At 38.6% G+C, this 72,089-nt stretch overlaps 2 protein-coding genes and 1 non-coding gene across 3 annotated transcripts; 2 read left to right on the forward strand and 1 right to left on the reverse strand.

Moving 5' to 3' along the window:
- The first annotated feature begins 22,380 nt into the window (after positions 1-22,380).
- On the forward strand, positions 22,381-26,540 carry MOD1 (NAD(P)-binding Rossmann-fold superfamily protein). The gene is made up of 13 exons (XM_016311109.3): positions 22,381-22,829; positions 23,748-24,046; positions 24,194-24,303; positions 24,449-24,504; positions 24,584-24,668; positions 24,768-24,815; positions 24,959-25,033; positions 25,114-25,225; positions 25,311-25,362; positions 25,448-25,499; positions 25,633-25,690; positions 25,892-25,990; positions 26,094-26,540. The coding sequence occupies exons 2-13, from the start codon at positions 23,779-23,781 to the stop codon at positions 26,246-26,248; spliced, it is 1,170 nt and encodes a 389-aa protein (XP_016166595.1). The 5' UTR covers positions 22,381-22,829; positions 23,748-23,778; the 3' UTR covers positions 26,249-26,540.
- Positions 26,541-38,681: 12,141 nt separating this feature from the next.
- On the forward strand, positions 38,682-38,789 carry LOC148553077 (small nucleolar RNA R71). The gene has a single exon (XR_015893716.1). It is a non-coding gene; the product is annotated as a small nucleolar RNA R71 (small nucleolar RNA).
- Positions 38,790-54,972: 16,183 nt separating this feature from the next.
- On the reverse strand, positions 54,973-55,485 carry LOC148553078 (protein FAR1-RELATED SEQUENCE 5-like). The gene is made up of 2 exons (XM_088494767.1): positions 55,106-55,485; positions 54,973-55,021 (listed from the first exon to the last, which is right to left on the reverse strand). Exons 1-2 carry the CDS (start codon positions 55,483-55,485, stop codon positions 54,973-54,975), a joined length of 429 nt encoding a protein of 142 aa, XP_088350893.1.
- Positions 55,486-72,089: the final 16,604 nt, after the last annotated feature.

Here is a 72,089-nt window from a genome sequence, read left to right on the forward strand (position 1 = left end):
ATGAAGAATGATGATCATAGGTGAAAACATGTAATTGAGCATCGAACCCTCACCGGATGTGTTTGCACTCTATTCGCTCAAGTGTTTAGGGTTGATTCACTCAATTCTCCTCTATTTCATGCTTTCCAAGATTTGTTTTTCTTCTAACAATCAACATTTATTTCATGCATGCATACAAGTATCATGAGGTCTTTTCATTGGTTGTAATGGGGCTAGGGTCAAGGTAGGATGCATATTTGGTCAAGTGAGCTTGAAATTTGAATCTTTGATAAGCTTAAACTTCCCACCTAACCTATGACATCCTATACAATTAAGTTCTAATCTAGCTACCCATTCTTCACTTTTTCACATACTCATGCATTTTCTTTTTCATTTCACAACACTTATGCATTGATTTTATTGGACCTTGCCTTGGGGCATTTTGTCCCCTTTTTATTATTTTTTTCTTCTTTTTTTTTCTATTTTTTTTCTTTTCCATATTATTTTTCTTTTCTTTTTCTTTTGTTTTTCTCATTTTTTTTTCTTTCTATATACAAGAGCATCAATGCATAAGGTTTTACATTTGATCAATACATGAGTATATACCCAATTCTCAATATTTTCAATAACATTACAAAACTACCCTTTTATTCACCCAATGTCCCAAGGTTCCCACACTTGAATGATACTCACACACACTAGCCTAAGCTAATCAAAGATCCAAATTAAGGACATTTATTGTTTTTTGCTTTAAGACTAGTAATGTGCTAAATTAAAGAATAAATGGGTTAAGCGTAGGCTCAAATTTGGCTAACAAAGGAATATAAAAGGTAAGCCCATTTGGGTAAGTGAGCTAAATGAAATGATGGCCTCAATCATATAAATGCATGAATACACAAAATAATGGAAATAAAGAATCAAACAAATCAAAGATTACAATCATAGAAAGAGAATAATGCACACAAGAAGGAAAAATAAGTGGTTGTAAGATGTAACCACACCGTTAGGCTCAAATCTCACAAGCTTGTGTTCTTAACTCAAAACATGTTCCACAATATATATAATTCAAGCAAGTTCTATGAAAAGTTTTCACTCAAATCAATTGACATGCCCTATAGATAGAAATCTTGAAAAATTCTCATTATCTTGACTAAGCTTATTGTGTATACATATGCAAAAATAAGAAAATGCAAGTAAAAATCATAAAATCCTAAAATGAAATGCAAAAGTGTTGGGATTAGAAATTTGTCACCCAAAATCGCCGACCGGTCGGACGACCTCCCCACACTTAAAAGTTTGCACCGTCCTCGGTGCACTCAAAGATGAGCAAGGGGGTACGGCGACTCTCCGGATTGCTATGTGTTCTTTCTTCCGCTTCCATGGTTGCTTGTGGTGCATTCGTTATGAAAAACAAAAATATAACACCATAAGATGAGAAGATATAAAAGCAAGGAAGCATACATTGTTGGAATGAGGTAAATCACTAGAATGAGGTGAGTGAATTAGTGTGACATTAAGAAATATTAGGTGTGTGAATTCTAAATTGCGCGGTTTAGAATACACATTAGCATAAAAGCTATGTCACAAAAGAAGCATGCACTTCACTTATCCTAGTGTGCTTGAGATGCTTTAAGTAAGCTTGTAAGGTAAAACAAGCATTAGAGAAGCATGAAAGCATTCAAGTCAAACATATGGATGGATATAATCATGAAATACAATGCATTAAGGTAAATGCTCAACATTATCCATCAAGAGGTTGCCTAATCGAGGGAAAAGGATCCAAATCACATGGTGGCTAGCTACAACATGCAATTCAAAAGAGTTATAAGCTCGAAGACAATTCTCATCACTTGGTATTTTTTCAAAGGGTAAGCATGAAGAACTCAAAACCAAGTAACAAAATATAACCTCAATCATAGAATCCAACAAAGATTATCTAAAAACATTCATGCTAAAATAGCATTTAGGCAATAAGGGATATAGCAATGTATAGTAAACAAAGTCAATACTCCAACACTTATGATGAAAAGAGAGAAAATAAAATGAAAGCTAAACTAAAACTAACTAATTAACTAACCAACTAACTAATTAACTAACTAAAATAAATGGTTATCAATGGTGTTTGGAAGTGTTGGATGAGGGGTAGGAGAAGGGAGAAGGAGAGAAATAAAAAGAGGAGAAGAAAAGAAATGTGGTGAAGGAAGGAAATCCGCGCGTACGCGCGCATGCCGCGCGCGCGCGGATGGCTTATTTCGAGAGTGACGCGTACGCGTCATGTGCGCGAGCGCGCAAATAGGTTTGTGCCAGAGGCACAACGTTGGCGCGGCACAGGCACAACTCTCTGGAAAATGTATGGAGGTTGGAACTTCTCAATCCGCGCGTATGTAAGCATGGCGCGCGCGCGTGGATGGTCGAAAATGCTGGAAATGCGCGTACGCGCCATGTACGCGTACGCGTGGATGGTGCTCTGTTTTTCAAAAAAATTTTTCTATGTTTATGCACCAATCCAAGCATTCCAAACCTCCAAACAGCTACCAAAACACCATAAAACCTTATTTAACATACTTAAACTACCAAACATACTTAACTAACTAAACAAAATATGAAATTAAACTAATTCTAACAATATATACAAAAGAGAAAATGAAAGGATTTTACCATGGTGGGTTGTCTCCCACCTAGCACTTTTGTTTATTGTCCTTAAGTTGGACTTATGGGGAGCTCCTCTCAAGGTGGCTTGTGCTTGAAGCTATCCTTGAACATCCACCAATGCTTGAATCTCCAATAAGCTCCATTCTTCAATTTTAATATCTTCAAGCCTTGATGGAGTTCTTCACAAACCATGGGCTCCCAAAATTGATCCTCATATATTCCCGGATCCCATATCTTATTTCCACACCCATCTTCAAGTTGATTATCATTATTCCATTTGGGTGGCATGACCTTAGAATTCTCAATAAAGTGACCAAACATTCTCCTAGACCCAAACAATCTAGCTCTATACCAAACCGTGCAATTAAGCTTTGAACATGCAACCATAATGAGCCTAGAATAATGTTTCCAACCACTAGCCATTTCCTTTTTGCTTTTAAAGCCACAAATATGTCTAAGTTGACCATCCGTCTCAAGCAAACCATATTCAAGGGGAATAATAAAGCTTGAGTATAAGGAATTTACCCACTTGAATGAGAGAATGGATGGTGGTGGCTTGGGGAGAGGTATCTCCAATGTGCTTGCAAGCTTTACTCCCTTGTGTTCTTCCTTATTAATCTCCACCTCTTCATAAGCTTCTTCACTTCCAATCCTTTGTTCATCAATTTCATCTAACTCTTCCTCATCACTCAAATCATAAATGGGAGGTTGAGAGAAATCTACCTCCACATCACTTTTAAATTCATTGGGAGAGGGTTCTTCAAATTCAAAGGATTCACCACCAAGATGGTTGGATGCATGATCTTCATCACCAAGGGAACTCAATTCTTGCTTCATTCTTTCCAAGTCTTCATTCAAAAATTGTTTTGGAGGTTGTGCACTTTCCTCCTCGACATCAAATTCAATCTTCTTGGATGGATTTTCTATGATTTTAGCTTCCCATGGAGGTTTCGCATCTCCTAGGTCTTCAACCACTTCTTCCTCTTCTTTAATGATCATAGGCTCCTCCAATTGTTCTAATACAAAGTGGCATTCCTCCTTTTCCACCGGAGTTTTCAATCTCTCCTTCATGCTATGCTCTTTAATTGGTTCTCCACATGTGACCATGGGAGTGCTTTGAGTGCTCAAGCATTGGGAGGCTAAAATGCTTACTACCTTGGTTAAGGTAGCCATAAATTCTAGTGTCTCCCTTTGCATTTCTCCTTGCCCTTGAAGTATAAGGCTAAGGGTTTCATCCATTGAGAATTGGGGTGGATAAGAGGGTTCATTGTCTTGGAGAAAGAGTTCATTATAGGAAGGTGGTTCTTCTTGGTAAGGTGGTGGTGTGTATTGAGGTGGTTCTTGGGAGTAGTAATCTTGGAATTGTGGTTCCATGTATGGCTCATATGGTTCAAAAGGAGGTTGGTATGGTAGGTAAGGATCATGGTCATATGGAGGTGTTTGTTGAAAATAGGCTTGTGAGTGTGGTTGAGGTTCATATTGAGGATATGACTCATAGGCATATGGTGGTGGTTCTTGAAAGTCACAAGGAGATTCACCATAGCCATTGGATTGATATGCATCATAGAATGGCTCTTCTTCATAGTGCATTGGTGGAGGTTGTTGCCAAGAGGATTGATCATAAGCATATGGCTCCTCCCACCTTTGGTTATCCCATCCTTGACACACATCTTCATTGTAGCTCCCATCACCTACAGCATAGTTGTAATCACACTCATAGCCAAAATGAGAATTCATGGTGAAAAGATAAAATAAAAACAAAAGCTAATAGAAAACAAAAGAAACAAAATTCTACAACTAGCAATTAAAGCAAAAAGCAAGATATTCACACTATTCACATATGTACAATAACCAATAACATAACACCATTGCAATTCCCCGGCAACGGCGCCATTTTGATGAATGGATTTTTGATGGTTTAGAATTTCACAAATGAATTCTCGTTGCAAGTATAGTTCCTAAACCAAACAATAATCCTTTCATACAAAAGATTGTTTGTCACAAGTAACAAACCCCTAAAATTAATAACCGAAGTATTCAAACCTCGGGTCGTTCTCCCTAGGAATTGTAATGAAGTGTCTTGTTATCGGTTGTGAGTTATATTTGGGGTTTTGATATGAAGCATGAAAGATAAATGGTAAGAAAGTAAACTAAAGGTCTTGGCAAGGGTTGGTGGTCAAAGATCTCTATCCTAATCACTAACCACAATATGAGAATTGGCAAGGATTAATCTCATTAAATCATCCTCTAACTAGTAGTAAAGGAAAGTCAAATGAGCTATATCAATCCTAGTCCATAAGTCCTAACTCTCCACTAATTCAATTAGTGAGAACTAGAGTCAATGGATCCCAATCATCAATTACTTGGACATTAGTAACTCAAGAGTTCCTAAGTTACCTTTCCAAACCAAGAACATAAAATTCTACTCTAAAATCCAACCAAGCATTTCATCAAACACTTGGAAGGCATAAAAGGAAAGCATAGTAAAATTGCAAGAAAAGTAAATCTACACTACTCAATTTGCAAGGAATTAAACAACAACAAATCAAATAAACACAATTATTATGATTTACCTTGAATTGAATTGAAAGAGAAAGGAAGGAACAAAAGTAGATCTACAACAAAATGCAAGAGCAACATAAAGGAAATTACAACAAAAGGATGGAAGAAGAATGAATGTAACAACAAGGAATTGAGAAGATAGAAGTAGAAGAAGATGAATTAAAATCTAGATCTAAGAACTAAACCTAATCCTAATTCTAGAGAGAAGTGAGAGCTTCTCTCTCTAGAAACTAACTACAAAGCTAAACTAAACTAATTGGTTACTAACACTAAAGTATGAAAAGTATCTAAAAGTCTCTTGATTCCCCTTCAATCCTTGGCTTAAATAGCATCAGAAATGAGTTGGATTGGGCCCACAAGGCTTTAGAATTCGCTGGCCACGTTTTGTTTTAAGTGAACCAGGTGGTAGCAACGGCGCGTGCGCGTACTATGCGCGTACGCGTCACCATGCGCGGTTCAACCATAGCAAATCTTATATCGTTTCGAAGCCCCAGATGTTAGCTTTCCAACCCAACTGGAACCGCATCATTTGGACCTCTGTAGCTCAAGTTATGGTCGATTGAGTGCGAAGAGGTCGGCTTGACAGCTTTCCGGTTCTTCCATTTCTTCATGAGTTCTCCAACTTTTCATGCTTTCTTTCTTCATTCCCTTGATCCAATTTTTGCCTCCTAAACCTTAAATCACTTAAAAAACATATCAAGGCATCTAATAGAATCAAGGTGAATTAAATTTAGCTATTTTGAGTCCTAAAAAGCATGTTTTCACATTCAAGCACAATTAAAGGAGAATATACAAAACCATGCTATTTCTTGAATAAATATGGGTGAAAGGTGATAAAATCCCCAAAAATCAATACAAAACAAACCGTCAAATTGGGGTTTGTCAACCTCCCCACACTTAAACCAAGCATGTCCTCATGCTTAAACCAAGAATGAAGTAAGGGTATGGCATTTATTCAATGGAAACTAACTAAATGCAATCTACCTATATGCAACTATCTAAATGAATACAAGTGCTTGGTCAAAATAAATCAATTCCCAAGAAACATATATGCACAAGGGCTAAGGACTAGCAAGTCTAATCCACAATTGAATTGAGTTATTAAATATTTTTACAAACTTGCATGAAGAATGATGATCATAGGTGAAAACATGTAATTGAGCATCAAACCCTCACCGGATGTGTTTGCACTCTATTCGCTCAAGTGTTTAGGGTTGATTCACTCAATTCTCCTCTATTTCATGCTTTCCAAGATTTGTTTTTCTTCTAACAATCAACATTTATTTCATGCATGCATACAAGTATCATGAGGTCTTTTCATTGGTTGTAATGGGGCTAGGGTCAAGGTAGGATGCATATTTGGTCAAGTGAGCTTGAAATTTGAATCTTTGATAAGCTTAAACTTCCCACCTAACCTATGACATCCTATACAATTAAGTTCTAATCTAGCTACCCATTCTTCACTTTTTCACATACTCATGCATTTTCTTTTTCATTTCACAACACTTATGCATTGATTTTATTGGACCTTGCCTTGGGGCATTTTGTCCCCTTTTTATTATTTTTTTCTTCTTTTTTTTTTCTATTTTTTTTTTCTTTTCCATATTATTTTTCTTTTCTTTTTTTCTTTTGTTTTTCTCATTTTTTTTTTCTTTCTATATACAAGAGCATCAATGCATAAGGTTTTACATTTGATCAATACATGAGTATGTACCCAATTCCCAATATTTTCAATAACAATACAAAATAACCTTTTATTCACCCAATGTCCCAAGGTTCCCACACTTGAATGATACACACACTCACTAGCCTAAGCTAATCAAAGATCCAAATAAGGACTTTTATTGTTTTCCGCTTTAAGGCTTGTAATGTGCTAAATTAAGAACAAAATGGGTTAATCGTAGGCTCAAATTTGGCTAACAAAGGAAGATAGAAGGTAAGGCCATTTGGGTGAGTGAGCTAATGAAATGATGGCCTCAATCATATAAATGCATGAATACATAAAATAATGGACATAAAGAATCAAACAAATCAAAGATTACAATCATAGAAAGAGAACAATGCACACAAGAAGGAAAAATAAGTGGTTATAAGATGTAACCACATCATTAGGCTCAAGTCTCACAAGCTTGTGTTCTTAGCTCATAAATCATGTTCCACAAAATATATAATTCAAGCAAGTTCTATGAAAAGTTTTCACTCAAATCAATTGACATGCCCTATAGATAGAAATCTTGAAAAATTCTCATTATCTTGACTAAGCTTATTGTGTATACATATGCAAAAATAAGAAAATGCAAGTAAAAATCCTAAAATCCTAAAATGAAATGCAAAAGTGTTGGGATTGGAAATTTGTCACCCAAAATCGCCGACCGGTCGGACGACCTCCCCACACTTAAAAGTTTGCACCGTCCTCGGTGCACTCAAAGATGAGCAAGGGGGTACGGCGACTCTCCGGATTGCTATGTGTTCTTTCTTCCACTTCCATGGTTGCTTGTGGTGCATTCGTTATGAAAAACAAAAATATAACACCATAAGATGAGAAGATATAAAAGCAAGGAAGCATACATTGTTGGAATGAGGTAAATCACTAGAATGAGGTGAGTGAATTAGTGTGACATTAAGAAATATTAGGTGTGTGAATTCTAAATTGCGCGGTTTAGAATACACATTAGCATAAAAGCTATGTCACAAAAGAAGCGTGCACTTCACTTATCCTAGTGTGCTTGAGATGCTTTAAGTAAGCTTGTAAGGTAAGACAAGCATTAGAGAAGCATGAAAGCATTCAAGTCAAACATATGGATGGATATAATCATGAAATACAATGCATTAAGGTAAATGCTCAACATTATCCATCAAGAGGTTGCCTAATCAAAGAATATGGTTCAAATCACATGGTGGCTAGCTACAACATGCAATTCAAAAGAGTTATAAGCTCGAAGACAATTCTCATCACTTGGTATTTTTCAAAAGGTAAGCATGAAGAACTCAAAACCAAGTAACAAAATATAACCTCAATCATAGAATCCAACAAAGATTATCTAAAAACATTCATGCTAAAATAGCATTTAGGCAATAAGGGATATAGCAATGTATAGTAAACAAAGTCAATACTCCAACACTTATGATGAAAAGAGAGAAAATAAAATGAAAGCTAAACTAAAACTAGCTAATCAACTAACTAACTAACTAATTTATTAACTAAAATAAATGGTTGTCAATGGTGTTTGGAAGTGTTGGATGAGGGGTAGGAGAAAGGAGAAGGAAAGAAATAGAAAGAGGAGAAGAAAAGAAATGTGGTGAAGGAAGGAAATCCGCGCGTACGCGCGCATGCCGCGCGCGCGCGGATTGCTTATTTCGAGAGTGACGCATACGCGTCATGTGCGCGAGCGCGCAAATAGGTTTGTGCCAGAGGCACAACGTTGGCGCGGCGCAGGCACAACTCTCTGGAAAATGTATGGAGGTTGGAACTTCTCAATCCGCGCGTATGCACGCATGGCGCGCGCGCGTGGATGGTCGAAAATGCTGGAAATGCGCGTACGCGCCATGTACGCGTACGCGTGGATGGTGCTCTGTTTTTCAAAAATTTTTTTCTATGTTTATGCACCAATCCAAGCATTCCAAACCTCCAAACAGCTACCAAAACACCATAAAACCTTATTTAACATACTTAAACTACCAAACATACGTAACTAACTAAACAAAATATGAAATTAAACTAATTCTACCAATATATACAAAAGAGAAAATGAAAGGATTTTACCATGGTGGGTTGTCTCCCACCTAGCACTTTTGTTTATTGTCTTTAAGTTGGACTTATGGGGAGCTCCTCATCAAGGTGGCTTGTGCTTGTATTCATCTTGGAACTCCCACCAATGCTTGTTTCTCCATTGTGCCCCAAGATTCTTCATGGATTGAGCCAAGTCTTGATGGAGTTCTTCACAAGCTTGGGGCTCCCAAAGTTGATCCTCTTCTTGTAATCCGGGATCCCATATTTTGTTTTCACACCCATCTCCAAGTTGATTATCATTAATCCATGTGGGTGGTGAGCAAAGTGAATTCTCAAGGAAATGACCAAACATCCTTCTAGACCCAAGCGATCTAGTTCTACACCAACTCTTACAATTAAGCTTTGAGCATGCAACCATAATGAACCTAGAATGATATTTCAAACCACTAACCATCTCCTTTTTACTCTTAAAGCCACAAATATGTCTTAGTTGACCATCCGTCTTAAGCAAACCATATTCAAGGGGAATAATAAAGCTTGAGCATAAGGAATTTACCCACTTGAATGAGAGAATGGATGGTGGTGGCTTGGGGAGAGGTATCTCCAATGTGCTAGCGAGCTTCACTCCCTTGTGTTCTTCCTTGTCAATCTCCACCTCTTCATAAACTTCTTCATTCTCAATCCTTTGTTCATCAACTTCATCTAGCTCGTCTCCATCACTCAAGTAATAAATGGGAGGTTGAGAGAAATCTACCTCCACATCACTTTTAAATTCATTGGGAGAGGATTCTTCAAATTCAAAGGATTCTTCACCAAGAAGATTGGATGCATGATCTTCATCACCAAGGGAACTCAATTCTTGCTTCATTCTCTCCAAGTCTTCATATAGAATATGCCTTGGAGGTTGTGCACATTCCTCCTCAACATCAAATTTACTCTTCTTGGAGGGATTTTCTTTGATTTTAGCTTCCCATGGAGGTTCCGCATCTCCTAAGTCTTCAACCACTTCTTCCTTTTCTTAATAATCATAGGCTCCTCCAATTGTTCTAACACAAAGTAGCATTCCTCCTTTTCCACCGGAGTTTCCAATCTTTCCTTCATGCTATGCTCTTTAATTGGTTCTCCACATGTGACCATGGGAGTGCTTTGAGTGCTCAAGCATTGGGAGGCTAAAATGCTTACTACCTTGGTCAAGGTAGCCATAAATTCTAGTGTCTCCCTTTGCATTTCTCCTTGCCCTTGAAGTATAAGGCTAAGGGTTTCATCCATTGAGAATTGGGGTGGATAAGAGGGTTCATTGTCTTGGAGAAAGAGTTCATTATAGGAAGGTGGTTCTTCTTGGTAAGGTGGTGGTGTGTATTGAGGTGGTTCTTGGGAGTAGTAATCTTGGAATTGTGGTTCCATGTATGGCTCATATGGTTCAAAAGGAGGTTGGTATGGTAGGTAAGGATCATGGTCATATGGAGGTGTTTGTTGAAAATAGGCTTGTGAGTGTGGTTGAGGTTCATATTGAGGATATGACTCATAGGCATATGGTGGTGGTTCTTGAAAGTCACAAGGAGATTCACCATAGCCATTGGATTGATATGCATCATAGAATGGCTCTTCTTCATAGTGCATTGGTGGAGGTTGTTGCCAAGAGGATTGATCATAAGCATATGGCTCCTCCCACCTTTGGTTATCCCATCCTTGACACACATCTTCATTGTAGCTCCCATCACCTACAGCATAGTTGTAATCACACTCATAGCCAAAATGAGAATTCATGGTGAAAAGATAAAATAAAAACAAAAGCTAATAGAAAACAAAAGAAACAAAATTCTACAACTAGCAATTAAAGCAAAAAGCAAGATATTCACACTATTCACATATGTACAATAACCAATAACATAACACCATTGCAATTCCCCGGCAACGGCGCCATTTTGATGAATGGATTTTTGATGGTTTAGAATTTCACAAATGAATTCTCGTTGCAAGTATAGTTCCTAAACCAAACAATAATCCTTTCATACAAAAGATTGTTTGTCACAAGTAACAAACCCCTAAAATTAATAACCGAAGTATTCAAACCTCGGGTCGTTCTCCCTAGGAATTGTAATGAAGTGTCTTGTTATCGGTTGTGAGTTATATTTGGGGTTTTGATATGAAGCATGAAAGATAAATGGTAAGAAAGTAAACTAAAGGTCTTGGCAAGGGTTGGTGGTCAAAGATCTCTATCCTAATCACTAACCACAATATGAGAATTGGCAAGGATTAATCTCATTAAATCATCCTCTAACTAGTAGTAAAGGAAAGTCAAATGAGCTATATCAATCCTAGTCCATAAGTCCTAACTCTCCACTAATTCAATTAGTGAGAACTAGAGTCAATGGATCCCAATCATCAATTACTTGGACATTAGTAACTCAAGAGTTCCTAAGTTACCTTTCCAAACCAAGAACATAAAATTCTACTCTAAAATCCAACCAAGCATTTCATCAAACACTTGGAAGGCATAAAAGGAAAGCATAGTAAAATTGCAAGAAAAGTAAATCTACACTACTCAATTTGCAAGGAATTAAACAACAACAAATCAAATAAACACAATTATTATGATTTACCTTGAATTGAATTGAAAGAGAAAGGAAGGAACAAAAGTAGATCTACAACAAAATGCAAGAGCAACATAAAGGAAATTACAACAAAAGGATGGAAGAAGAATGAATGTAACAACAAGGAATTGAGAAGATAGAAGTAGAAGAAGATGAATTAAAATCTAGATCTAAGAACTAAACCTAATCCTAATTCTAGAGAGAAGTGAGAGCTTCTCTCTCTAGAAACTAACTACAAAGCTAAACTAAACTAATTGGTTACTAACACTAAAGTATGAAAAGTATCTAAAAGTCTCTTGATTCCCCTTCAATCCTTGGCTTAAATAGCATCAGAAATGAGTTGGATTGGGCCCACAAGGCTTTAGAATTCGCTGGCCACGTTTTGTTTTAAGTGAACCAGGTGGTAGCAACGGCGCGTGCGCGTACTATGCGCGTACGCGTCACCATGCGCGGTTCAACCATAGCAAATCTTATATCGTTTCGAAGCCCCAGATGTTAGCTTTCCAACCCAACTGGAACCGCATCATTTGGACCTTTGTAGCTCAAGTTATGGCCGATTAAGTGCGAAGAGGTCGGCTTGACAGCTTTCCGGTTCTTCCATTTCTTCATGAGTTCTCCAACTTTTCATGCTTTCTTTCTTCATTCCCTTGATCCAATCTTTGCCTCCTAAACCTTAAATCACTTAACAAACATATCAAGGCATCTAATAGAATCAAGGTGAATTAAATTTAGCTATTTTGAGTCCTAAAAAGCATGTTTTCACATTCAAGCACAATTAAAGGAGAATATACAAAACCATGCTATTTCTTGAATAAATATGGGTAAAAGGTGATAAAATCCCCAAAAATCAATACAAAACAAACCGTCAAATTGGGGTTTGTCAACGACAGAGGGACAGTCCAATGGTTAGCTACCAGGACTTGTCGGGTTGGCTCTATAACCGACAGATGATATCATCAGCCACTAGGGACAGGCATGCATCATAAGCATACTACATGAATTGTTTGAGATTGCTTATTTGACTGCATATTACTTGCTAATTGTCTAAATGCCTTATCTGTTTCTATTTTTAAATCTCTTGTCTGATATAATTGTGTTTGCTATATTATACTCCTGCTGGTGGTTGGGAGGTCTGAAGGAATTGGAAAGGGAAGTATTAGTTAGACTGAAGAATCTTTAGTCAGTTGCCACTTACGGTTTAGTTTGTTTATAAGCTTTGATATTATCTGGAGGAAGTTCTAGGATTGCCTTCAGCTTTCCTCTATTATTATGTATTATATATGTGGAAGCTGTTACCGTGCTGGGGACCTCTGGTTCTCACTCATGCGAATTTTGTGGTTTTCAGATGCAGGACGCGAGGCTTCTCTTTGAGGCATGCTGGAGACTTCTGGATTAGCGAAGATCTTTGTTCTCGGGACTCTGTTTTGGGTTATATATCTTGTTTAGATGCTTTTATCTCCATTAAATAATACAAACTGTGATGACTCCTCTTATAGGAGGTTTTGGAGAATATGTTTCTGTATTTGTATCCCTTTGGGTTTTTCTTGGGGTTTTCCTTATTTTATTATATGTATATATTGCTATGCTCGGACCGGTTATCTTCGCAGCCGGATTTTGAGTCTTGATATTCCTGTTTTTGACACTCTTTATATATATGATCTCGCGTTAGCTTATCCCTATTCGTTACGTTATCGATCGGAGTGTTGCGCTTTCGAGTTACGGTTTTTGTTTACCCCTTTTTCTATAAAGGCTCCTAGTTATAATCAATTATTCATACTACTAAACGTACTAAATTTTGGTTTTAGAGGTCGTAATACCTTGCCATCTCTGAATTATGACTTAAGCATAAGACTCTGTATAGTAGGGTGTTACACCTAATCAACTAATTATCCAGTCAATCATTCATCTCTAACAATTTCATCAATAATCAACAGTTCAACAATCTAATCAATCCTAAAATCAATTACAACACTTACCACCACTTACCACATGGGGGATTCCTCACTACATCACAGCCTCCAACCCAATATCCACATCAATCACATTTATTAACAATCAAACCATAACTTCATATTCAAATTCAATTCACGCATACGCATTTATACTATCCAATAACCATTTTACTCACAATTCACAAAACAACCAATTTCATTCAAATCTTATCCTAGGGACAATTGGCCTAGGCATTCACATATTTTTACATAATGCTTACTCAAAACTAAAATCTGTAACTCTTAGATGGCGGTTCCTCTAACACTGATTTCCTCTGAGCCTCACCAAGGCTATCCTTGAATCCAATTTCGCACTAAAATGCACTGTGCTAGTTTCACTTCTCCCCAAATTCAATCCAAACAAGCTCTATTTCATCTAATCACATAATTTACATAAGTCAACCTATGCTCTTCACATAAAATGAGAAATTGGAGAAATTGAAATTTTTTATCTTGTCTTATACAATCTTGGGTTAAAACTCTATTAAAACTCAAGGTTGAACCTCCCCTACACATAAAAAATTTAAGATTTTCTCAAAACCTAAACAAAAAATGTGAAATTGAATAGAAGGAAGAACTGGATGAGAAATTTCGAGTTCCTTACCACTTTGTTCAAATAAAATCGAAGAGAATTCCGAGATAAACGCGTGGCCACAAATAACTCATCAATCGGAGCTCCGGATTGGAAGTTATAAGCAAAAGAAGGAGATGATGGTGAATATTATTTTCCAAGGATTTCTCTTCCTCTCTTCGCTCTTGATGCTGAAGTGTTTTGTTTTGGTTGTAATGGGAAGAGTGGGGCTGATGTGTTGTTGGGTAAGGGGTGTAAGTGAGTGGCCTTGGGCCTATGTGAGGCCCAGTTCACTCGTTTTAGCCCGTTTGGTCCAACTGTGGGCCAAAACTTTTTAGATTAGTGTTTTAATTCACATCTTAATTATTTTTAGCTCTCCCAATCATGAATTTTAAGTTCTTATCCTTCTTCACTCATAATTAATTTATTAATTATAATTTAATTGGGTTTTACAATGCCAAAAACTTGATGAGCAAAAATTAAAGCCTCACGGATACTGACAAGTGCACTGAATCGTTCAAGTAATACCACGGTAAGTGGATATCATTCCCACGAGGATTAACAGATTAAGACAAGCAACGTCTAATTAAATATCTAATTAGATCGATCAAACCTTAGATTTTGGATTGTGGATCTTGTAGAAAAGAAGAAATAGAAGAAGAGAATCGGGAGAATAGTTAAAGTTGAGAGAAATTAATAGATGAGAATGTTGAAGGCTTCGGGGATGTTTGATTCTTCAAAGAATAATGCTTATGATTTATTATTTAATTCATGCAAAAATATTTTTACAGTAAATCATTTATAACTAAACCCCAATCTCTTAGTAATTTAATTTCTCTAGACTCAATTAATCACCAATCCCTTGTTCAATTAATCGAGAGAAGAGGTGAAGAACGGTTTAGATTTTAAACCGCACAACCTTCAAGAACTATTACTAGCCGAATTATATGTCAAATATTCAAACCAGATCTAGATAAGTGAAGATTATGAGATGAGGTTTAAGCTAATTTCAAAATTAATTTTACCAAATATAAAATTAGAATCCAAGACAGATATAGAATATTTTCCAATAGTTCTAACCCTTATTGATGAAGAACAAAACTCAATCTTGAAAATATAAAGAAGCATGAATTGAAATAAAGAAAATACTTACATTATTAATCCTAAAACCAAACAGAGCTCCTAACCTTTAACAAAAGAGGTTTAATGACTCATAAAAGAAACTAATCCTAATGATAAGAGAGGTGTCCAATGGATGGGTGATACCCTCTTTGTGAACAACGTTCACTAATTTATAACCTAAGTTCTAGAATTTAAACTAACAAGGTTCACTTATTTATTACCTAAGTTCTAGAATTTAAACTCAAAACTAACCCTAATTATATCTTTATCTTTCGAAAAGATAAGATAGCTATCTACCTTCTTGAAATTCAAATAAAAATAATAATTCAAATCTAATCTAGAAAGAATTCTAACAACCAAATTTTTTATATCTCTAGAAGGAATTAATGATAATTAATCTTCTTGAATCTTGAATATTCAATCTTCAGATTTGATTTTAGGCTTCTAATGATTTGATAACTGAATTTGGGCCTTGTCAAGTGTTGAAGCATTGAATCCTAGGAATTGATGAGTGTTGCATGCCAGACTTGAGGTCTTCAACACGCCCAATTACACCTTTCAGGGATAATTGCATGCCAGGCTTGCATCCTTAATGTGGACATAGGTCCAATTTGCACCTCCAAGAAATGTTGGATGCCAAGCTTGTGTGAGACACGTCGGGCTTGTGTATTGAAAATGGAGGAGGGACGCCAGGTTGGCTTGAACTGAAAGGGAGACGCCGGGCTTGTGCTGGATGCAAGGAAGGGACGCCAGGCTTGTTTACATGGCCGTCCTTGCTTGAAGGCTGAGAATCTGGTTTGTTGCCTTTCTGGGCCCGATTAGGCCATCTTTGAACTGGTTTTGTGTTTTTTTGCTAAAAAGGTTTTAATTCTTGATTATTTTGAGTAAAAGATACCTGAAAGTATAATAATATACTAACACAACTCCACATATTTGATTAGTTATGAAAATCCACTAAGAAACATAAGAAATTTGATTAAAAATCTAAGAAAACCTAAGAAAACAAATAAAAAAAACTCCAAAAACTATTTAAGATGGCGTGTCATCAATCACTTGTGCCTGTACCTGTTCTACCTACGTAAATATAAAAATACACCATATATGTAAACCAAATTATAAAATACTAAGCAATAAACAACCTAATTAAACTAAATAGTCTACTAGATAGTCAACCACTAAAATATATTACTTACACTAGTCCCTGGATTTTCTATCGGCATCCTCAAGCTCATCCTCATCATCACTATCTAGGGGTCTATTAAATAGTCATCAGTCTCGTGATCAACTCCCTTAGTACTTTCTCAATTAGACTCATTGGAATATGATGTGGGTTCCTACTGTTTACAACCCCTCGACACCCCGTCATTTTACTCGAGTCAACATATAATCTTCTTCTAAAATTTTCTAAGCCTGTCAGTTGCATGCTATTCAATACATTCAAATGATATCAATAGCATTGTAGCACTCCACACAACTGAATGTAAATAGATGTCTTCAAAAATCACGTCTATACAAGTTTACTAGGCATGCTGATCCTCAACTAAATTCTCTAATTCCGGCAAAGTATCGGAGAATGACAAAAATTTCTAATGCACTGCTGCCTCGGACTTGTCTCTAAACAAGATTATCCTAAACAATAATATGATGTGACACTTCACGTATCTCTAGATGCCAATTTCATCGGTTAAAACTAAATGAGCTTTCAGATTTCGAAGCCACGTTAACTTTATGCAGCTTCCTCTATAATCTGCCTTTCTAAGTGTAGTCCCAAACTGGTACAAGCATTCAACCTCTAAGGTATCATAACTACTCATGGTCACTCCTATCACTGGAAGACCATTTGTCGGAAGACCATTTGTCGGAAGACCAAGAATTAAGCCATATCTTCTAATGTCACAGCATATTCACCAACTAGAAGGTGAAACGTATATGTGTCTAGGTCTTATCTCTCAATTAGAGTGTTTAGCATTGTTGACTGACATTGGATTACTCCAATTTGAAAAACTTGATAAAAACCAGTCTCCCATAAATGCTCCTCCACAAAAGGATTGTAGGAATCTGGCGATAATAGGTGGTAACACGTCAACATCCGTAAACCTTACAAAACATAGCTAATCAATGTATCAAATAAAGTTATCTATAAACATTGAATAATTAAAATTTTTATTAATCAATTTATATTTAATTATTTTATCACAATCTATATATATCTTAAAACAGAATTATTTATTATCATTAACATAATTTAATTATAGTTAAAATTAGTATAATTTTAATAACACTAATATTATTATTAAAATAACGAAGATATATCCCAATACTTTTATTCCGTTCACATCTCTTCACACATACAAGACTCATAGTATTATTGTTATAATAATAATTAATGACTTAAATAATTAATTTTATCTCCAAAAATTTTAAAAAGTTTCTAATTTTCATTAATACTAATATTATAATGATAATAACAATTAATTTATTAAATCAACACTAACATTCATTAACAGTACGGCTAATTGGTTATTTACTTAACTAATTATATTATTATATCCATAAATTTAAAAACTTAATTATAATAACCGGCATTAATTATATAATATAACAATAATTAATTAATTTATTAAATTTAAAAATGTCTCATTTTTATTAACACATAATTAATATAATTATAATAACAATTAACTAATGTACCAGTTACTCAAAATATGCTAATTTATTTCAGAAAAATCTCATAATTATATTTAGTTTTTAACAATAATTAATACAATTTAAATATATCTAAACTAATATTCTAATAATTATTATTAAATATACTAAATATATATTTTCTAATATTTAAATCTATGTCAACAACAATATTAACTAAGTTTAGATACAAAAAAAAATATTATCAAAAAATATTAACTACGTTCACGCAACAATATATTTTCTAATAACGAAATCTAAAGCAAATAGCAAAGAAAAAACATAGCTTTCAAGCTGTCTTAGGTATTAAGAGGAGATCTGGAGGATCGGAGGAGAGTATAAGTGTTAAAAAGCTTTGTCAGAAGGAAGAAGAAGAGCTAAATAAGGGAGAGGGTGCCACCCAACAATTGGCACCCAAGGAGGGATGAAAGTGATGATGTGGAATTGTCGGGGTTTGGAAAAACCCCTAACAGTTCATGATATCAAAGGGATTTCTAGATCTCATGCTCCCGAGGTATTATTTTTTTGTGAGACAAAAAATAGCACCTTGACAGTGGAGAGAGTGCTAAGGAGGGAAGGCTACAAATCTATTTTTACAATTGATCCAATGGGCCTGTCCGAAAGATTAGCAGTGGTTTGGAAAGATGAAGTGCGGGTGCACATAGTGGAACATGACTAGTTCTTTGTGTATTTTTCCATAGAGGACCAACAAGCGGATTTAAAATGGAAAATTGTAGGAGTACATTTGCACACAGATGAGACAAATAGAGGGTTTCAATTTACAAAACTATTGCAGATATTGGAAGGAGGGAGTGAAATGTTGGCAATAATAGGAGACTTCAATGCAATTAAAAATTAAGAGAAAAAGGAGGGAGAAAGACAAAAATCCAGTACTTCAATACAATAGTTTAGGAATTTCATCAATGAGGGAAGGCTAGTCGACATTGGTTATTAGGGAGATAAATACACTTGGAGCAATCGTTAATTTGGAGAGAATCATATAAAGGAGAAATTGGACAGAGCTCTTATTACAAATGAGTGGAAAGGTGAATTTCCAGCAACCACTCTTGCATACTTATCCGATTTCGGTTCAGACCATAAGTCCATTCTTCTCAACACGGGTGGTGAAGAAAGGAGGGTAAAAAGAAGGTTCAGATTTCAGGAGCGATGGTGTGAAAATGAAGAGGTGATTAGTTTAATCAAACAGGCATGGATAATAGATATTTAGGGGTCTCCAATGTTTAAGCTAGCTGGAAAGCTAAAGTGTTGTAGACATTTAATTGTACAATGGCAGCAGCACTCTGAATCTAATTCAAGGAAGAAAATTCAGATTCTCAAGAAATAGATAGAATCTGAAATGCAGAAAGGAGTTCAGGCAGATGGGAATGCTATCCGAATCTTACAAACTGAACTAGAGGATGCATTAGAGGAAGAAGAGCGGTATTGGAGGGAGAAGTCTAGGGTGCAATGGCTCAACTGGGGTGATAGAAATACTAAATTTTTTCATTCCAATTTTCAAACGAGGAATCAAAAAAATAGAATAAAGGAGTTGGAGGACGAGGAGGGGAATATGGCAAAGGAACCGCCAGAAATAGCAGAAGTTGCACATAAATACTTTGAAAATCTATTGACAACAAGCTGTCCTAGAGATCCGACTGCAGAATTGGATGGAATCCGCCAAAAAATAAATGTAGCCACTAATAGAATGCTATGTAGGCCAGTGATTGAAGAGGAAATTAAAGCAGCAGTCTTCTCGATCAACCCTTTTTCGGCTCCGGAAGATGATGGATTCACAGCAAAATTTTTTCAATTCTTTTGGAGTACAATAAAGGGAGATGTGATAGCAGCTGTTAGAAGCTTTTTCTACGGAGGTAAAATTTTGAAAGCTTTTAATCATACTCACATATGTCTCATACCTAAGGTGCCGGCCACTAATTCTATGAAATAAGTTATACTGATTAGTTTTACCTCTGTTTTCTATAAGATCATATATAAAATTTTGGTGCACAGACTTCAATCAGTTATTAATAGACTAATCAGTGACTCTCAAAGTGCTTTTATAAAGGGCAGGTTAATTAGTGATAATGTTCTAATTGCACACGAATTCATGTATTTTCTCAAAAATAAATGGCATGGAGATTATGATTTGGCATTAAAGCTAGATATGAGCAAGGCTTATGATAGGGTGGAATGGAGTTTTGTTTGGAAAGTGGTGAAGAAGCTAGGTTTCTGTGATCGATGGATGAAGTAGATTGAGGAACTTGTGACGACGGTATCTTACTCTGTTACTGTGGATGGACAACCTCATGGTTATTTTAAACCATGTAGAGGATTACGACAAGGTGATCCTCTATCTCCCTACCTATTTTTGTTTTGCGCAGAGGGACTCTCCCATCTGCTCCACAGAGAAGAATAGAGGCTGAAAATTTCTGGTTTGAGACTCAATCAGAGGTGTCCGACAATCAATCATCTTTTCTTTGCAGACGATTCAATTCTTTTTAGCAAAGCTTCAGAAGTAAAGTGCCAGAGATTGCTACAGGTTCTACAGACTTACGAAGAAATTAGTGGCCAAAAGGTAAACTTGGACAAATCATCAGTCTTCTTTAGTAAGAACACACCAATTTCAGTCCGGGACCATTTGGCAGAGATTCTCCTTGTCCCTCATGTTGGCAATCAAAACAAATATTTGGGTTTATCGGTAGTGGTTCAGAGATCAAAGAAAGCGGCATTTAACTACATTAAAGATAGGGTGTGTCAGAAGCTTAGCCATTGGAAGAGGGTTCTATTATCTTCTAGTGGATGCGAAGTGCTTATTAAGGCGGTGGCAACCGCGATACCCATATACACACTAAGTTGCTTCAAGTTATCGGAGACACTAATTGAAGAGATTCAGAGAGCCATACTCTAGTTTTGGTGGGGGAAAAAAAATCAAAAAACAGGATGCAGTGGATCGGATGGAAGATTTCTTGCAGACCAAAAATGCAAGAGGGACTAAACTTTAAAGATTTGAAGGCTTTTAATCTTGCCGTGCTCGCAAAGCAAGGTTGAAGGTTAATTTTCAAACCTAATTCTCTCATCAGTAAAGTGTTACAGAGCAAATATTATAGATATTCAAGCTTCCTAAGAGCAGAGGTTGGTAATAACTCATCATGGGGTTGGAGGAGTATTATCGAGGGCAGAAAGGTGCTAGAAAAAGGTTTACTATGGGAAGTAGGAAGGAGATTTAACATCAGAATCCGAGAAGACTTATGGGTGAAGGATTATATTTTAATTACTCCTATTACTACCACGACAATTTAAGCTAATCTAGAATGGGTTTCACAATTACAGCATTCAAACAGAACATGGAACCAGAATTTAATTCAGTCCAATTTCAATCCAGAAATAGTTACAGCAATAATCAACACTCCAATTCATGAGACAGAGGATAGAGTTACCTGGATGCTGGAGAAAGGGGGCGGCTTCACTGTTGCTTCAGGATATAAAATAGCATTTAACTTCTACATCCACCAACTGAATACCTGCCAGAACAATGCAAAAGAAAGGACTTATGGAGGAGCATATGGAAAATTAATTGTCAACCAAAAATAAAAAATTTGCTATGAAAACTGATGCATAGAGGACTCCCCGTGAAAAAAAGGTTGAACGCCCGAATACAATGTATCGAACCCTGGTGCCCAAAATGCAATGGGTCACAAGAAAACTTTTTTCATTGTTTCTGGGAGTGCCCAGATGTGACTGAAGTTTGAAAATGTTCAAATCTGCCATGGCAGATTTAAACTCGAGAACCATGGAAGTGATGGATTCAGTTGGAAGAAGAATTGAGAATGGAGGAAAATGCGAATGAAAAAAGAGCAGTAGCAGCAAACTTCTTATGGCAAATCTGGTTAGCAAGAAACGCTTGGGTATTTGAAGTTAAAATCACCCCTTCAAAAACTATGGTGGAGATGGCCAGAAAAAGTGTGCGTGAGAGAAGATGAGACCCTTGAGTTTTTATTTTACCTCTTTAGTTTTCTTATGCTTAAGTCATTTTATTAAAGTTGGAACTTCCTATTCTTTTTATTACAATTCTGCATGTAGTCCAAATTGGACCAATTTTCAATAATGAAATTGCATAACTTTGATTAAAAAAAAAACAATATATTTTCTAATATCTAAATCTATAACATTATTACTATTAATTTCTATTAAATCATAAAATTAAAAAATAATTACTTACTTAATTAGAATGATTGTGATAATTAACAATATGAAATCAAGACTATCAATATTTTTTATTTTGTGTCTCTTTGACATTGTGTTTTTTTTTTTTTTTTCACGGACCTGAGGTTCACCAGGAAGGAGTTAATGGAGGAAAAGAGAGAGATTTTTGGCAGCTTGGTGAGTTATATGCGCAATAGGTAGCGTTGGTCCGATTTATGTACCCTAATTAAATTATCTAATATTTTTTTCCACAAAATAGACAGTCTGATTTATTTGTGTTATGGCTGCTCCACAACAACGTTAAATACGCAGCACTCTAATAACGCTGCATTACATTTTTCCCGTCTCCGTTACAGAATTAGAAAATGAGCAAACGCAACCTAAGTGGGAATTTTGTTTTTTTAAGGTACTGGGAAATGGGCTTTTGCCAAAAACATTGTGGAAAAAAGCCCCCAAAGCAGCAAAAGAGGGGGGGGGGGGGGGGGAAGAAAAAAAATAGAAGAAAAGGTCAGAGACAGCACGTGCAGTACACATGGTACCACTAAACTTGGTTTCACAGGTAAACACTCAACACAACAATTGCGACACTTCCAAAGCCTCCAACTCCTTTCAGTGTCTACTCCTTGCAACTCAGCTTCGTTCTCATCGACCCCAACCACCCCTTTCTCTCTTACTTAACCAACATTGCTGCTTCAAAGTTTTCATCTTTATCCCACATTGGCGTTTCTACTTCCCAAAAGGTAATGCTAGCACTCCATCTTCTCTCTCTGTGTTAGTCTCATCTAAGTTGTTGAATTACTGGTTTTTCACGTGAAAAGTATATGTGGGGTTTAGTGGAAATGAAGATTTTTTTTTTTATTCCTGTGGGATTCATGACACTGTTGATGGATTTATCTTTCGTTAAAGAATATGGGCTGAAATTTTGGTTTTTATTTTATTTTATTTTGTTTTATATCACGGATTCATGTGCATTTTGCTGTATTCTCTGTTCAGTTAAGCTTTATTTGTATACGAAGATCCGAGAAATAATTTATGTTACAGATGGATGAAAACTACGTTTTCTTTTGGCAGTTCTCATACATGTGTAAAGAGATACATAGATTGCTAGTCTTATGAGAGTGCTAAAAGGGTTTTAGCCTTCATTAGGTAGATGTTTGAAATAAAATCGCAAGTTGATTGTAATTAAAGATACTCTGCTATCGTTTTTCTTGTTTTTGACCCTGGGATACTATCTAAGCTTAATATTGCCTCATTGGGGAAGCTGGTTTCTCAAGATTTAGAATGTTTTGTTGCATCGGTTCAAGCTTTTTTGGTTAATAGCAATTTTTTAAGTGAGGTTTGTAAAATTCCAAAAAGTAATGGTGAACTATTGAATCAGGGCATTTGGTTTGTGATTTCATTTTCTATTTTTGGGAAAAGAGAAGACGAGAAAAACAATAAAATCCTGTTTTCTCTTTTTTTTTTTTTTTTTCCGTAAAATTCCGAAAGCAGAAAATGAAAATGCAAACCAAACGCACCAAATTTTGCATGTTCATTTTTTGTGACCTCTAGAATCTGGACAGATTTAAGTCATTTAACCATCCATGTAAGCAATAAATGATTTATTTTAAATAGTGTTTTGCCCCCCTGTATTGATGCAAATCCCCTGTTATATATAGGATCTCTTCTGCCATACTGCACTCATTGAAAATGGCAACAACACCGTTTTCTGGCCTGCAAACGGCAATGTCAAGGTCATGTATTCCTTCATCACAAAGGTCAAACGTTATGGCTTTTTCTGGAAAGTCCATGGTGGGATCATGGAACAAACTTGCAAGTGTGTGTCATGTTTCATCTGTGCAACCTTTCCAGCGGGTTTTTACATCATCTACCATAAAATTTGAAAGAATTGTTACAAAGGCAATGTCTGATTCTAGTCAAAAGAGTCTGGTTTCAGGATTACCAATTGACTTGAAAGGTTATTGTTCTGTTTTATCTGAATTTCCTTGCAAATATTTCACCAACTTTTTTTTTACAAAATGATGTTTTTATGAATATTTAGTGTTATCATAAATTTTCTGTCATAGAACAGTTTATGCTCTACCGACTAAAGCATTCTATGTAGGTAAAAGGGCTTTTATTGCCGGTGTGGCTGATGACAACGGATATGGATGGGCAATTGCAAAAGCTCTCGCTGCAGCAGGAGCTCAAATTTTAGTCGGCACATGGGTACCTGTAAGTATTTATTTCTTTTGGATAAAAATAGGTAACTATTGGTCAGCATGACAATTGACTACTGTCTGCAGGCTTTTGGATCTGCACATAAATTTCCAGTCCTTTTGTAGTGAAAACACCTATTAATTGTGAACCTTTTCTGCAGGCTTTGAATATTTTTGAGTCAAGCTTGCGACGTGGAAAATTTGATGAGTCACGCGTGTATGATGTTAAACGTTGCTATTATTTCTTTTGTTTGTTCGACTATGTAGTAGGTCTGATGAGGAATCCTGTTTTACAGGTTACCAGATGGGTCATTGATGGAGATCACTAAAGTTTATCCTTTGGATGCCGTCTTTGACAATCCTGAGGATGTACCAGAAGATGTAAATAAGAGTTCCCTGCTTTTTACAAAGATGCGAACTGCATGCAAGTGATCATTTACATCATTATAATGATTTATTTATTTTTTGAAAATTGTGTAGATAAAAACAAACAAGCGATATGCTGGATCCAGTAAATGGACAGTTCAGGTATATATGCACTCTTTTTTTTTTTTTGCATGGTTAAAACCTGAAGTGATATCATCTTAGTTACTTATATTTATTTTTTTTTTTTTTGCGGATGCATCTTTGACTAGCCCTGTTACATCTCTTATTTGTTGTGATATTTTCAGGAAGTTGCTGAATCTGTTAAGGAAGACTTCGGCACCATAGACATCCTTGTCCATTCACTTGCAAATGGACCTGAGGTATGTAAATTTAGTGATAAGCAATCGATTTTTTTATGTGGTTATGATCTGGCTTTAATAAGTGGTCAACCCTGTTATAGGTGACCAAACCACTGTTGGAGACATCGCGGAACGGGTATCTTGCTGCTTTATCCGCATCTAGTTACTCCTATGTTTCTTTACTCAAGCATTTTCTTCCAATCATGAACCCAGGCACGAACCTCTTCTAAGATGGCTTCCACTAAATCACACCTTTGATTGGTTTGTCATTGTATCTTACCTTTCTATTTCTGTTTAGGTGGATCTTCAATTTCTCTGACATACATCGCTTCCGAGAAGATAATTCCAGGGTATGTTGATTATGCTTTCTAAGGCCTGTATTATTCTAAGTTTCATATAAATAGACTGACTTTACTGAACAAAAATTATAAACAGGTATGGTGGTGGTATGAGTTCTGCTAAGGCTGCACTAGAAAGTGACACTCGAGTAAACTTTTAACTTTTCTTCAAACTCTACGTCTCTACCATATCATAGGCTGACTTTGATGCATGCCATTCTTGGTTTTTAGTTTCTCCCCACTGATGGATGCCTAAAATTGTCATATTTTATACTTTTCCAGGTGCTCGCTTTTGAAGCTGGGAGAAAGCGCAAGATTAGAGTCAATACTATTTCTGCTGGTATAATGGATTCTTGATTTGTCTTTCTATCTAAATTAGTCAGTAGTTAATAAATTGATTAAAGGTCCTCCTTAAGTATAATTTCTTGGCGTGGAAAACTCTGCTTTTCTGATGTAATTTATTTTTTGAAATCTTTTGCTTTATGTCTTTTGCAATTTCCTTTTTCTGATTCACATATTGACACAATGATGCTGCCTATAGGTCCGCTGAGAAGCCGTGCTGCAAAAGCAATTGGATTCATCGATATGATGATTGATTATTCAATCGCCAATGCACCTCTACAGAAAGAACTATCAGCAGGTAATATTTCTATCAGAATCCTTCCTTGTCATATATCTTGCCGATTTTTTTCCCACCTTCAATGTGATTATTTGCTCATTTGACTTAAAACTCCATGTCACAGACGAGGTTGGTAACTCGGCAGCCTTCTTAGCGTCACCACTGGCATCTGCGATAACTGGTACTGTTCTATATGTTGACAACGGTCTCAATGCTATGGGTGTTGGAGTTGACAGTCCAGTATTTAAAGACCTTGACATTCCCAAGGACCAGCATTAGGTCATCGCTGCCACATAAAAAACGAGCGTCGCTTGAATTAGCATAGCAATGATGTTAGTTTGGTTTTATTGTTGCCATTCCCGAAATGCAGCGTCAACCTTGAGAATTTGATTTGCCTTTTGTAGGCTATTTTTCATAGGCTTTTTTGCTTTGTGACTTTAGTCCTTGTTATCTACAATTGCTCGTAAGTGCAGGTCATATGAGGATGGTGGAAAGAATGTTGACATCGATTTATGATCTAACTGGAACCTATCCTGGGAAATACAAATAAATTACTATGTTTAGCAGTTTATCTGATATTTATGAAAAATTCAACATTTGTTTCTTATGAAAGTATATAAGGGAAAAACTTCGATGTAGTTGTTTAGGTTCGTTCTATCCATTTTGCAAATCAAGTAATGACATGTAGACATTTTTTCTTGATAATAAATGTATGTTTTTAATTTCTAAAATACTCTCATATCTACGATGAAACCCACTCGTCAATCTTGATTTGATCATTAGTTGAAATGGATCCAAAACACTTGCATAAGTTTAGTCCCTGTATAGGTTCCACCCGTGTGCCGATTAAACAAGTTTGCATATAGAGATGTTAGAGAACTTTTAGAATTTTATTGTTTTTATCCATTATTTTTAGCATTAATTCAATTTTTTTACTCTATTAATCTAACATATTTTAAACCACAGTTCTAAACATTAATAGTTAACTGTTGGTAAAAAATAATAAATTGATGGTCCTCCAATATTCTTTCATTATATATATATGGCTTTTTTTTAACATGAGAAACGAACATTAATTGTAAGTTATACTCTCTGTAGTGTAACACTTTACCACGCAGAGTCTTACGTTTAAGTCGTAAAGCAGAAGAAATGACGAAGTATTATGACCTCTAAAAGAAAGAGACGTATATAAATATAATTGAAATAATTTATATCTAGGAGCCTTGAAGAAGAAGCTAAACAAAAGCGAAAATAGAAAATCGTGTCACACGCGCAAAGATATACGTAAGTAAAAATCGTGTCTCACACACATACACACATATCGGAGTTCCAAAGATGTAGATATCAATCTCCAAACTCGACCTGCGAAACTAAGGCCGACCAGAGTATACATACATATATATATACACAACTCAAAGTTATGCCAAATAAACAAAGCACCCGTTTCTCCAAAAGCAACCTCTAAGAGGGCAAAATACAAAATACATAGACAGAGAATCTACATACATATATACATAGCCTAAAATAAAATATAACAGCCCCAACAAATTAATCTTAGAATTTATTCTAAACCAATAATATAGGTAATCTAACTAAGGGATTCTAGCCCTAGTCTAACTCTGCACCTTCTCTCTCCTCTAAACCTCCGAATCACCAGTGGAACAACCCTCATCACTCCTCCGCCAAAAGAGGGTCTTTCAGAAGCATACACTTACAAATCAAACAAGAAAAACACAGATAGAGGTACAATATAGCAAGTAAAACAAGTAGCAGATAACCAGAGTTAAGTAGTTAAGCAAACCAAAATAATGCACACTCGAGCAAAACATACAAATGCAGATGATGTATGCCTGTCCTATTGTTGATGAGTCTCATATGTCGGTTATATAGCCAACCCGACATGTTCTGGTAGCTAACCTTGGACATACCCTCTGTGCGCGCATCCCCAAGCTAAAAAATATCTATGGAAAAAATTCTAAGCTCAAAATTAATATATATATATATATATATATATATATATATATATATATATATATATATATATATATATATATATAGTCCATGGGGGAACCCGGAGAGTTAAGGTGCTCAGTCACTTCTTGCGACAGAGAGTTAATAGAGCATCGAGTCTCAACTTGGAGCAAGTGGTGACAAGCCACTGTATTCACCGAAGGAAACTCGTGTCTCAGCTCATTCAATTATATAAGTTGTATGAATATCTCAAACATAATTCATCAATGTCAACATCATTCTTAAATCATGTCTCATTCATCATTTTTAACATCTCATCAAGTTAATCATTCCCTCCTCAATATGCTCTGATACTAATTTTACCTTTCTCAACATATTTACTCTTATTTCATAGCCTAAAAACCTAGCTTTTAGATCGTAAACAGAGTTAAAGGTTTGAAAAATTAGAGGAATGGTTGATAGTTTAAAATTGTGAATTTTCATCAAATCAGTGGTTTTGGGGGTTTACAAACTTGCCAGAAAGGTCAAATAGTGAAAAAGAGTTTTAGTGTAAAACAAAACATCGTGCGTACGCATCATGCGTGCGTATGCACGAACCAGAAGGAACTTCCCAGCTTGTGTGTATGCATTATAGTGTGCGTCCGCACAACTTGCAAAATTCTTAAGGTGTGCGTACGCACTAGCTTTCCCACACGCTTTGGTCCGTGCATGCGCATGATAGCGTGCATACGCACGCATGGTAGAATTTAGTTTTCTGCAGAATTCTGTTTTTGAGCACAAACTTCAAACGCGCATAACTTTTTATTTATAAATTATTTTTCGTTCGTTCTTCGAACGTCATAAACTACTTGAATTCAATTTTTATTTAAGATAAGTTTCACCAAATTTGAGGGTCTGAGGGCTAAGTTACAGTGAGTCAAAGTTGGTTAAAATTATATTTTTACCAAAACTCAAAACCTCAGGTTTTCCAAACCAAAATCAACCCAATCCTAAACAAAACCATTTCAAGCATTATCATAACTCATCAAACACCAACTCATTATTCATCAATCATTTAGTTACCTTAAATACCAACACTTCATTATCAACTCAATATTATATTGACCACATTCATACATATATATAATAATTTCATCAACTCCAACTACACCACAATCATCTCAACATATAATTCATCAACACTACTTACTAATTTTAACTATAATTCACATCCACTCAACATCCCTTAACTATATCCACTAAATATACACTATTCACATAATTCAACTTATCCTATAGTCAACTAGCCTAAGTTTCACGTAACATTATAAATTCGCTATAAAAAACCAAAATCATACCTTGGCCGATTCCTCCCTAAACTTGGAAAACCTCAAAATGCGCTCCTTCCACAAGCCCCAAGCTTCCAACTCCTCACCAACTGAATTTCCAGCTTCCAAAGCTCAAATCAAGTATCCAACATCCACCAATTTGATTTCAATTTATACAATTTAATCTAATACCACACAATTTCACCATAATCAATATAGGATTACAAAATTTTAATAATTCACAAGGGTTTAACAGTTTCTTACCTCACCCACGAATTAATTGGACAAAACCCAACAAGTTCCTCAAGCTAGATCAATCCTAAAACATCAAAATACCAAAATATTTAACACCCATTAACTACAATTTTGAATTTGAAAGGAGAGACTGGGTGATAAATAGCTAATTTCTTACCACTTCGGTTGGATGATTTTGGAGAGTTCAATGCGATAGTTGCGTAGCCGTAAATGGTGCAGCGATCGGAACTCCGAATTGAGAGATATGGAAGATTGAATTTTGGGATAAGGGTTAAGGTTCCTTGAGCTCCCTTTCCCCAAGTTCAGGATGCTCTTTGTGATATGGGGGAGGAATTGGCTGAGCTTTGCCTTATATATGTTGGGTTTTGGGTCCAGTTTAGACCCAAACTAACCGGCTCAGTCCGTTGGCCCGTTTTTGGACCAAAATTTTTAAAATTAGTGTCAAAATTTGTATTTTTAATATTTTTACCTCCTTATATTATAAAAATTTAATTTCTTAATTTTTTTAAATAATAATTAGTTTATTAGCTAAATATTTATTAATTTAGCAGGATTTACATCCTATTTACCTAATTAAGAATTTTGTCCCCAAAATTCAGATTCAGTTACCTGAAAATAGGTGCCGGTAGTCATTCCTCATTTCTGACTCAAGTTCCCACGTGTGTTACTCAATTCTAGCTCGACTCCAAGCCACCTTTACTAGCGAAACTTCTTTTCTGCGCGACCGCTTAATACTAGTATCGTCAATTCAGACCGGAGTCACTTGAAGCGTCAGATCCTCTTTCAATTGAACTGATTCTAGTTCTAAAACATGGATGGCATCAGAAGTGTACTTCTGAAGCTTCAAAACGTGAAATACGTCGTGCAATTTTGAAAGATACAGGGGTCCGCTATCCGATATCCCACCGGCCCAATTCTCTTCAGAATCTGAAATGGACGGATATAACGAGGACTTAGTTTCTTTGTCTTGATCGCTCTACCCACTCCTATTGTTAGAGTAACCCTATGGAATACATGATCTCCTTTGTCGAATTCTAAAGGTTTCCGTCTCTGATCGGCATAGCTTTTTTGGCAGTTTTGAGCGGTAAGTATTCTGTTGCGGATCTTCTTAATTTGCTATGTGGTTTCAGCTACTAACTCAGGCCCTAATAAACCCGATTCTCCAACTTCATACCAACATAATGGAGATTGGAACTTTCTCCCATACAGAGCCTCATACGGAGCCATTTTGATGCTCGCATGGTAACTATTGTTGTATGCAAACTCCACTGGCAGCCTATAATGATCCCAACTTGCCGGTTGATCCAGCACACAAGCCCTCAATATATCTTCCAGAGTTTCTATCGTCCTCTCTAATTGACCATCGGTTTGAGGATGGTACGCAGTACTTAGGCTCAATTGAGTTTCAAATGCTCTTTGGAAAGCCCCCTAGAACCTTGAAGTAAAACGAGGATCTCTATCAGAAACTATAGTTGTAGGCACACCATGTAGCCTATAACACTCTAATATTCAAATTCTTATACTCGAGTCATAAGTCAATGATAATAATATAGTACGACTCTCAAGGTGGATTTATAATTGAATGAAATTATTAAACAAGAATCTTGAAAAGGAGTAAAATAAAATCGTGAATCGGGACCACTCACGTATCGATAAAAGAAAGATAAAGCGCGTTCAGAAAATGACATATATATAAGCATAAGTAAATAGCCACCAGTCGTGACTTGCAAAGTTTAGGCCAGCTAGGATTACAGTAATAAAATCAGTTTGACAACATTGTTTTTCTATCTCTCCCAAAATATACATCAAGGCCTCTATAGGCAAGTTGCAAAAGAAATAAATACATACATACATATTTTTCAAAATAAAACAAAAGTAAAACAGAAGTCCAATAAGTTTCGCCATCTCTCAGATGAATCACAGCTCACTGCTGAGCACCAGGACCTGCATCTGAAAAGTAGAAGATATATACGGAATGAGAATCCCCAACCCATAGTTTGTTTGACTGGTTGTAATTAACACTATTTTGTTTAACTTGTTTAAAAAGCATACACTGCTTCTTTAATGTATATATGTGAATATTAATGTAAATGTTATTGGAAATCTAATGTTAATGAAAAATCTAATATTAATGTATATATCTGTTGGAACTGTCTGGCTGCTATTTTTTTCTAGGTTCACAGTGAATAGATTCAGGGTATTTATCAAATATTAAGAGCCCCAAAAACACAAATGAACCGAAAAAGTGCATATATCACTATTGTAGAGAGTAACTTGAAAAAAATGTTTATATCGGTATTCAGTTTCAGAAACACCTGAACTCTTTGACATAACAGAATAAAGTGACTATTCAATAAACAAAAAAGTGACTATTCAATAAACAATTTCAGAAAGCTAATTTGAAAAATAAAAAAAGTGACTATCCAGTAAAGACTAACATCAATCAGAAATTAACCTTCCTATAACTTCAATGAACCGAAATTTGCTCATACATGAATGGAAGTTTATCTTAATAAAACTTGAAACTCCTATAATCCTCTCCGGGATTCATATCCTGTGCATTGTAAAGGCTGGAGCTTGACTGAATCATTGATCCACCGTTGGTGCACGAAATTGTGATGTCCAGGCTCAAACAATCCCTGGCAACATGAGCAACTTGGTACGCGCAATCGTGATTACACTTTGATTATATTAAATTCATGGCTCTTTCTTTCCCTGGCAATGGCGCCAAGAACATGGTGCCAATACCATGGTTCACAACTTCGATACAACTAACCAGCAAGTGCACTGGGTCATCCAAGTAATACCTTACGTGAGTAAGGGTCGAATCCCACGGAGATTGTTGGTATGAAGCAAGCTATGGTCACCTTGCAAATCTCAGTTAGGCAGATATAAATTGATAATGGTGTTTTCGAATTTAATATAATAAAATAGGGATATAAATACTTATGTAATTCATTGGTGAGAATTTTAGATAAGCGAATGGAGATGCCTTCGTTCCTCTAAACCTCTGCTTTCCTGCTATCTTCATCCAATCGGTCTTACTCCTTTCCATGGCTGGCTTTATGCAAGGGCATCACCGTTGTCAGTGGCTACATCCCCTCCTCTCAGTGAAAAATATGCTCACATGCTCTGTCACAGCACGGCTAATCATCTGTCGGTTCTCGATCATGCTGGAATAGGATTCACCCTCCTTTTGCGTCTGTCACTAACGCCCAGCACTCGCGAGTTTGAAGCTCGTCACAGTCATTCAATCATTGAATCCTACTCGGAATACCACAGACAAGGTTTAGACATTCCGGATTCTCTTGAATGCCGCCATCATTCTAGCTTACGCCACGAAGATTCTGGTTAGGAGATCTAAAAGATATTCATTCTAGCTTATTTCATGTAGAACGGAAGTGTTTGTCAGGCACGTGTTCATAGGGGAGAATGGTGATGAGCGTCACACATAATCATCACCTTCATCACGTTCTTGGGTGCGAATGGATATCTTAGAAGCGAAATAAGATGAATTGAATAGAAAACAGTAGTACTTTGCATTAATCTTTGAGGAACAGCAGAGCTCCACACCTTAATCTATGGAGTGTAGAAACTATACCGTTAAAATTACATAAGTGAAAGGTCCAGGCATGGCCGAGATGGCCAGCCCTCAAACGTGATCTAAGATAGCATACAACTGATCAAAGATTTTCAAAAAGACTAGTAAAAGGTCCTATTTATAATAAACTAGTCACTAGGGTTTACATAAGTAAGTAATTGATGCATAAATCCACTTCCGGGGCTCACATGGTGTGTGCTTGGGCTGAGCCTTATCTTTCCACGTGCAGAGGCCATTTGTGGAGTTGAACGCCAGGTTTTGATCCATTTCTGGCATTCAACTCTGGTTTTGGATCCTTTTCTGGCGCTGGACGCCAGAATTGGGCAGAGAGCTGGCGTTGAACGCCAGTTTACGTCGTCTATTCTTGGCCAAAGTATGGACTATTATATATTTCTGGAAAGCCCTGAATGTCTACTTTCCAACGCAATTGTAAGCGCGCCATTTCGAGTTCTGTAGGTCCAGAAAATCCACTTTGAGTGCAGGGAGGTCAGAATCCAACAGCATCCGCAGTCCTTCTTCAACCTCTAAATCTGATTTCTGCTCAAGTCCCTCAATTTCAGCCAGAAAATACCTGAAATCACAGAAAAATACACAAACTCATAGTAAAGTCCATAAATGTGAATTTAACATAAAAACTAATGAAAACATCCCTAAAAGTAACTAGATCCTACTAAAAACATACTAAAAATAATGTCAAAAAGCGTATAAATTATCCGCTCATCACAACACCAAACTTAAATTGTTGCTTGTCCCCAAGCAACTGAAAATCAAATAGGATAAAAAGAAGAGAATATACTATAAATTCCAAACTACCAATGAAACATAGCTCCAATCATATGAGCGGGACTTTTAGCTTTTTGCCTCTTGAATAGTTTTGGCATCTCACTTTATCCATTGAGGTTTAGAATGATTGGCATCTATAGGAACTCAGAGTTCAGATAGTGTTATTGATTCTCCTAGTTCAGTATGATGATTCTTGAACACAGCTTTTTTATGAGTCTTCGCCGTGGCCCTAAGCACTTTGTTTTCCAGTATTACCACCGGATACATAAATGCCACAGACACATAATTGGGTGAACCTTTTCAGATTGTGACTCAGCTTTGCTAAAGTCCCCAATTAGAGGTGTCCAGGGTTCTTAAGCACACTCTTCTTTTTGCTTTGGACCTTGACTTTAACCGCTCAGTCTCAAGTTTTCACTTGACACCTACACGCCACAAGCACATGGTTAGGGACAGCTTGGTTTAGCCGCTTAGACCAGGATTTTATTCCTTTAGGCCCTCCTATCCACTGATGCTCAAAGCCTTGGGATCCTTTTTATTTGCCCTTGCCTTTTGGTTTTAAGGGTTATTGGCTTTTTCTGCTTGCTTTTTCTTTTTCTTTCTATTTTTTTTCTATTTTTTTTCGCCCCTTTTTTTTTCTGCAAGCTTTGTTCTTTGCTGCTTTTTCTTGCTTCAAGAATCATTTTTATGATTTTTCAAATTATCAAATAACATGTCTCCTAGTCATCATTCTTTCAAGAGCCAACATATTTAACATTCTTAAACAACAACTTTAAAAGACATATGCACTATTCAAGCATACATTCAGAAAACAAGAAGCATTGTCACCACATCAATATAATTAAGCTAAGTTCAAGGATAAATTCAAAACTCATGTACTTCTTGTTCTTTTGAATTAAAATATTTTTCATTTAAGAGAGGTGATGGATTCATAGGACATTCATAACTTTAAGACAAAGTTACTAACTACTAATGATCATATAATGAAGACACAAACATGGATAAGCACACAACATAGAAAACGAAAAATAGAAGAAATAAGAACAAGGAATGAATCCACCTTAGTGATGGTGGCGTTTCCTTCTTGAGGAACTAATGATGTCCCTGAGCTCTTCTATGTCTCTTCCTTGTCTTTGTTGCTCCTCCCTCATTGCTTTTTGATCTTCTCTGATTTCATGGAGCATGATGGAGTGCTCTTGATGTTCCACCCTTAGTTGTCCCATATTGGAACTCAATTCTCCTAGGGAGGTGTTAATTTGCTCCCAATAGTTTTGTGGAGGAAAGTGCATTTGAGGCATCTCCGGGATCTCATGGTGATGAGCTTCATACGCCTCTTGAGCTCCATGAGTGGGCTCTCTTGCTTGCTCCATCTTTTTCTTAGTGATGGGCTTGTCCTCTTTGATGAGGATATCTCCCTCTATGTCAATCCCAGCCGAATTGCATAGGTGGCAAATGAGGTGAGGAAAGGCTAACCTTGCCATGGTGGAGGACTTGTCAGCCACCTTGTAGAGTTCTTGAGGTATAATCTCATGAACTTCCACCTCTTCTCCAATCATGATACTATGGATCATGATGGCCCGGTCTATAGTAACTTCAGACCGGTTGCTAGTGGGAATGATTGAGCATTGAATGAACTCCAACCATCCTCTAGCTACAGGCTTGAGGTCCAATCTTCTTAGTTGAACCGGCTTGCCTTTGGAGTCAATCTTCCATTGAGCTCCTTCTACACATATGTCCATAAGGACTTGGTCCAACCTTTGATTAAAGTTGACCTTTCTTGTGTAGGGGCGTGCGTTCTCTTCCATGTTTGGCAAGTTGAACGCCAACCTCACATTTTCCGGACTAAAATCTAAGTATTTCCCCCGAACCATTGTAACATAGTTCTTTGGATCCGGGTTCTTACTTTGATCATGGTTCTTGGTGATCCATGCATTGGCATAGAACTCTTGAACCATTAGGATGCCGACTTGTTGGATGGGATTTGTTAGAACTTCCCAACCTCTTCTTTGAATTTCATGTCGGATCTCCGGATACTCATTTCTTTTGAGTTTGAAAGGGACCTCAGGGATCACCTTCTTCTTGGCCACAACATCATAGAAGTGGTCTTGATGGGCTTTGGAGATGAACCTTTCCATCTCCCATGACTCGGATGTGGAAGCTTTTGTCTTCCCTTTCCCCTTTCTAGAGGATTCTCCGGTCTTAGGTGCCATCAATGGTAATGGAAAAACAAAAAGCTTATGCTTTTACCACACCAAACTTAGAATTTTGCTCGCCCTCGAGCAATAAAAGAAAGAATAGATGAAGAAGAAGAAGAAATGGAGGAGAGGGAGAGGGTGATGTGGTTCGGCCAAGAAGGGTGTAGAGGGGTGTGTTGTGTGAATTTGATGAAGAATGGAGGGCTTTATATAGGTAAGGGAGGGGGGAAAGGTTTCGGCCATATGGGTGGGTTTGGGTGGGAAATTGGTTTTGAATTTTGAAGGTAGGTGGAGTTTATGAGGTAGATTTATGGGGAAGAGTGGATGGATGTGAGTGGTGAAGAGGTGATGGGGAAGAGAGTTTGAGGTGATTGGTGAAGGGTTTTTGGGGAAGAGTGTTTATGGGGTTGTGTGAAAGAGAGTGGTGAGAAGAAGTGAGTGGAGGTAGGTGGGGATCCTGTGGGGTCCACAGATCCTGAGGTGTTCAAGGATTTACATCCCTGCACCCATTAGGCATGTAAAAATGCCTTTGCACACAACTCTGGGCGTTCAGCGCCAGGTTAGTGGCCATTTTGGGCGTTCAACGCCCATTTGTGTGCCATTTCTGGCGTGAACGCCAGAACCATGCCTATTCTGGCGTTCAGCACCCAGAGGCTGCCCATTTTGGGCGTTCAGCGCCAGAACCATGCTCTGTTCTGGCGCTGAACGCCAGACAGATGCTCCTCCAAGGTGTGATTTTTCTTCTGCTGTTTTTGATTCCGTTTTCAATTTTTATATTTATTTTGTGACTCCACATGATCATGAATCTACAAAGATATATAACTAAGAAAAATATAGTTAGATAAATAAACATTGGGTTGCCTCCCAACAAGCGCTTCTTTAATGTCAATAGCTTGACAGTGGGCTCTCATGGAGCCTCACAGATGTGCAGAGCTTTGTTGAAACTCTCCAACACCAAACTTAGAGTTTGGATATGGGAGTTCAACACCAAACTTAGAGTTTGGTTGTGGCCTCCCAACACCAAACTTAGAGTTTGACTGTGGGGGCTCTGGTTGACTCTGCTTTGAGAGAAGCTTTTTCTGCTTCCTCTCCATGGTTGCAGAGGGGGATCCTTGAGTTTTAAACACAAGGGAGTCCTCATTCCATTGAAGGACTATTTCACCTCTGTCAACATCAATCACAGCTCTTGCTGTGGCCAGGAAAGGTCTTCCTAGGATGATGGATTCATCCTCTTCCTTTCCAGTATCCAGGACTATGAAATCAGTAGAGATGTAAAGGCCTTCAACCTTTACTAACACGTCCTCCACTTGTCCATAAGCCTGTTTTCTTGAACTGTCTGCCATCTCTAATGAGATTTTAGCAGCTTGCACCCCATAGATTCCCAGTTTCTCTATTACAGAGAGGGGCATGAGGTTTATTCTTGAACCAAGGTCACACAGAGCCTTAAAGATCATGGTGCCTATGGTACAGGGTATTATGAACTTTCCAAGATCCTGTCTCTTTTGAGGTAATGTCAGTTGATCCAGATCACTTAGTTCATTGATGAACAAGGGAGGTTCAACTTCCCAAGTATCAATGCCAAATAATTTGGCATTCAGCTTCATGATTGCACCAAGAAACTTGGCAGTTTGCTCTTCAGTAACATCCTCATTCTCTTCAGAAGAGGAATACTCATCAGAGCTCATGAAGGGCATAAGGAGGTTCAATGGAATCTCTATGGTCTCTAGATGAGCCTCAGAGTCCTTTGGTTCCTCAGAGGGAAGCTCCTTATTGATCACTGGACGTCCCAGGAGGTCTTCCTCCTTGGGATTCACGTCCTCTACTCCCCTTGTAGGTTCGGCCATGGTGCTTATGTCAATGGCCTTGCACTCTCCTTTTGGGTTCTCTTCTGTATTGCTTGGGAGAGTACTGGGAGGGATTTCAGTGATCCTTTTACTCAGCTGGCCCACTTGTGCTTCCAAATTTCTAATGGAAGACCTTGTTTCATTCATGAAGCTCACAGTGGCCTTGGATAGATCAGAGACTAGATTTGCTAAATTAGAAGCATTTTGTTCAGAGTTCTCTATCTGTTACTGAGTGGATGATGGAAAAGGTTTATTATTGTTAAACCTGTTTCTTCCACCATTATTAAAGCCTTGTTGAGGCTTTTGATCCTTCCATGAGAAATTTGGATGATTTCTCCATGATGAGTTATAGGTGTTTCCATAAGGTTCACCTAAGTAATTCACCTCTGCTATTGCAGGGTTCTCAGGATCATAGGCTTCTTCTTCATAAGAAGTCTCTTGAGTACTGTTGGATGCAGCTTGCATTCCATGCAGACTCTGAGAGATCATATTGACTTGCTGAGTCAATATTTTATTCTGAGCCAATATGGCATTCAGAGTATCAACTTCAAGAACTCCCTTCTTCATAGGCGTCCCATTACTCACAGGATTCCTTTCAGAAGTGTACATGAACTGGTTATTAGCAACCATGTCAATGAGTTCTTGAGCTTCTGCAGGCGTTTTCTTTAGGTGAATGGATCCACCTGCAGAAGTGTCCAGTGACATTTTTGATAGCTCAGATAAACCATCATAGAATATATCCAGGATGGTCCATTCTGAAAGCATGTCAGAAGGACACTTTTTGGTCAACTGTTTGTATCTTTCCCAAGCTTCATAGAGGGATTCACATTCTTTCTGTCTGAAGGTTTGAACATCAGCTCTAAGCTTGCTCAGCTTTTGAGGAGGAAAGTACTTGGCTAAGAAAACCGTGACCAGCTTATCCCAAGAGTTCAGGCTGTCTTTGGGTTGAGAATCCAACCATAATCTAGCTTTGTCTCTTACAGCAAAAGGGAAAAGCATGAGCCTGTAGACTTCAGGATCTACTCCATTAGTCTTAACAGTATCACATATCTGCAAGAATTCAGTTAAGAACTGAAAAGGATCTTCAGATGGAAGTCCATGAAACTTGCAGTTCTGCTGCATCAGAGAAACTAATTGAGGTTTCAGCTCAAAGTTGTTTGCTCCAATGGCAAGAATGGAGATGCTTCTTCCATGTAAATTGGAATTAGGTGCAGTAAAGTCACCAAGCATCTTCCTTACATTATTATTATTTTCGGCTGCCATCTCCTCTGCCTGTTCGAAAATTTCTGAAAGGTTATCTCTGGATTGTTGTATTTTAGCTTCTCTTAGTTTCCTTTTTAGAGTCCTTTCAGGTTCTGGATCTGCTTCCACAAGAATGTTCTTATCCTTGCTCTTGCTCATATGACAAAGAAGAGGGCACAGAAAAATAATAATAATAGAAATCCTTTATACCACAGTATAGGGATTCCTTTGTGAGTAGAAGAAGAGGGGGAGACAAAGAATGTAATATAATGGAAGAAACACAACTGCGAGGAAGGTTGAGATGTGAGATGAGATGTTAGTAGATGAATAAATAAATAGAATAAGATGAGAGAGAAGGAATTTTCGAAAACAATTTTTGAAAAAGAGTTAGTGATTTTTGAAAATAGTTTTTGAAAAATGTTAGTAATTTTCGAAAATTAAGATTTAAAATTTAAAATAATTAATAAATTAAAAAGAAATTTTGAAAAAGGGGGAAGATATTTTCGAAAATGAGAGAGAGAGTTAGTTAGGTAGTTTTGAAAAAGTTAAGAAACAAACAAAAAGTTAGTTAGTTAGTTGAAACAAATTTGAAAATCAATTTTGAAAAGATAAGAAGTTAGGAAGTTAGAGAAGATATTTTGAAATCAAATTTTTGAAAAAGATAAGAAGATTTTTTTGAAAAGATATGATTGAAATTGTTTTTGAAAAAGATTGGATTTTTAAAATCACAATTAATGACTTGATTCACAAGAAATCACAAGATATGATTCTAGAACTTAAAGTTTGAATCTTTCTTAACAAGCAAGTAACAAACTTGAAATTTTTGAATTAAAACATTAATTGTTATTGTTATTTTCGAAAATTTTGATATAAAAATAAGAAAAAGATTTTTGAAAAATATTTTTGGAAATTTCAAAAATAACTAAGAATTTTGAAAAAGATTTGATTTTTGAAAAAGATTTTGAAAAAGATAAGATTTTCAAATTGAAAATTTGATTTGACTCATGAGAAACAATTTGATTTTAAAAATTTTTGAAAAAGTCAACTCAAATTTTCGAATTTGATGAGAGAAGAAGGGAAAGATATTTTTTTGATTTTTTTGAATTTTTAATGAAGAGAGAGAAAAACAAGAAAAATGATGCAATGCATGAAATTTTTAGATCAAAACAATGAATGCATGCAAGAATGCTATGAATGTCAAGATGAACACCAAGAACACTTTGAATGTCAAGATGAACACCAAGAACATATTTTTGAAAAATTTTTTTAATGCAAAGAAAACATGCAAGACACCAAACTTAGAATTCTTTAATGCTTAGACACTAAGAATTCAAGAATGCATATGAAAAACAATAAAAGACACAAAACAAAAAATCATCAAGATCAAACAAGAAGACTTACCAAGAACAACTTGAAGATCATGAAGAACACTATGAATGTCTGAATTTTCGAAAAATGCAAGATGCATATGCAAGTGACATCAAACTTATGATATGACTCAAGACTCAAACAAGAAACAGAAAAATAAATATTTTTTATTTTTATGATTTTCTAATTTTTTTGGATTTTTTTCGAAAATTATTTGTAAAAGAAAAATAAGGATTTCAAAATTTTTAATATGAATTCCAGGAATCTTGCATTCTTAGTCTAAAGCTTCAGTCCAGGAATTAGACATGGCTCACTAGCCAGCCAAGCTTTCAATGAAAGCTCCAGTCCAAAACACTAGACATGGCCAATGGCCAGCCAAGCTTCAGCATTTAACATTAGAGTATATTGCTCTTGATAACAAATTGCTGCCTTAGTCCAAATAAATTTAGACATGGCTTTACAGCCAGCCAGGCTTCACACGCTTCATGAAACACTAGAATTCATTCTTAAAAATTTTGTATAAAATTTTTGAAAACATTTTTTTTTTTCGAAAACAAAGGAGAAAATTTTCGAAAGATTTTTGAAAATTTTTTGACAAGAAAACAAAAAGAAAGTTACCTAATTTGAGCAACAAGATGAACCATCAGTTGTCCAAACTCGAACAATCCCCGGCAACGGCGCCAAAAACTTGGTGCACGAAATTGTGATGTCCAGGCTCAAACAATCCATGGCAACGTGAGCAACTTGGTACGCGCAATCGTGATTACACTTTGATTATATAAAATTCATGGCTCTTTCTTTCCCTGGAAATGGCGCCAAGAACATGGTGCCAATACCATGGTTCACAACTTCGATACAACTAACCAGCAAGTGCACTGGGTCATCCAAGTAATACCTTACGTGAGTAAGGGTCGAATCCCACGGAGATTGTTGGTATGAAGCAAGCTATGGTCACCTTGCAAATCTCAGTTAGGCAGATATAAATTGATAATGGTGTTTTCGAATTTAATATAATAAAATAAGGATAGAAATACTTATGTAATTCATTGGTGAGAATTTCAGATAAGCGAATGGAGATGCCTTCGTTCCTTTGAACCTCTGCTTTCCTGCTATCTTCATCCAATCAGTCTTACTCCTTTCCATGGCTGGCTTTATGCAAAGGCATCACCGTTGTCAGTGGCTACATCCCCTCCTCTTAGTGAAAAATATGCTCACATGCTCTGTCACAGCACGGCTAATCATCTGTCGGTTCTCGATCATGCTGGAATAGGATTCACCCTCCTTTTGCGTCTGTCACTAACGCCCAGCACTCACGAGTTTGAAGCTCGTCACAGTCATTCAATCATTGAATCCTACTCGGAATACCACAGACAAGGTTTAGACTTTCTGGAATCTCTTGAATGCCGCCATCATTCTAGCTTACGCCACGAAGATTCTGGTTAGGAGATCTAAGAGATATTCATTCTAGCTTATTTCATGTAGAACGGAAGTGTTTGTCAGGCACGTGTTCATAGGGGAGAATGGTGATGAGCGTCACACATAATCATCACGTTCTTGGGTGCAAATGGATATCTTAGAAGCGAAATAAGATGAATTGAATAGAAAACAGTAGTACTTTGCATTAATCTTTGAGGAACAGCAGAGCTCCACACCTTAATCTATGGAGTGTAGAAACTCTACCATTAAAATTACATAAGTGAAAGGTCCAGGCATGGCCGAGATGGCCAGCCCTCAAACGTGATCTAAGATAGCATACAACTGATCAAAGATTTTCAAAAAGACTAGTAAAAGGTCCTATTTATAATAAACTAGTCACTAGGGTTTACATAAGTAAGTAATTGATGCATAAATCCACTTCCGGGGCCCACTTGGTGTGTGCTTGGGCTGAGCCTTATCTTTCCACGTGCAGAGGCCATTTGTGAAGTTGAACGCCAGGTTTTGATCCATTTCTGGCGTTCAACTATGGTTTTGGATCCTTTTCTGGCGCTGGACGCCAGAATTGGGCAGAGAGCTGGCGTTGAACGCCAGTTTACGTCGTCTATTCTTGGCCAAAGTATAGACTATTATATATTGCTGGAAAGCCCTGAATGTCTACTTTCCAACGCAATTGGAAGCGCGCCATTTCAAGTTCTGTAGCTCTAGAAAATCCACTTTGAGTGCAGGGAGGTCAGAATCCAATAGCATCCGCAGTCCTTCTTCAACCTCTGAATCTGATTTCTGCTCAAGTCCCTCAATTTCAGCCAGAAAATACCTGAAATCACAGAAAAACACACAAACTCATAGTAAAGTCCAGAAATGTGAATTTAACATAAAAACTAATGAAAACATCCCTAAAAGTAACTAGATCCTACTAAAAACATACTAAAAACAATGTCAAAAAGCGTATAAATTATCCGCTCATCAACCGTCAAAAAGGTTCAACTGCAAAAGACAAAATAAATCGTACATTAGCAAAATACACAAACAAATTTCTCCCTAATCGAAAACAAATCAATGTTACCTCGCTTGGAGATGGCTTTTTCTTTTTCTTTGTGGCGTTTGCGATCTTTTTTCCAAGTTTGATCCCAGTTTGTTGATGAGCGGATAATTTATACGCTTTTTGGCATTGTTTTTAGTATGTTTTTAGTAGAATTTAGTTAATTTTAGGGATGTTTTCATTAGTTTTTATGTTAAATTCACATTTCTGGACTTTACTATGAGTTTGTGTGTTTTTCTGTGATTTCAGGTATTTTCTGGCTGAAATTGAGGGACTTGAGCAAAAATCAGATTCAGAGTTTGAAGAAGGACTGCTGATACTGTTGGATTCTGACCTCCCTGCACTCAAAATGGATTTTCTGGAGCTACAGAACTCAAAATGGCGCGCTTCCAATTGCGTTGGAAAGTAGACATCCAGGGCTTTCCAGAAATATATAATAGTCCATACTTTGCTCAAGTTTAGACGACGCAAACTGGCGTTCAACACCAGCTCTCTGCCCAATTCTGGCGTCCAGCGCCAGAAACAAGTTGCAAAGTGGAGTTCAACGCCCAAAATGGCACAAAAGGTGGCGTCCAACTCCAAGAATGACCTCTCCACATGTAGACTTCAAGCTCAGCCCAAGCACACATCAAGTGGGCCCCGGAAGTGGATTTATGCATCAATTACTTACTTCTGTAAACCTTAGTAGCTAGTTTATTATAAATAGGACCTTTTACTATTGTATTAGATATCTTTGATCAGTTGTATGCTATCTTAGATCACGTTTGAGGGCTGGCCTCTCGGCCATGCCTGAACCCTTCACCTATGTATTTTCAACGGTAGAGTTTCTACACTCCATAGATTAAGGTGTGGAGCTCTGCTGTTCCTCAAAGATTAATGCAAAGTACTACTGTCTTTCTATTCAATTCAACTTATTCCGCTTCTAAGATATCCATTTGCACCCAAGAACATGATGAATGTGATGATTATGTGACCCTCATCATCATTCTCCCTTATGAACGCGTGCCTGACAAACACTTCCGTTCTACATGCGAACAAGCTAGAATGAATATCTCTTGGATCTCTTAATCAGGATCTTCGTGGTATAAGTTAGAACCCATGGATGGCCATTCCTGAGGTCCGGAAAGTCTAAACCTTGTCTGTGGTATTCCGAGTAGGATCCGGAAAGGGATGGCTGTGACGTACTTCAAACTCGCGAGTGCTGGGCGTAGTGACAGACGCAAAAGTATAGTAAATCCTATTCCAGTATGATCGGGAACCTCAGATGATTAGCCGTGCCGTGACAGAGCATTTGGACCATTTTCACAAGAGGAGGGGATTGTAGCCACTGACAACAGTGATGCCCTTGCATAAAGCTTGCCATGGAAAGGAGTAAGACTGATTGGATGAAGACAGCGGGAAAGCAGAGGTTTAGAGGGACGAAAGCATCTCCATACGCTTATCTGAAATTCTCACCAATGATTTACATAAGTATTTCTATCCTTAGTTTCTGTTTAATTAGTATTATTTTCGAAAACTCCATAATCAATTATTATCCGCCTGACTGAGATTTACAAGGTGACCATAGCTTGCTTCATACCAACAATCTCTGTGGGATCGACCCTTACTCACGTAAGGTTTATTACTTGGACGACCCAGTGCACTTGCTGGTTAGTTGTATCGAAGTTGTGACAAATTATGAATTGAGATTAGAGCACCAAGTTTTTGGAGCCATTACCAGAGATTACAATTTCGTGCACCAAGTTTTTGGCGCCATTGCCGGGGATTGTTCGAGTTTGGACAACTGACAGTTTATCTTGTTGCTCAGATTAGGTAATTTTCTTCTTATTTTGTTTTCAAAAAAATTTTTCAAAAATATTTCAAAAAATTTTTTTTATCTGTTTTAAAAAAAATTTTAAAAATGTTTTCAAAAAAATATTTTTCTTCAGAATTTTTAAGAATGAATTCTAGTGTTTCATGAAACATGTTGAATCCTATCTGGCTGTAAAGCCATACCCAAACTGCTTTGGGATTGGTCTTCAACTAATCACCTCAATGGATGTAATTTACATGCTAGAGCTTGGCTGGCTATTAAGCCATGCCTGACCCTTTGATTGGAGCTTTAGACTAAAGAGCATAAGATTCCTGGAATTCATATTAAAAATTTTGGAATCCTTATTTTTCTTTTTCAAAATGATTTTCGAAAAAAAAATTAAAAGAAAATACAAAAAAATCATAAAATCAAAAAAATTAAAAATATTTCATGTTTCTTGTTTGAGTCTTGAGTCAAGTTGAAATTTGGTGTCAATTGCATATTCATCTTGCATTTTTCGAAAATTCATGCATTCATAGTGTTCTTCATGATCTTCAAGTTGTTCTTGGTAAGTCTTCTTGTTTGATCTTTGCATTTGCATGTTTTGTGTCTTTTCTTATTTTTCATATGCATTCTTGAATTCTTAGTGTCTAAGCATTAAAGAATTCTAAGTTTGGTGTCTTGCATGTTTTTCTTGCATTAAAAATTTTTCAAAAATATGTTCTTGATGTTCATCATGATCTTCATAGTGTTCTTGGTGTTCATCTTGACATTCATAGCATTTTTGCATGCATTCATTGTTTTGATCCAAAATTTTCATGCATTGCATCATTTTCATGTTTTTTCTCTCTTATCATAAAAATTCAAAAATAAAAAAAATATCTTTCCCTTTTTCTCTCTTAAAATTTCGAAAATTAGATTTGACTTTTTCAAAAATTTTTAAAATCTAGTTATTTTTATGAGTCAAATCAAATTTTCAATTTAAAAATCTTATCTTTTTCAAAATCTTTTTCAAAAATCAAATCTTTTTCATTTTTCTTAGTTATTTTCGAAAATTTTAAAAATATTTTTCAAAAATCTTTTTCTTAATTTTATATTAAATTTTCGAAAATAACAATAACAATTAATGTTTTGATTCAAAAATTTCAAGTTTGTTACTTGCTTGTTAAGAAAGATTCAAACTTTGAGTTCTAGAATCATATCTTGTGATTTCTTGTGAATCAAGTCATTAATTGTGATTTTAAAAATAAAATCTTTTTCAAAAAATAATTTCAATAATATCTTTTCAAAATTATCTTCTCTTCTTATCTTTTTTCAAAAATTTGATTTCAAAATATCTTTTCTAACTTCCTAACTTCTTATCTTTTCAAAATTTGTTTCAACTAACTAACTAACTTTTTGTTTGTTTCTTATCTTTTTCAAAACTACCTAACTAACTCTCTCTCTCTCTAATTTTCGAAAATATCTTCCCTCTTTTTCAAAAATTCTTTTTGATTAACTAATTATTTTAACTTTTGATTTTAAAATTTTCAAAAACTACCAACCTTTTTCAAAAACTATTTTCGAAAATCACTAGCTCTTTTTCAAAAATTATTTTCAAAAAACTTCTTTCTCTCTCATCTCCTTCTATTTATTTATTCATCTACTAACACTTCTCTTCATCTCACATCTCTGATCCTATCATCACCTTTGTGTTTGGATTCTTCATTCTTCTTCACCCCTATTCCTTTTCTTCCTCTACTAACAATAAGGAACCTCTTTACTGTGACATAGAGGATTCCTCTTCTTTTCTTTTTCTCTTCTCTTTCTTATGAGCAGGAACAAAGAAAAAGGCATTCTTGTTGAAGCTGATCCAGAACCTGAAAGGACTCTGAAGAGAAAACTAAGAGAAGCTAAATTACAACAATCCAGAGACAACCTTATTGAAAATTTCGAACAAGTAAAGGAGATGGCAGCCGAACCCAACAACAATAATGCAAGGAGAATGCTTGGTGACTTTACTGCACCTAATTCCAATTTACATGGAAGAAGCATCTCCATTCCTGCCATTGGAGCAAACAACTTTGAGCTGAAACCTCAATTAGTTTCTCTGATGCAGCAGAACTGCAAGTTTCATGGACTTCCATCTGAAGATCCTTTTCAGTTCTTAACTGAATTCTTGCAGATATGTGATACTGTTAAGACTAATGGAGTAGATCCTGAAGTCTACAGGCTCATGCTTTTCCCTTTTGCTGTAAGAGACAGAGCTAGAGTGTGGTTGGATTCTCAACCCAGAGATAGCCTGAACTCTTGGGACAAGCTGGTCACGGCTTTCTTAGCCAAGTTCTTTCCTCCTCAAAAGCTGAGCAAGATTAGAGTGGATGTTCAAACCTTCAGACAGAAAGAAGGTGAATCCCTCTATGAAGCTTGGGAAAGATACAAACAGTTGACCAAAAAGTGTCATTCTGACATGCTTTCAGAATGGACCATCCTGGATATATTCTATGATGGTTTATCTGAGCTATCAAAGATGTCATTGGATACTTCTGCAGGTGGATCCATTCACCTAAAGAAAACGCCTGCAGAAGCTCAAGAACTCATTGACATGGTTGCTAATAACCAGTTCATGTACACTTCTGAGAGGAATCCTGTAAATAATGGGACGCCTATGAAGAAGGGAGTTCTTGAAATTGATACTCTGAATGCCATATTGGCTCAGAACAAAATATTGACTCAGCAAGTCAATATGATTTCTAAGAGTCTGAATGGAATGCAAGCTGCATCCAACAGTACTCAAGAGGCGTCTTCTGAAGAAGAAGCTTATGATCCTGAAAACCCTACAATAGCAGAGGTAAATTATATGGGTTAACCTTATGGAAACACCTATAACCCATCATGGAGAAATCATCCAAATTTCTCATGGAAGGATCAAAAGCCTCAACAAGGCTTTAATAATGGTGGAAGAAATAGGTTTAACAATAGTAAACCTTTTCCATCATCTACTCAGCAACAGACAGAGAACTCTGAACAAAATACCCCTAATTTAGCAAACTTAGTTTCTGATCTATCTAAGGCCACTGTGAGTTTCATGAATGAAATAAGGTCATCCATTAGAAATTTGGAGGCACAAGTGGGCCAGCTGAGTAAAAGGATCACTGAAATCCCTCCTAGTACTCTCCCAAGCAATACAGAAGAAAATCCAAAAGGAGAGTGCAAGGCCATTGACATAACCAAAATGGCCGAACCCAAAGAGGGAGAGGAGGACGTGAATCCCAAGGAGGAAGACCTCCTGGGACGTCTAGTGATCAATAAGGAGCTTCCCTCTGAGGAACCTAAGGAATCTGAGACTCATCTAGAGACCATAGAGATTCCATTGAACCTCCTTATGCCATTCATGAGCTCTGATGAGTATTCCTCTTCTGAAGAGAATGAGGATGTTACTGAAGAGCAAGCTGCCAAGTTCCTTGGTGCAATCATAAAGCTAAATGCCAAATTATTTGGTATTGAAACTTGGGAAGATGAACCTCCCTTGTTCACCAATGAACTAAGTGATCTGGATCAACTGACATTGCCTCAGAAGAAACAGGATCCTGGAAAGTTTATAATACCTTGTACCATAGGCACCATGATCTTTAAGACTCTGTGTGACCTTGGTTCAGGGATAAACCTCATGCCCCTCTCTGTAATAGAGAAACTGAGAATCTATGGGGTGCAAGCTGCTAAAATCTCAGTAGAGATGGCAGACAATTCAAGAAAACAGGCTTATGGACAAGTAGAGGACGTGTTAGTAAAGGTTGAAGGCCTTTACATCCCTGCTGATTTCATAGTCCTGGATACTGGAAAGGAAGAGGATGAATCCATCATCCTAGGAAGACCTTTCCTAGCCACAGCAAGAGCTGTGATTGATGTGGACAGAGGAGAATTGATCCTTCAATTAAATAAGGAAAACCTTGTGTTTACAACTCAAGGATCTCTCTCTGCATCCATGGAGAAGAAGCAGAAAAAGCTTCTCTCAAAGCAGAGTCAACCAAAGCCCCCACAGTCAAACTCTAAGTTTGGTGTTGGGAGGCCACAACCAAACTCTAAGTTTGGTGTCAAACCCCCATATCCAAACTCTACGTTTGGTGTTGGGAGGTCTCAACAAAGCTCTGCACATCTGTGAGGCTCCATGAGAGTCCACTGTCAAGCTATTGACATTAAAGAAGCGCTTGTTGGGAGGCAACCCAATTTTTATTTATCTAACTATATTTTTCTTAGTTATATGTCTTTATAGGTTCATGATCATGTGGAGTCACAAAATAAATATAAAAATTGAAAACGGAATCAAAAACAGCAGAAGAAAAATCACACCCTGGAGGAAGACCTTACTGGCGTTTAAACGCTAGTAAGAAGCATGTTTTGGGCGTTCAACGCCAGAATAGAGCATGGTTCTGGCGCTGAACGCCAGAAATGGGCAGCATCTGGGCGTTTGAACGCCAGAAATGCACCCTGGAGAAGAGCTGGCGCTGAACGCTCAGAACAAGCATGGTTCTGGCGTTCAACGCCAGAAATGGGCAACAAATGGGCGTTCAACGCCCAGAACAAGCACCAACCTGGCCCTAAACGCCCAGAGTTGTGTGTAAGGGCATTTTGCATGCCTAATTTGGTGCAAGGTTATAAATCCTTGACACCTCAGGATCTGTGGACACCACAGGATCATCTCAGGATCTGTGAATTTCACAGGATCCCCACCCACCTCACCCTCTCTCTCTCCATTCATGGTCGTCCCTTCTGTTTTCCATTCACCACTCACATCCATACACACAACCCCTTCTCCCTCTCCTCCATTTCTTCTTCTTCTTCATCTATTCTTTCTTCTCTTGCTCGAGGGCGAGTAATATTCTAAGTTTGGTGTGGTAAAAGCATAAGCTTTTTGTTTTTCCATTACCATTGATGGCGCCTAAGACCGGAGAATCCTCTAGAAAAGGGAAAGGGAAGACAAAAGCTTCCACCTCCGAGTCATGGGAGATGGAAAGATTCATCTCCAAAGCTCATCAAGACCACTTCTATGATGTTGTGGCCAAGAAGAAGGTGATCCCCGAGGTCCCTTTCAAACTCAAAAGAAATGAGTATCTGGAGATTCGACATGAAATTCAAAGAAGAGGTTGGGAAGTTCTAACAAATCCCATCCAACAAGTCGGCATCCTAATGGTTCAAGAGTTCTATGCCAATGCATGGATCACCAAGAACCATGATCAAAGTAAGAACCCGGATCCAAAGAACTATGTTACAATAGTTCGGGGGAAATACTTGGATTTTAGTCCGGAAAATGTGAAGTTGGCGTTTAACTTGCCTATGATGCAAGGAGATGAACGCCCCTACACTAGAAGGGTCAACTTTAATCAAAGGTTGGACCAAGTCTTCATGGACATATGTGTGGAAGGAGCTCAATGGAAGATTGACTCCAAAGGCAAGCCGGTTCAACTAAGAAGATTGGACCTCAAGCCTGTGGCTAGAGGATGGTTGGAGTTCATCCAACGCTCCATCATCCCCACTAGCAACCGATCTGAAGTTACTGTGGATCGGGCCATCATGATCCATAGCATCATGATTGGAGAGGAAGTAGAAGTTCATGAAGTTATCTCCCTTGAACTCTACAAAATAGCCGAAAAGCCCTCTCCTGGGGCAAGGCTAGCTTTTCCTCATCTTATCTGCCATCTTTGTTACTCAGCTGGAGCTTCCATAGAAGGAGACATTCACATTGAGGAAGAGAAGCCCATCACTAAGAAAAAGATGGAGCAAGCAAGAGAGCCCATTCATGGAGCTCAAGAGGCGCATGAAGCTCATCACCATGAGATCCCGGAGATGCCTCAAATGCATTTTCCTCCACAAAACTATTGGGAGCAGATCAATACATCCCTAGGAGAATTAAGTTCCAACATGGGACAACTAAGGGTGGAACATCAAGAGCACTCCATCATCCTTCATGAAATAAGAGAAGATCAAAAAGCAATGAGGGAGGAGCAACAAAGACAAGGAAGAGACATAGAAGAGCTCAAGGACATCATTGGTTCCTCAAGAAGAAAACGCCACCATCACTAAGGTGGATTCATTCCTTGTTCTTACATTCTCTGTTTTCGTTTTCTCTATGTTAAAGTGCTTATCTATGTTTGTGTCTTTATTACATGATCATTAGTAGTTAGTGACTATGTCTTAAAGTTATGAATGTCCTATGAATCCATCACCTCTCTTAAATGAAAAATGTTTTAATTCAAAAGAACAAGAAGTACATGAGTTTTGAATTTATCCTTGAACTTAGTTTAATTATATTGATGTTGTGACAATGCTTCTTGTTTTCTGAATGTATGCTTGAACAGTGCATATGTCTTTTGAAGTTGTTGTTTAAGAATGTTAAATATGTTGGCTCTTGAAAGAACGATGACTAGGAAACATGTTATTTGATAATCTGAAAAATCATAAAAATGATTCTTGAAGCAAGAAAAAGCAGCAAAGAACAAAGCTTGCAGAAAAAAAAAATAGGCGAAAAAAAATGGAAAGAAAAAGCAAGCAGAAAAAGCCAAAAGCTCTTAAAACCAAGAGGCAAGAGCAAAAAAAGGCAATAACCCTTAAAACCAAAAGGCAAGGGCAAATAAAAAGGATCCCAAGGCTTTGAGCATCAGTGGATAGGAGGGCCTAAAGGAATAAAATCCTGGTCTAAGCGGCTAAACCGAGCTGTCCCTAACCATGTGCTTGTGGCGTGTAGGTGTCAAGTGAAAACTTGAAACTGAGCGGTTAAAGTCAAGGTCCAAAGCAAAAAAAGAGTGTGCTTAAGAACCCTGGACACCTCTAATTGGGGACTTTAGCAAAGTTGAGTCACAATCTGAAAAGGTTCACCCAATTATATGTCTGTGGCATTTACGTATCCGGTGGTAATACTGGAAAACAAAGTGCTTAGGGCCACGGCCAAGACTCATAAAGAAGCTGTATTCAAGAATCATCATACTGAACTAGGAGAATAAATAACACTATCTGAACTCTGAGTTCCTATAGAAGCCAATCATTCTGAACATCAATGGATAAAGTGAGATGCCAAAACTATTCAAGAGGCAAAAAGCTACAAGTCCCGCTCATCTGATTAGAGCTATGTTTCATTGATAGTTTGGAATTTATAGTATATTCTCTTCTTTTTATCCTATTTGATTTTTAGTTGCTTGGGGACAAGCAACAATTTAAGTTTGGTGTTGTGATGAACGGATAATTTATACGCTTTTTGGCATTATTTTTAGTATGTTTTTAGTAGAATCTAGTTACTTTTAGGGATGTTTTCATTAGTTTTTATGTTAAATTCACATTTCTGGACTTTATTATGAGTTTGTGTGTTTTTCTATGATTTCAGGTATTTTCTGGCTGAAATTGAGGGACTTGAGCAAAAATCAGATTCAGAGGTTGAAGAAGGACTGCTGATGCTGTTGGATTCTGACCTCCCTACACGCAAAATAGATTTTATGGAGCTACAGAACTCAAAATGGCGCGCTTCTAATTGCGTTGGAAAGTAGACATCCAGGGCTTTCCAGCAATATATAATAGTCTATACTTTGCCCAAGTTTAGATGATGCAAACTGGCGTTCAACGCCAGCTCTCTGCCCAATTCTGGCGTCCAGCGCCAGAAACAAGTTGCAAAGTGGTGTTCAACGCCCAAAATGGCACAAAAGGTGGCGTCCAACTCCAAGAATGACCTCTCCACGTGTAGACTTCAAGCTCAGCCCAAGCACACATCAAGTGGGCCCCGGAAGTGGATTTATGCATCAATTACTTACTTCTGTAAACCCTAGTAGCTAGTTTATTATAAATAGGACCTTTTACTATTGTATTAGATATCTTTGATCAGTTGTATGCTATCTTAGATCACGTTTGAGGGCTGGCCTCTCAGCCATGCCTGAACCCTTCACTTATGTATTTTCAACGGTAGAGTTTCTACACTCCATAGATTAAGGTGTGGAGCTCTGCTGTTCCTCAAAGATTAATGCAAAGTACTACTGTCTTTCTATTCAATTCAACTTATTCCGCTTCTAAGATATCCATTCGCACCCAAGAACATGATGAATGTGATGATTATGTGACGCTCATCATCATTCTCCCTTATGAACGCGTGCCTGACAAACACTTCCGTTCTACATGCGAACAAGCTAGAATGAATATCTCTTGGATCTCTTAATCAGGATCTTCGTGGTATAAGTTAGAACCCATGGATGGCCATTCCTGAGGTCCGGAAAGTCTAAACCTTATCTGTGGTATTCCGAGTAGGATCCGGGAAGGGATGGCTGTGACGTACTTCAAACTCGCGAGTGCTGGGCGTAGTGACAGACGCAAAAGGACAGTAAATCTTATTCCAGTATGATCGGAAACCTCAGATGATTAGCCGTGCCGTGACAGAGCATTTGGACCATTTTCACAAGAGGAGGGGATTGTAGCCACTGACAACGGTGATGCCCTTGCATAAAGCTTGCCATGGAAAGGAGTAAGACTGATTGGATGAAGACAGCGGGAAAGCAGAGGTTTAGAGGGACGAAAGCATCTCCATACGCTTATCTGAAATTCTCACCAATGATTTACATAAGTATTTCTATCCTTAGTTTCTGTTTAATTAGTATTATTTTCGAAAACTCCATAATCAATTATTATCCGCCTGACTGAGATTTACAAGGTGACCATAGCTTGCTTCATACCAACAATCTCCGTGGGATCGACCCTTACTCACGTAAGGTTTATTACTTGGACGACCCAGTGCACTTGCTGGTTAGTTGTATCGAAGTTGTGACAAATTATGAATTGAGATTAGAGCACCAAGTTTTTGGAGCCATTACCAGAGATCACAATTTCGTGCACCATTTGTTCTTGGGGCGGCCTCTTCTTCTCACACGTGGCGGGCTTTAAAGCTTGTTCACATCGCTCAACCTCGCTTCTTCATGAGATAGTAAACTTTTTCTTTTGCTTTTCGCTTGATATTCTTGCATCTCTGCCATGACATTGTCAAAAGTCCAGTGGAGAATTCCGGTCAGTTCCTCGGACTCTAACGTAAATTCACAAATATTGTGAGGTCGAAACACCAAATCGTCGAATCTCTTGCTTCTTGACTCTAATAGAGGTTCATCTTGGCTGCTTTTGATGTGTGTGTGCCTCCTCTTTATGTTCTTTCTCCAGTGTTCCAGTATATATTTCAGTGCCACTTTATCTACTCACTCGAAACTTAAGACGCTCAACGAATGGCGGCACACTATGCCCCTTGACTCGCACAGCAGGCACTGGCACTTTACTTCTCGTGATACTGCATCGTAGGTGACGAAAAACTTGTTGAATGTGGAGTTAGAAACCTGCTCTACGACTTCGTATGTCGTAAACTTAGGGTGGAATTCATTGATCTTGTGATGCAGTTCACCTTTCCTCTGAATTGTTCTTGAACTTTCCTAAACTTCTCGTGGGTATACACGTGCTGAAATTGGGTCACTATTGCTGATTTTGTTGCGCACGGTATGACGGTGTAAAAATCAGCAGCATCAAATTCTCTCTCTCTTTGCCCTCTGCTTACTAGGCAATTATCGTATTGCTTCACAAATTGAATCAAGGAGCTGTTCCGTGTGATGAACTTATTGAAAAATGCGTGCATGCTCTTGCATCTTTGTGTGCTTCTCATCCCGACCCAAAAGTGGTGATCCAGGTAAACTGGAATCCATAAATGATGATCTTTGTATAGCTCTACAAAATAAACCGAAAACATGAGCCCATTTAACCAAAAGTTGTGAACGCTTTAACCAAAAAAGTAACAGCATCAAAATAATTCGAATTAAAAATGTCGGTTATCTGAGAGCCACTTATTGCCTCCGACACCGAACTTTGTAATGAAATTATTCCAGTTTCTGTCGAAAGCGTCTTTTGTGAACGAGTTCCAAACGACGTGACTCATTTCTTGTTCGATTTCTTCGTGTCGTTTGTAGCCATTTAGTTTGCTTGGGATCTTCTTCATGATGTGCCAGATGCACCACCAGTGAATTGTTGTTGGCATGCACATCTCGATGGTCCTTTGCATCGATGCGCATTGGTCGGTGAGAATTCCTTTTGGTGTCTTTCCTCCCATACAACGGAGCCAACACTCAAATGGCCATTTGAATGATTGGATGTCCTCGTTTTTTATCAGAGTGCATCCGAGAAGTGTTGACCTACCGTGGTGATTCACGCCCACATAAAAACCCAAAAACCAGATTGTACCTGCAAAAATAGACACTGGCATCAGTTATGAACCGAAATGTGTTGCCTATGTGACCTAAGACTTAGTTTTGGTGAACCGAATACCTGTTTGTGTTGTACGTGGTGTTGAATGAAACGATGTCTCCAAAATACTCGCATGCAGCCTTGCTTCTTGTGTCGGCCCAAAATGCATTTTTGATGGAGTGATCGCCATCGAGGCTGAGCTCGAAAAAGAAATTTTGATTTTTCTCTTTCAATCTTAATAAGTACTTCCTAAATTCTTTGGCATCATCTTGTTTGGACACATTCCATACTTTTCTTGTGATGCAATTCCTCACGTCTTTTTCTATAAAACTTAGTTCCCAATGACTGCCCGCTGCTACTACGAATGATTGGTAAGTTTTGCTCGGTCTGATTCCAGCTTCCTCGTTGTTTTCGATGGTGCGACGCACAAACATGCTTAGCACCCTGTATTGTTTGAGCATCTCTGCTCGGTTTGGGCATTCAGGAGTGTGAATGATTCAGAACAACTTTAAAAATTGTCCAAAGACCGATGTCCTTCAATATGTGTACGTAAATCCTGGCTGGACAGTTTATGCCGGCTGAGGGGTTTGTCTTCAGAGTTGCAGATATCTTGAATTTCCACCTCCCCTCTTTGTTGCATACGATTAGTTGATTCTTAATCTCGTCTCCCTTTCGAGTCGTGTTCCTTATTTTGGTAGAAAAATCGGCAAGTTTGGAATAATTCTTGTAGAACTTTCCAGCTTCTTCTAGTGTCTTGAAAATCATCCCAACCTTTAGGACAAATTGTTCATCCATAACACACCTGGACTGCAGAATGAACCAAACATATTATTAAAGCAAACCATTGTATAGTACTAAATGAACGAAACATTGTCCATTATATAAATTGAAATTCGAACAACTGTCTGCATAATGAACCGAACATATTATTAAAGCGAAACCATTGTATAGTACTAAATGAATGGAACATTATCCATTATATAAATTCAAATTCGAACAACTGCCTACATAATGAACCGAAAATATAAATCAAAGCGAAAACAATGTACAATGCTAAATGAACTGAACATTGTATATATAAAATCAAATTCAAAACACCTATGTCTACAATTTAGAGATTATCAATTCAATTCAATTCAATTTAGCAATTGCATTCCATTCAATTCGATTCAAAATTGAATAATCCAAACCTCGTCCGCTTGATAGGATTTAGAAGAATAATCCAAATCGCTCTCATTTAATTGATTTGGAGTTGAATCATTCATTATTTTGATAGCCTATTGAAATCTGAAAATGAAGAAGATAAATCCACATATCGAAGAAGAAAGCGAAGAATAGGAAGAAGAACGACGAGTAGCAGAGCAGATCCAGAATTGCAATACATATCATTAACGTGGAAGAATGTTTACGTTGAAGAAGAAGTTTTACATAATTCTGTTACCTTAATAAGAGGGGGAGGGGGCGCGCATATATTTTACATAACTTGGGGGAGGGGGAGGCGTGTCTAAAAAAAAATTCTTGGATGACTTAGTTAGGATTTTTGCATAGATGTGAAGCATTATTGATTTTTTAATTCAAGCTGCTTTTTCTGCCGGCCGTTATGTAACTTCTTGTCGGATATAATGTTTATTATTTTGATTCTCTCTGTTGGCCATTGTTTAGCCTTGTATGCTCAACGGCTATACCCTGTACATGAAAGCTGCTTCTATATGTAGGAAAATTTTGTAATCAACTTAACAAACTGCATTTGTGATGTCATTTACATATTGTCGTAGGCTATTGAGTTTGGCAGATTAGTTGGTTCGTTACGATAAGAGGAATCAGAAGTCGTCATTGCCATTGTTAGAGAATCATTAGCATCAATTTAGACAAGTTAGTATCGTTTATATTTATATAGTATATCTGTATATTAATTATAGGATTCTATGCCTTTATTACTCTAATTCATTTAGCACCTATAAATATCCCTTGTATATTGTACCTTTGATTACACTCAATAATACACTTTTCAGATTACTATCTCAGCCTCCTGTTTCTAACATGGTATCAAGAGCCTAAAGTTTTTTTTCAATGAAATTATGTTCCTAGCATCCTTGTTTTTCTCTTCCGACAGTGCCTCTTCGCTCTCGTTTTTTGATCTGTTTTCGACGCCTTAGTTCGTCACCTCCGGCTTTCCAACGCCACCGAGATCGCCGCCAGCAGCCCCCGGACGCGCCGCCGGAAGTTCGCTGTCCACCTCCATTGTTTCATTCCAGAAGCTTCAGCAGCCGTTGATCTTGGTGCTGATCGCACGCTCCTGGTGCTGCCATGTGTCGCAACGAAGCCATCCCTGGTATCCATGACCCGACCTGCACCTGACCCGCGCCTCCACCTCACCGCCAGCGTGTCTCTCTCGTCTACTCAGGTGCTACCACGTGTCATTGTCTCGCTGACGTGGTGCTAACGTGGCAGACAAGCGGGACCCTCCCTAAGGTTTTTTGGTGAGCTCTTTCCGATTCTGCACTCTGATTTCTCATTTTCTGCTCCGAAATTGCCGTTTTCTCTCCTCTCTTTGATCTTTGTGACCACTATCATGGAAAAGCCAAATGTTTTTGCTGCCACCGATAGAAAGGGTAAATTCTGTTGAAACTGTAACCATTCTGGGTACCTCTTCCCCGACTGTTCTTCTGTTGAATGTCGCACATGCCACCAGACAGGTCATATTAGCTACCATTGTTCACAGCTGTTTTGCCGTTACTGCAAGCTCTCGGGACATTTAATTACTGCCTGTCCTACTCGCCCACTACGTCCTGATCCACTCCACTCGTCTCCGGTCTCTCTATCTGATATTGCATCTCTTCTTCAATGTCTTCTCTCTGTTTCTATTAATACCCCTGCTGCTTTATCGACCCCTCCAGGTAATTCTAAATGGTACTTTGACTCGGGTTGCTTTAATCACATGTCTCCGTTGAATAATATTTTCTCGTCCATGTCTACCACTACAAATGGACCTTCTGTCAATAATGCAAATGGCTCCCTCTTGCACGCAACACACAAGGGTTCTATATCTCAGTCAACTCTTAATCTTCCTAATATTTATTATATTCCCAAATTAAACTTCAATCTTATTTCTATTGGTCAACTTGTTGATTTGGGTTTTGAAGTCACTTTTTCCGTTTTTGGCTGTCGCGTATAGGATCCTCGAACGGGACAAATCATCGAGACTGGACGTAAGGTCGGAAGGTTGTTCGAACTCGAGAATCTTCATATTCTTCCTGTACCAAATCTCTGTGCTGCTTCTTCTCCCTCTACCCTTCACTTATGGCATCAACGTCTTGCCCACACCTCCTTAGGAAAACTGCGTCCTCTTATGTCTCAAGGTGTTTTAGGTCAGGTTCCAAATGAATCTTTTGATTGCATTTCTTGCCAAACTGCCAAACAACCTGCTTTATCTTTTCACAATAATTCATCTCTTGTTTGCTCTCCTTTTGATCTCATTCACTCTGATGTTTGGGGTCCCACTCCCACTGCCTCTATGGGCAGAGCTTGATACTTTATCGTTTTCATTGATGATTATTCCCGTTTTACTTGGGTTTATTTGATGACTAATCGCCATGAGTTACCTCAGATCTATATCAACTTTGCTACTATGATTAAAACTCACTTTTCCAAGGACATTAAGGTTTTTCGACGTGATAATGCTATGATATACCGTGATTCCAAACTCTTAGCCTTTCTTGCAGAATAGGGTACTTTGTCAGAGTTTTCTTATCCTGGTACATCTCAACAAAATGGTATAGCTGAACGCAAACACCGTCACATTCTTAACTCCGTCCGTGCAATGCTCCTTTCTTCTTTATGTCCTGAGCGTACTTGGGGTGAAGCTGTTCTTACTGCTATTCATGTTATCAATAGACTCCTGACAAACCCCAATTTGAGGATTTATCTTGTGATGATTTCAGGGGTTTTATCAATGATTCCACACACTTTCCATATGAAAATACAAGATTTTGCATTCCTTCCCTAGTTTTGCCTCATGAATGAAAACATGCTTGTTTTGCACTAAAATAGATACATTTCTAATCTTCTCTTGATGCCATTCGATGCCGTGACTTGTGTGTTAAGTGGTTTCAGGATATAGAATAGGAATGGACCGAAAGAGAGAAGGAAGATGGGTACAAAGGAAGGAAGCATGAGGATTAAGCTTTGAAGGTTTCCGCATGGGCGCGTGCGCGCACCTGGCGCGCCCGCGCGGATAGAGCAACGCGAAGCCAAAGCCCAGAGCCGGCTTGAGAAGCGGCTAAGCCAGGATCTTCATGGGCGCGTACGCGTACATCACACGTCCGCGCACATTACAAGACGTCTCAACGGCGCGCGCGCGTGCCTCGCGCGTGCGCGCCGATTTGCGAATATGATTTTTTTAAGAAGTCACGTGACTTAGGCGTGGAGGCAGTTAAGGATTCCACTCTTAGAGAAGCACCTTGGCGGGAAAAGCTTAAGAAGACCAAAGGAACAAGGGTTAAGGACACTTTTAGTTCATTTCTTCTAGATCTAGATATTTTTCCTTTTTTTTGGGGGAGAAGAGAGAGTTAGTTACACTTTTTGGGGAGAAGAAGAGGGAGATTCCAAGCTTCACTAGGGTTCATCCTCTTCTAATTTCTGAATTCTCAATGACTTTTTGGTGAGATCCATTACAATTCTCACTCTACTTTGTTCATGTCATAGATTTCCTTCTCCAATTTCAAGTAGTAGATACAATTGATCAATTCTCATAGATCTAGAATTCAACTTTGTAATTTTGGATTTCATCTCTATTTTGGATTTTCATTGCTACTCTTTGAGACTTGTTGTTAGCTCTTTGTGTTGCAATACTTTCAATTTGACTTTTCTTCTCATTTTACTATGACTTTCCTTCTTGCTCATTACATGTTTGATAAAATGACAACACTAGCTATGGAGTAGAATTTTCACACTTGGCATAGGGTTTGGTCCTTGGAAGAAGTTGAATAGTTGTATCAATAGTTGATTTAGAATTAGGGATTGCTAGTTGGCTTGGAGTGCACTAAAGCTAGATTCCCATAAGGTGAAGCTAGGACTTGTGACTCAAGTTGATTACTTTCATTTGACCTTCCTTTATGCCTAGGGGATAACTAAATGGAGCAAGGCCTAATTGTTGTCAACATTGAATGGACTATAAGGATAGGATTTCAAATGCCAACCCTAAGCCAAGTCTTTTGATAATTGATTGTTTGTTTCTCATTGCTTTGCTAAAACCTTCAAAGAATTCCAACAAAGCTTACTAAATCAATAAGATGCACACTTTGGCAATTCCAAGGGAGAACGACTCGGGAGACTAGTACTCTCGGATATAGATTGTAGATTTGTTTGATGAAGGATTTTGCGTCGGTTTAGACTATACTACGATTGATCATTTGATAATTTCTATACCGGCAAAAATCTATTTGTCAAAATGGCGCCGTTGCCGGGGATTTTGCTTAGCGTGCCATGTTATTGTTTTGGATTAAGTATGTATATATGTACATAGTTGCACTTCATTGTAAATTGCTCAATTGACTAACTCCTCATCATTACAATGAATTCCATTTCCCCTTCATTGCATGACGCGTTCACAACCGAATCCGAGCTTAGCCCCTTTTGATCCGGAAATAGAACGAACTTTGTTTCATATTAGACAAGCTCGGAGGCGGCTAAGATTTGGAAAAGGTGAAGAGGTCTTCACCACCTCAACCACCTTACTACAAGTGAACATTGAACCGTCACTCAAAGAAGGCATTAATCATACTCCCACCAATCTCACTAACAACTCTTCTTTTGTTTTAGGTACTAATACCATGGACGCTCCAAGGAGAGTCACTATCAAGGAAGCAGGTGCACCGGATTATGTCCTTCAACCCCTTCATGTGACTCACCCCAATTTGAATGCGAACTTTGAATTGAAGACCGCTTTGATCAATCTCCTACCCAAGTTTCACGGACTTCCCGCACAAGACCCTATTCGACATCTCAAGGACTTTCATCGCATATGCTCGACTACTAGACGGGAAGGTTCCGATGAAGTTGCTATATGGTTGTTTGCTTTCCCTTTCTCTCTTGAAGACAAGGCCAAAGAATGGTTCTACACTCTCTCTAGTGAAGTTACCTTCGATTGGGACCTACTTAGAAGGGGGTTCTTGGATAAATTCTTGCCCCCGGAAAAGATGGATAGGCTAAGGAAAGAAATGTCTTGTATTGTGCAAGGTGAGACGGAACCACTATATGAGTATTGGGAACGGTTTCGCAAACTACTAGATGCGTGCCCTAATCACATGCTCGACACTCAAGTATTGCTTGGATACATATGTCAAGGGATGCGAGAGCAAGATAGAACCCTCTTGGACACTTCTAGCAATGGTTCTTTGTCCAAATATAAAACCGCGGAGGAGGCATGGCAACTTATTATTGACTTAGCCGAATCCAATCAACATATAAGGCGAAGAGTCAACCGTCCAAGGACCGTGAACGAGGTATCAACTAGTAGTGAAGCCACCGCTCTAACTCAATCCTTGAATGAGATGACATCCGTCTTGAGGCAACTCCAATTGAATCAACAACAACCACAACAACCTCAATCATATCAACAACACCCTCCACCATCTCAACAACACAACCAACAACAATTGGTCCCTCAAAGAGTATGTGGCATTTGCTCTTGCTACTCTCACTACACGGATGAGTGCCCAAACCTTCAAGAAGACAACACTTTGGCGGCCACCCATAATTTCTATGACCGCCCCAATCAAGGGTACTACCAAGGAGGTAATCCTAACCAAGGGCACCCTTATCAAGGAGGAGGCTACAACCAAGGAAGTGGACACAATAATCAAAATTGGAAAGACAATCATCAACAAGGGAATAGGGATAACAACAACAATGGAGGAGGTCAAAGATGGAACAACAACTCGCAAAATTTCTCACAAAACCGACCATACAACTTACAAAATCAACCATACAATCAACAAAACCCACAAAGAAACTACCAAACATATCAACCACCACATCAAAGACCACCACCCAATCAATCACAAGCTCCTCAACTCACATATGCAACCACCCCCTCCAACCAAGACGAAACACTCCGGACCATCATCCAAGGCCAAAAGGAATTACAAAACACACTTGCTTCCGGCCTCACCGGCCTCACCTCTACATTACAAGCTCTTCTTGCACGTATGGACACACCATCGACCCCCACTCCTCAACCCCCAATCCAAAGTGCCATTCCCTCTCAACCTCAACCAAATCCAAAAGGGGGCATCAATGCCATCACCCTTAGATCCGGTACACAACTAAAAGAGAAGGAAGCAAAGGACCCAAGTCCTATCACAACCGCCCAAGGGGAAGAGAGAATAGATATAGAAGAGGTAGTGGAAGAGGAGACACCACAAGCCACAGTTGAAGATGAAGCCCAACCAACAAGGGAGACAACCAAGGCCAAAAGAACCTTGGAAGAAGAAATTGCTCAACCACTTCCATTTCCAACACTTGCAAAGAAAGCAAAAAAGCGCATAGAACTCGACCCCAAAATAGTAGAAATGTTCAAGAAAGTTGAGGTAACCATCCCCCTCTTCGATGCCATCCATCAAGTTCCTAGATATGCTAAATTCCTCAAAGATTTATGCATAAACAAGGATAGAATTCTTGAATTGGAAACCATCCCATTGGGGAGTTCTATTTCCGCTTTGATGGGAACATTACCGGAAAAGTGTGATGACCCGGGCCCTTGTATGGTCACTTGCACCGTCAATGGAGTTCAATTTAGAGATTGCATGTGTGACCTCGGAGCATGTGTTAGCATCATGCCACTCTCCGTTTATCGGGTATTGAACTTGCCCCCACTAAAAAGGTCGACGGCAAGATTTGTCCTAGCGGATAAAAGCATAATAACCGTAGCGGGTGTTGCGGAAGATGTATTGGTGAATATAAAGGGGTTGGTGTTTCCGATTGACTTCTATGTCCTTGAAATGCCGTCAAGCGAAACCGAGAGAGCATCCTCTATCCTACTTGGAAGGCCCTTCTTGAGAACTTCTAGATTTAAACTTGATGCTTACTCGGGGAACTACTCATTTGAAATTGATGGAAGAATTGTAAGCTTTAGCCTAGAGGAAGCAATGAAGCATCCACCGGAGAACCATTCTCTATTTCGGTGTGACCCAATCGATAACATAGTAGCCGAAGTGCATCTTGCAAGATTAGATGAGAAGTACATGGTCAAAGAGGCAAATGAAGAGTCAAGCGAACTAAATACCACACATCATACAAGCCATCCGGAGACTCAAACTTCAAGGAATGACAAGAAGATGGAATTGAAGCCACTACCACCTCACTTAAGGTATTCATACCTTGATGAAGCCCAAAGGCTACCCGTGATAATTGCACAAGAGTTAACTCCTCAACAAGAAGAAAAATTGCTGAATGTATTGAGGAAAAACAAAAGGGCAATTGGGTGGAGTTTGGCGGATCTAGTGGGAATAAGCCCCCAAGTATGCGAGCACCGCATATTTCTTGAAGAAGGAGCAAGACCGGTCCGACAACCTCAAAGGAGACTCAACCCAACTATTCTTGAGGTGGTAAAGAAAGAAGTCACTAAGCTACTTGAGGCGGACATCATCTATCCTATCTCGGATAGTGAATGGGTAAGCCCGGTCCAAGTAGTGCCAAAGAAGTCCGGAGTGACAACAATCAAAAACGAAAGTGGTGAACTTATAGTAACAAGAGTGCAGAATTCTTGGAGAGTATGCATAGACTACCGAAGATTGAATGCGGCCACAAGAAAAGACCACTTTCCACTACCATTTATCGATCAAATGCTTGATCGGTTAGCCGGTAAATCATACTATTGTTTTCTTGATGGCTATTCCGGATACTTCCAAATTCATATTGCTCTAGAAGACCAAGAAAAAACCACATTTACTTGCCCCTTTGGAACGTATGCTTACAAGCGTATGCCATTTGGCCTATGCAATGCACCGGCAACGTTTCAAAGATGCATGATGAGCCTATTTGCGGACTTTCTAGAGCAATCGATGGAAGTTTTCATGGATGATTTTAGCGTGTATGGCGAGTCATTTGAGCATTGCTTAGGTAACCTTGAAAAAGTCTTAGAAAGATGCACCAAAACAAACCTTGTCTTAAATTTTGAAAAATGTCATTTCATGGTCAAACAAGGCATTGTTTTGGGACACATAGTATCAAAGGAAGGCATCTCCGTAGATCCGGCAAAGATAAATGTCATATCTAGTTTACCTTACCCCTCCTCCGAGAGGGAAGTCCGTTCTTTTCTTGGACATGCAGGATTCTACCGGAGATTCATCAAGGACTTTAGCAAGGTGGCCTTACCTCTCTCTCGATTACTACAAAAAGACACCGAATTTGAGATGAGCAAAGAATGTATGGAAGCATATGACAAACTCAAGGTAGCATTGACACAAGCCCCCATTGTACGAGGACCCAATTGGACTCAACCCTTTGAAATCATGTGTGATGCTTCGAATTATGCGATAGGAGCCGCGTTAGCACAACGCGAAGGTAAGATTCCCTATGTCATAGCTTATGCTTCCAAAACATTAGACGGAGCCCAATCCAACTACACCACTACCGAAAAGGAACTTCTAGCTATTGTTTTTGCTTTGGACAAGTTCCGAGCCTATCTTCTTGGTTCCAAGGTAGTAGTGTACTCGGATCACGCGGCACTAAAGTACTTGTTGGCAAAAAAGGAATCCAAACCGAGATTAATTCGTTGGGTGCTCTTATTACAAGAATTTGATTTGGAAATCAAAGATAGGAGCGGTGCCCAAAACCTAGTGGCGGACCATTTAAGTCGCCTCGAACACACAAAAGGCGACACCACTCCTATCAATGATTCCTTTCCTTTAGATGCTTTGCATGCAATCTCGGAAGTGGTTCCTTGGTAAGCCCCAATAGCAAACTATTTGGTTTCACGCACTTTCCCTCCCAATCTCAACAAACACCAAAAGGATAAGCTGAAAAGCGAATCCAAATACTATATTTGGGATGATCCCTATTTGTGGAGGTGTGGAGCGGACCAAATAGTGCGACGGTGCATACCTCAAACCGAATTCCAAGCAATCTTGGACGCTTGCCATGCTTCCGAAGGAGGTGGTCACTACGGACCCCAAAGAACGGCAAGAAAAATCCTTGATTGCGGATTTTGGTGGCCAACTCTTCTCAAAGATGCTTCTCTCTATTGCAAATCTTGTCCCCAATGTATTAGGTTTGGAGACATTTCCAAGAAGGACGAAATTCCCCAACAAAATATGCTTTTTTGCGAAATCTTTGACGTATGGGGAATCGACTTCATGGGACCATTTCCAAACTCCAATGGTTTTCTCTACATCTTGTTAGCCGTCGATTATGTGTCAAAATGGGTTGAGGCAATCCCCACCCGAACGGATGACGCTAATGTTGTGTATTCTTTTGTGAGGAACAACATCATTTGTCGCTTTGGCGCCCCAAGAGCAATCATAAGTGACCAAGGATCCCACTTTTGCAACAAAAGAATAGACGGCCTCATGAGAAAATATGGCATCATCCACAAAGTCGCCACAGCTTACCACCCTCAGACAAACGGCCAAGCCGAAGTCTCCAACCGGGAAATCAAGCATGTATTGGAAAGGATTGTAAAGCCGAATAGGAAAGATTGGAGCATCAAACTCCCCGATGCACTATGGGCCTATCGAACGGCTTACAAGACACCCATTGGCATGAGCCCCTTCCGGCTTGTATATGGTAAAGCATGTCACTTACCGGTGGAGATTGAACACAAAGCTTATTGGGCCGTAAAGAAGTGTAATACGAGCTTGGGTGGGGCCGGAGTAGAGAGAAAGCTTCAATTGGCGGAATTAGAATGTATGAGATTGGAAGCTTATGACAACTCTCGACTCTATAAGGAAAAGTTGAAAGCCATCCATGACAAGAACATTAGGAGAAGAGAATTCCAACCCGGTGACCTAGTCCTTCTCTACAATTCAAGGTTGAGATTACTACCCGGAAAGCTTAGATCAAGGTGGGATGGGCCCTACCAAGTGGAGAAAGTAGAACCTTATGGAGTCTATCACTTGCGTCACCCATCAAGCCCGGACATCTTCAAGGTAAACGGGCACCGTCTCAAATTGTATCATGGTGAGCAAAGAAAGAACGCCAAGGAATTTGAAGTGTTCCTCTTGAGGGATGCAACTCTTGAATAAACACTATAAGCTGCTGAAAGTCCAACTTAAGGACATTAAACAAAAGTGCTAGGTGGGAGACACCCCACCATGGTAAGATCTTCCTTTGAGACTTGTACATAGACACCTGACTTCATGTTTGTTAGCTAGATTTTAATGACAACTCCCCTTCATTTGTTGACTTCATTTGTTATAGTGCTTAAGTGGCTGTATGGAAAGGGGGGTTTGAAATGTTGAAAATGGTGTAACCACTTGCAAATTTAGAAAAACCCACCCCTCTGCGCGTGCGCGCACATGGCGCGTCCGCGCACATGAGCAAAATCCGCCAATCGACGCGCAAGCGCATGGCGCGCGTCCGCGCCGATTGCCTTGCTGCCCCCCTAGTACATTCTACAGAGAGTTAAGCCTCTCTCAAGCCTACACTAAGCCACCAGCCCAACACCCTTGCCGCGTGCGCGCACCTGGCGCGCACGCGCCCTTTCACTCTGCACTCCTCTCTGGGCCATTTCACAGAGAGTTGAGCCCCCTCCAGGCCCCTCTCATGCCTGGGGCACAACCACGAGGACGCGCGCGCGCACTGTGCGCGCGCGCGCCAAAACGCGCTGCAGCCATCTCTGGTACTTCTTCCAGAGAGTTAGGCCACCCCTATGCCTCTCCTGTGCCCCCAGCCCAAGCGCATGGGCGCGCACGCGACCTGCGCGCGCGCACTCCCCTAGCCCACCTCGCTCCCTGCGTGAGCGCGCACCGCGCGCACACGCGCCGGTGATCGACGCCTTAAAAAATAAAAGGGACACACTCACCCCTTCATTCTCATTCCACTTCTCTTTTTCTTCCACATCCTTCTCCATCTCACAAGGTATTATACTAAGCTCCCTCTTAGTCCATTAATCTCTTGTAGTTCTTACTCATTTAAGTTGCACCATCTTTTAGGTAGGCTTCCTTCTTCTTTTCTTTCTCTCCTCCTCCCCTCTCTAGTTACTTCCTTCCTTCTTCTTTGTTCTTCATGAGCACTTAGGTCTCAAACTCACTTACATGAATAGATGAATGGTGTTACTTACTTTTCTTGCACTCAATATGCATTACATTCAGTAATAATGGATTGTGGAAAGTTACATTGCTCTCATTTTCACATAATCACATACTACTTGAGGGATGCACACCAAGTGTTCGATGAAAGGCACACTTGAATTTTAGCCTTATTGTGATTACCTTGCCTCTCAACCAAGCACTTTTGAGTGCATCCCCACTTTCCACAAACCATTCATCCCCATTTTCTTAGCTTGCCTTCTACTTATGGCCCCTAAGGGTATGTGCCTCTCATGCCTCTTCCTTGCATGCTTAAACTACCCTTGCACCACATGAAAATTATTTGCCTTGCTCTTCACACATTATCCTAGTTACATGTTGCAGCTGTCATGTAACAAAGATACCCATATTCTATGGCATAACTTTCATTACATAGAGCTCATGTACCTCCATTTCTTTGGATTTGATATTTTCCTTTCTTGCTTCTACAGGATGGTCATCAAAAGGGACAACGGGAAAGGCCCCAAGAAGCCGGCCTCCAATAGAGCGCGCCAAGAACTAACGGCCAAGCCCCTCCTGAAGAAGACTAAGGGCCCCGTTGACATTCTAGAGAAGGACAACCCTCCTAAGGATTCAAACAAGTTTCCCAACCGTTACTGCGAACTTGTTTACTCCAGAATGATTGAAAAGAATTACCATCCGGAACCCCTCCTAGTCTTACCGGCTCACCTCAGTCCGTTTGTGATGCCACATATTGACCGGAGGCAATGGAGGTTCCTCTTGAGGCAACCAACGGAGGCCAATCTCTCATGGGTGGTGGAATTCTACTCCAACTTCCACTCACCTCATCTCACATCAATATTTGTGCGCCGAAAACAAGTGTCGGTCACCGTGGAAACCATCCGTGAAGTCCTTGGAATTGCACCGTCACAGGATGCATATGACGCCTACCAAGAGGTCTTAGCTACATGCGTTGACCGCGCATTCGATTGGAGCGCAATCCTCCGCGTTATTGCTTTACCCGACGCATATTGGATTCGGGGAACCATAAAGCGAAGACCCAAGGGTTTAGATGTCCGCCACCTCACTCAAGAAGCTACGGCATGGGCCCAAATTCTAGCTCACTACGTGCTCCCGAGCACACATGGGTCATCCATCACCGCCGAGCTTGCCTTATTGATATGGTGCATCTTGACCGAGAAACCGGTCGACGTTCCGCGTGCCATCCGCCAATCCATGGGGCGCATTCATGCCAAGGGAAATCTACCATTCCCCGCTTTAGTGACGGCATTAGTTGCGAAAGCCGGCGTCAACCGGGAGACTAAAGATAGGCGAACCTCAATACCGGTCGATGGTGATATCATTCCGACCAAGAGATGCCTCAAGCCTCCGGAAGTCACCATGGACATTGCACTGCCCACACCTACTGGCCACGCCACCACTTCATCTACATCACAAAAATCGGCCGCCCAACGCCTTGAAGACCTTCACAACAAATTAGACCGCTATGAGAGGCGTAACCAACGCCGCTATGCTCATGTGAAGAGGCTTCTAAGCGTAATCACCCCACCTATGGAAGAACCCGATATCTCCACCTCCACCGCAACTTCAAGCGGAGATAGCAATGGCATTGGAGATGTGGCACGCTCGGAGCTCGATCAACCAGCGCGCCTAACCTCTAGCACGGAGGACCGTGCTAAGTTTTAAGTGTGGGGAGGTCGGCCGACCGATCTCCGTAGGTAACATCTAAATAAATCTGAATAAATTAGGATAGGTTACATGATTAGGTTTTAGTTAGCACCATTCGCATGATAAGTCCACTTGGTTGGAACAATGAAATTCTCTCTTAGGAAAACCAACATTTTGGGGCAACCATGGCATTGCAAATTTTATATGATTGAGGCCATCATTTCATTAGCTCACTCACCCAAACGGCCGTACCTTCTATCTTCCGTTGTTAGCCAAACTTGAGCCTACGATTAACCCACTTTGTTCTTAATTTAGCACATTACAAGCCTTAAAGCGGAAAACAATAAAAGCCCTTATTTGGATCTTTGATTAGCTTAGGCTAGTGTGTGTGAGTATCATTCAAGTGTGGGAACCTTGGGTCATTGGGTGAATAGAAGGGTATTTTGTATTATTATTGGAATATTGGGAATTGGGTACATACTCATGAATTGATCAAATGTAAAACCTTATGCATTGTCGCTCTTGTATAAAAAAAAAATTGAGAAAAACAAAAGAACAAAAGAAAAAGAAGAACAATCTGGAAAAAAAAAAGAAAAATAGAAAAAGAAAGAAAAAAACAAAGAGAAAAAAAATATATATATATAATAAATAAGGGACAAAATGCCCCAAAGCGAAGCTCAAGAGGAATCAATGCACAAGTATTGTGAAACGAAAAGAAAATGCATGAGTATGTGGAAAAGTGAGGAATGGGTAGTTAGGCTAGTACTTAATTGTATAGGTCATTACATGGGTTAGGTGGGAAAGTTTAAGTTAATCAAAGATTCAAATCCTAAGTCCACTAGCCATATATGACCCTACCTTGACCCTAACCCCATTACAACCTAAGGAAAAGACCTCATGATAATTGTATGCGTGCATTGAATAATTGTTGATTGTTAGATGAAAAACAATTCTTGGAAAGCATGATTAGGGGAGAATTGAGAGAATAAACCCCAAACACCAAGTGATTAGAGTGCAAACACTTCCGATGAGGGTTCGATGCTCAATCCTTTGATTCCCGGCTCTCGCGAGCATTCCTCATGCAAGGTTGCACATATTGCATTTGATGCTTAGAAAGTGGCAAGTCCTATGCTTTGACCACCATCATGTCCCATGTGCTTGCATATGTCCTAAGAAGGCTAATTTGTTCCCAACCAAGTGGATAGTAGCACTAGTCATAGTTGCATGCATATAAGTAGGTTGCACTTCATGAGTCTTATACTTTTGCGATCCCTCGGTCTTCTGTGTTTCTTTGTATTTCTCTAAGCATGAGGACATGCTAGAATCTAAGTGTGGGGAGGTTGACAAACCCCAATTTGAGGATTTATCTTGTGATGATTTCAGGGGTTTTATCAATGATTCCACACACTTTCCATATGAAAATACAAGATTTTGCATTCCTTCCCTAGTTTTGCCTCATGAATGAAAACATGCTTGTTTTGCACTAAAATAGATACATTTCTAATCTTCTCTTGATGCCATTCGATGCCGTGACTTGTGTGTTAAGTGGTTTCAGGATATAGAATAGGAATGGACCGAAAGAGAGAAGGAAGATGGGTACAAAGGAAGGAAGCATGAGGATTAAGCTTTGAAGGTTTCCGCATGGGTGCGTGCGCACACCTGGCGCGCCCGCGCGGATAGAGCAACGCGAAGCCAAAGCCCAGAGCCGGCTTGAGAAGCGGCTAAGCCAGGATCTTCATGGGCGCGTACGCGTACATCACGCGTCCGCGCACATTACAAGACGTCTCAACGGCGCGCGCGCGTGCCTCGCGCGTGCGCGCCGATTTGCGAATATGATTTTTTTAAGAAGTCACGTGACTTAGGCGTGGAGGCAGTTAAGGATTCCACTCTTAGAGAAGCACCTTGGCGGGAAAAGCTTAAGAAGACCAAAGGAACAAGGGTTAAGGACACTTTTAGTTCATTTCTTCTAGATCTAGATATTTTTCCTTTTTTTTGGGGGAGAAGAGAGAGTTAGTTACACTTTTTGGGGAGAAGAAGAGGGAGATTCCAAGCTTCACTAGGGTTCATCCTCTTCTAATTTCTGAATTCTCAATGACTTTTTGGTGAGATCCATTACAATTCTCACTTTACTTTGTTCATGTCATAGATTTCCTTCTCCAATTTCAAGTAGTAGATACAATTGATCAATTCTCATAGATCTAGAATTCAACTTTGTAATTTTGGATTTCATCTCTATTTTGGATTTTCATTGCTACTCTTTGAGACTTGTTGTTAGCTCTTTGTGTTGCAATACTTTCAATTTGACTTTTCTTCTCATTTTACTATGACTTTCCTTCTTGCTCATTACATGTTTGATAAAATGACAACACTAGCTATGGAGTAGAATTTTCACACTTGGCATAGGGTTTGGTCCTTGGAAGAAGTTGAATAGTTGTATCAATAGTTGATTTAGAATTAGGGATTGCTAGTTGGCTTGGAGTGCACTAAAGCTAGATTCCCATAAGGTGAAGCTAGGACTTGTGACTCAAGTTGATTACTTTCATTTGACCTTCCTTTATGCCTAGGGGATAACTAAATGGAGCAAGGCCTAATTGTTGTCAACATTGAATGGACTATAAGGATAGGATTTCAAATGCCAACCCTAAGCCAAGTCTTTTGATAATTGATTGTTTGTTTCTCATTGCTTTGCTAAAACCTTCAAAGAATTCCAACAAAGCTTACTAAATCAATAAGATGCACACTTTGGCAATTCCAAGGGAGAACGACTCGGGAGACTAGTACTCTCGGATATAGATTGTAGATTTGTTTGATGAAGGATTTTGCGTCGGTTTAGACTATACTACGATTGATCATTTGATAATTTCTATACCGGCAAAAATCTATTTGTCAACTCCCTTCTTCTATTCTTGGTAATGTTACTCCCTTTGAACGTCTTTATCATACCCCCCAGATTATAGTTCTCTTCGAGTTTTTAGTTGTGTATGTTTTGTTCTTCTTCAGCCTCATCAACATGGTAAACTTGAACCTCGGGCTCGTATGTGTTATTTCCTTGGTTATGGCACTGAACACAAGGGTTATCGTTGTTGGGATCCTCTCTCTAAACGTATTTGTATATCTCGTCATGTTGT

Source organism: Arachis ipaensis, chromosome B7, assembly GCF_059453495.1.
Source record: "Arachis ipaensis isolate K30076 ecotype BB chromosome B7, ASM5945349v1, whole genome shotgun sequence".
In the NCBI taxonomy this organism is placed as follows: domain Eukaryota; kingdom Viridiplantae; phylum Streptophyta; class Magnoliopsida; order Fabales; family Fabaceae; genus Arachis; species Arachis ipaensis.

Bases quoted from the DNA above. Each gene is read 5' to 3' on its own strand.
- LOC148553078 (XM_088494767.1), bottom strand. From the start codon at position 55,485: ATGCTCAAACAATACAGGGTGCTAAGCATGTTTGTGCGTCGCACCATC. The intron at 55,022-55,105 runs GTATTCGGTTCA...CTATTTTTGCAG, and splicing joins ACCACGTACAACACAAACAG to GTACAATCTGGTTTTTGGGT.
- MOD1 (XM_016311109.3), top strand. From the start codon at position 23,779: ATGGCAACAACACCGTTTTCTGGCCTGCAAACGGCAATGTCAAGGTCA. The intron at 24,304-24,448 runs GTAAGTATTTAT...CCTTTTCTGCAG, and splicing joins TAGTCGGCACATGGGTACCT to GCTTTGAATATTTTTGAGTC. The intron at 25,226-25,310 runs GCACGAACCTCT...ATTTCTGTTTAG, and splicing joins TCTTCCAATCATGAACCCAG to GTGGATCTTCAATTTCTCTG.